Below are 72,089 nucleotides of genomic sequence, written 5' to 3'. Positions count from 1 at the left end.
GTTAGATCTAACAGGCTTGTACTGAAAGCAGCCTTGTACGGAGGGTGCTGCTTGTCCCGGTAATACCCCATAGATGCTGTGGTCACCATGACTGCAGCCTCTATAGGATTAAACAGCCAGGGATGCAATAGTTGCAACCCCGGCTGTTACTGCGGGAACCAGGCTTTTGCTTACTGCTGGGATCTCACAGTAATAACCTGGGCTCAGATTCTGCAAATTCTTTGCTGTGTTTTGTTTGGGACACATAGAGCTAGTGAAAACATAAGAAAAGTTTAAAAAATGTTTATCATTTATATTCTTTTTTTAAGTGAAAAGTTTAAAAACGTAGTTTTTTTGTAATTTATAATACATTTTTTTTTTTTAAATTTCAAATTACCTCAAAGTTAACAATATTAATGAATTTCCTATTTTGTTATGGTAATTTTAATATAGCATAAAGTGCATCTCCCTTCTGCCTAGGCTCCCCAATTGTCTCTGACAATTGCGGCTAGCGTGGGAGCAGTAGAAAACTGTCCAAAACAGGCTAAATCTAAAATCCGTACAGAAAAATAAGACAAAGCACACGTGTAGCAGCAGAGTTCAAAAAGACTAAGCAAGTGGTATAACTGCAACTCTAACCACCAGGGAAGCCACTGGAAAATGATCTCAATAAACTGGGCAACTATGTTATTGTAGTTGTGTCCCTTCCAATTAAATACCACATTTTTCAGACTATCTGATGCAATTTTTAGGTAGAAAAAGTAGTGCTAAAAAGTGCCTGCGTCATATAGTCCGAAGACAGGAGGATCCAGCATTGCCAGGCCCTCCTGATTGCTATCCTAGAGAAACTTCACCCAATTTGTTAGAAAGCAGGCCTCTGCACTGGTCTCTCCCTGTCTTTATTCATCCTGGCATGGTTAATACCTGCCTGCAGGACCTTAGAGTAATGTCAAAAGCATGTGACTGATCACTGGGACTAGGAATATGTAAGTGATGTTTGTGAGTGAGAGATATAGAGAGAGTCAATGAATGTATGTAGCAGAGGTGTGAATGAATGGATATAGCAGAGTTGTGTGAGTGAGTGAATAAATGAATAAATCTATGTAGTCGAGCTGTGAATGGATGGATATAGTAGGGCTGTCTGGATGTGAATGGATGGATGTAGCAGAACTGTGTGTGAGTGAATGGTATGATGTAATATAGCTCTGTATGTGTGTATGTGCTTGCAGCAGTGATGTTCCTGAATGTGTGTGTCACCACCAGGCAATTTTTGATTGTTGGCAAAAATATTTTTCCTTTTATTGATGACTAAATGTGGGGGGCCTCTTATAGTGAGATAACTGCCTCAATAGATTAAAAAATAAATAACATATACGAAAGAAAATAGATTTTCATTTAAAAGTACCGTATTTTTCGGACTATAAGGCTCTTCTTACTATAGGACGCACCCCAGATTTAGGCTTCCAAAAAAAGGAAAAATATATTTGACACCAATTAAAATATTCCTGTTGGTCGCACTAAAGCAAGGCACACACAGACATACTTTTACACACACAGCACTGCATCATCCATTCAGATACACACACTCAGTTCTGCATCATTCATTCAGATACACACACACTCAGCTCCGCATCATCCATTCAGATACACACACATACACAAATACATACACATTCACATATACACACACATACACATGTACACACACATACTTTCCCCATTCCCCTCTTCTTACCCTGTCCCAGCGCAGCATGGCAGTATCGGACCTGTGGTGAAACTACAGAGATGTGTTTAGGTAACATTACAGTAACTGAATGCCATCATTCTTAATTTCCTGATTTTATTTACCGTAATTTACGGATGATAACTAGAGATGAGCGAACATACTCGTCCGAGCTTGATGCTCGTTCGAGCATTAGCGTACTCGAAACTGCTCGTTGCTCGGACGAATACTTCGCCCGCTCGAGAAAATGCCATCTCCCGCCGTTTTGCTTTTTGGCGGCCAGAAACAGAGCCAATCACAAGCCAGGAGACTCTGCACTCCACCCAGCATGACGTGGTACCCTTACACATCGATAGCAGTGGTTGGCTGGCCAGATCAGGTGACCCTGGAATAGACTAGCCCTTGCCTGCGCTGCTCGGATCATTCTGTGTCTGGATGCCGCTAGGGAGAGAGCTGCTGCTGGTCAGGGAAAGTGTTAGGCTGTTCTATTAGAATAGTGTTAGGCAGGAGTGATTCTACAAGAACCCAACAGCCCTTCTTAGGGCTACAATAATGTTATACTTTTTTTTTTTTTTATTTGCAGCTAGTACCATATTGTGAGGAATTTGCAGGGGGACTTGCTACCGTTGTGTTTAGCTCTTAGTGACACACATATCCACCTCAAACACCAAAGTGGGACAATTTATTAGGGGTTTGATTTCAATTAGGCACAGTCTGCCAGTTTCTTTTTATTTTACGTTTATATTTTTAATAACTCAGCGTCATCTCATCTGGCATAGCAGTGTGCTTTCATACTTGGCTAGAAAATAGCCATAGGAGAATCCAAACGGCTTACTTACGCCTACAATAGCGTTATATATTTTATTTCTGGTTGATCTGCTGGTGGCTGTCCTTGCTGTAGTGCATCTACTACCATATTGTGAGGAATTTGTAGTGAGACTTGCAACCGTTGTGTTTAGCGCTTAGTGACGCACATATCCATCGCAAAGACCGAAGTGGGACAATTTATTAGGGGTTGGATTTCAATTAGGCACAGTCTGCCATTTACTTTTTATTTTACGTTTATTTTTTCATAACTCAGCGTCATCTCATCTGGCATAGCAGTGTGCTTTCATACTTGGCTAGAAAATAGCCATAGCAATAGGATAGCATCGTTTGGTTTTAAAAAAACACAAAAAAAACCCACAAAAAAACACAAAAAAAAGTAAAAAAAAAATTAAAGTTATAACTTTCATTTTCAAAATGTTTAACCCGAGGGCTAGGGGTAGAGGACGAGGGCGGGGACGTGGGCGTCCAACTACTGCAGGGGTCAGAGGCCGTGGTCCTGGGCGGGGTGAGACACCACCTGCTGATGAGGGAGCAGGGGAACGCCGCAGAGCTACACTCCCTAGGTTCATGTCTGAAGTTACTGGGACTCGTGGTAGAGCACTGTTGAGGTCAGAACAGTGCGAACAGGTGATGTCGTGGATTGCCGACAATGCTTCGAGCAATTTGTCCACCAGTCAGTCTTCCACGCAGTCCACCCATGTCACCGAAATCGGCACTCCTCCAGCTCCTGCACCTCAGCCTCCTCCCCCCCAGTCTGCCCCCTCCCAGGAAAATTTGGCATTTGAACCGGCATACTCTGAGGAACTGTTTTCTGGACCCTTCCCACAGTCACAAACCACTTGTCCGGTTGCTGCTGAGCAATTTTCCGATGCCCAGGTTTTCCACCAGTCGCAGTCTGTGGGTGATGATGACCTTCTTGACGTAGTGGAAGAAGTGTGTAAAGAGGTGTCCGACAATGAGGAGACACGGTTGTCAGACAGTGGTGAAGGTTTTGTCAGGGCAGGAAGTCCGAGGGGGGAGCAGACTGAGGGATCGGAGGATGATGAGGTGACAGACCCAAGCTGGGTTGAGAGGCCGGGTGAACACAGTGCTTCTGAGACGGAGGAGAGTCCTCGACCAGAACAGGTTGGAAGAGGCAGTGGTGGGGCCAGACGGAGAGGCAGGGCCAGAGCAGGTGCATCAGCGCCAAATGTGTCACGTAGTGAAGCTCCCGTGGCGAGGGCTCCCGCGGCAAGGGCTAGATTTTCAGAAGTCTGGAAGTTCTTTAAGGAAACACCGGATGACCGACGGACTGTGGTGTGGAACCTTTGCCAAACCAGGATCAGCAGGGGTTCCACCACTACTAGCTTAACTACCACCAGTATGCGCAGGCATATGAATGCTAAACACCCCACTCAGTGGCAACAAGCCCGTTCACCTCCGGCCGTGCACACCACTGCTCCTTCCCCTGTGTCAGCTGATAGTCAGCCCCCTGCCCAGGACCCTGGCACAAAAACCCCATTGTCGCCTCCACGATCCTCCACAGCATCCACCAGCGTTCAGCTCTCCATACCCCAGACGCTGGAGCGGAAAAGGAAATATAGTGCAACCCACCCGCACGCCCAAGCCCTTAATGTCCACATCTCCAGATTGCTTAGCCTGGAGATGCTGCCCTATAGGCTAGTAGAGACCGAGGCCTTTCGCAACCTCATGGCGGCGGCCGCCCCTCGGTATTCGGTCTCCAGCCGCCACTACTTTTCCCGATGTGCCGTCCCAGCCCTGCACCAGCACGTGTCAGACAACATCATCCGTGCCCTGACCAACGCCGTTTCTGACAAGGTCCACCTGACCACGGACACGTGGACGAGTGCTGCCGGGCAGGGCCACTATATGTCGCTGACGGCACATTGGGTTAACTTGGTGGAGGCTGGGACCGAGTCTGACCCTGCGGCTGGTCATATACTGCCGACGCCGAGGATTGCGGGGCCTACCTCGGTCCAGGTATTTCAGGCCTACTATGCCTCCTCCTCCTCCCACCCCTCCTCCACCTCCTCCTCCGAACTACCATCCGTGGGCATGGTGCCATCAGTCGCTAGCTCTAGGCACAGCAGGCGACAGCAGGCGGTGCTCAAACTGCTGAGCCTAGGCGATAAAAGGCACACCGGCCAAGAACTATTACAGGGCATCACGGCGCAGACTGATCTGTGGCTGGTACCACTGAACCTGAAGCCAGGCATGGTTGTGTGTGACAACGGCCGTAACCTGGTGGCGGCTCTGCAACTCGGCAGACTGACACATGTGCCATGCCTGGCCCATGTGTTAAATCTGATAGTTCAGCGTTTCCTCAAGACATACCCCAATCTGTCTGATTTGCTCACGAAGGTGCGCCGCATCTGTGCGCATTTCAGGAAGTCCAGCACAGATGCTGCCACTCTCAGGGCAGCGCAGCGCCGCCTCCAACTGCCCGCTCAACGACTGTTGTGCGATGTGCCCAAGAGGTGGAATTAAACATTAACCATGTTATCCAGAGTTTACCAGCAGCGCAGAGCGATTGTAGACTGCCAGATGTCAACTTCCACCAGAACTGGTAGTCAGGTCAGTCAGCTTCCTCAAGTCTACAATGAGGAGTGGATGTGGATGTCTGATATCTGTCAGGTGCTGAGTAACTTTGAGGAGTCAACACAGATGGTCAGTGGCGATGCCGCCATCATCAGCCTCACCATCCCGCTGCTTGGCCTGTTGAAAAACTCTCTGATCAGCATGAAGTCGGAAGCTTTGCGCTCGTCACAAGAGACGGGGGAAGAAGATTCCCTTGTTGATAGCCAAAGCACCCTCAGGTCTGTTTCTCAGCGCATATCGGAGGAGGTGGAGGAGGATGAGGAGGAAGAGGAGGAGAATGTTGGCGAGACACAAGAGGGGACCATTGTTCAGTCCTTCACTGTTCAGCGTGTATGGGCAGAAGAAGAGGAGTTGGAGGAGTTGGAGGAGGAGGAAATGGACAGTCAGGCCAGTGAGGGGAGTGAATTCTTGCGCGTTGGTACTCTGGCGCATATGGCAGATTTCATGCTAGGCTGCCTATCCCGTGACCCTCGCGTTCAAAGAATTTATTCCAGCACCGATTACTGGGTATTCACTCTCCTGGACCCACGGTACAAGCAAAATCTTTCCACTCTCATCCCTGGAAAGGAAAGGAGTGTGAGAATGCATGAATACCAGCAGGCCCTGGTGCACAAGCTGAAACAGTATTTCCCTTCTGACGGCGCTAGCGGCAGAGTGCGTAGTTCTGCGGGACAAGTAGCGAGGGAGAGTAGGCGAGCAGGCAGCTTGTCCAGCACTGGCAAGGGTACGCTTTACAAGGCTTTTGCCAGCTTTATGTCACCCCAGCAAGACACTGTCACCTGTCCCCAGTCTCGGCAGAGTAGGGCTGATCTTCACAGAAAGATGGTGAGGGAGTACGTAGCTGACCATACCATCGTCCTAAATGATCACACAGCTCCCTACAACTACTGGGTTTCAAAGCTGGACATGTGGCACGAACTGGCGCTGTACGCCTTGGAGGTTCTTGCCTGCCCTGCCACTAGCGTGTTGTCCGAGCGGGTTTTCAGTGCAGCTGGTGGCATCATCACCGATAAGCGTACACGCCTGTCGACTGACAGCGCTGACAGGCTGTCGCTTGTTAAGATGAATAAAGCCTGGTTTTCTCATAATTTCCAATCTCCACCTGGTGAAGGAAGCTCAACCTGAATAATTTATGCACTCCTCCTCCTCATTTTCCTCCTTCTCCTCCTCTTTGTACACTAAAGCAGAGGAAACTGGCTATTTTTTGACAGGGCCCACTGGCTCTAGCTATAGTACTTTATGCATTTAATTTTTCTGGAGGGCCACCTACCCGGTCCTCTGTTTTAAACAATTTTTGGGAGTGCCACATACAGGCACTCAATCTATTCAATTTTTCTGGAGGGCCACCTAACTGCTCCTCTGGTTTGAAAACTTTTTTGGACTGCCACATACAGGCACTATCCAAATTAAATTGTCTCCATAGCAGCCTCCACACGTTGTCTCCATTGCTACCTCCAAAAGTCGTCCATATAGCTGCCTCCATACATCGTCCCCTTATGAAACGAGGTGTGTCAGGCAGAAATTTGGGTTGTTTTCATGGATTCCACATCAAAGTTGTTAACTTTGTCGCCACCCTGCTGTGTTATCCACAAAATATACTGGCAAACTTTTAACGATATTATTTCAGCGCTTCTTGCGCATCTGTTGATTATACTGCTGTGTAATCCACAAAATACACTGCCAAACTTTTACCATTTACGGATATTATTTCAGCGCTTCTTGCGCATCTGTTTACATTCCCCTCACCCGCCATATCCCAAACTTATAAGAACGCTAGTACACTTAACTTGGTGGAGGCTGGGACCGAGTCTGACCCTGGGGCTGGTCATATACTGCCGACGCCGAGGATTGCGGGGCCTACCTCGGTCCAGGTCTCAAAGGCCTACTATACCTCCTCCTCCTCCCACCCCTCCTCCTCCGAATTACCATCCGTGGGCATGGCGCTCTCAGTCGGTAGCTCTAGGCACAGCAGCAGTGCCGTCGCTAAGCGACAGCAGGCGGTGCTCAAACTGCTGAGCCTAGGCGATAAAAGGCACACCGCCCAAGAGCTATTACAGGGCATTCCACATCAAACTTGTTAACTTTGTCGCCACCCTGCTGTGTAATCCACAAAATAAACTGGCAAACTTTTATCATTTACCGATATTATTTCAGTGCTTCTTGCGCATCTGTTTACATTCCCCTCACCCGCCATATCCCAAACTTATAAGAACGCTACTACACTTGATCTTATTCAAAAGGTTCTTAGAAGTGCTGTTTGGGGAGTAGCCTAGAGACAGGGGCTTGGATTGGCGAAAGCTCGCCTGGAAGCGGAGCGCCAGCTCCATCCCAAGATCCAACTAACATAGTTTTAACTGCAGCACCTTTAATCTACTACTAGTTCACTGCCTCCATAATAATAATAATAATAATCTTTATTTATTTAGCGCCATCATATTCCGTAGTGCTTTACAAATCATAGGAAACAAATACAAATGTAATGTAACAGAGCACAACATTTGTATGGAACAACAGGAGTGAGGTCCCTGCTCGCCAGAGCTTACGGTTTATGAAGATGATGGGGTAACACGAGGTAAAAGAATATTTAATGGTCAAGCCATTCTTCTTAGGGAATAGAACAAAATATAATAAATGGAATTGCTGTCACTTGAACCACTCAGCCGTCATCTTATATACCAGGTCCAGGGTGAATGGGACTGCAGAGAAGTCTGGTGCCTGTTGGTTGCTGGATAACAGATGGGAGGACGACACAGGACGGGTTAGTAGAAGAGTTAAAACTTTATGCAGTTAATGAGTGTTATAGGCTTGCCTAAAGAAATGGGTTTTAAGAGCACGTTTGAAACTTTGGAGGTTAGGTATTAGTCTGATAGTCCGGGGCAGAGCATTCCATAGAATTGGTGCAGCTCTAGAGAAGTCTTGGAGACGCGAGTGGGAGGTCCGCACTATGGTAGAGGTTAATCTAAGATCACTGGCGGATCTAAGAGCACGGGTTGGGCGATAGACTGAGATAAGAGAGGAGAGGTAGGGGGGTGCAGCATTATACAGAGCTTTATGGATGAGGGTTATTATTTTAAACTGTATTCGAAAGGAGACTGGCAGCCAGTGCAGCGACTGGCATGAACTGTAGGCATACATGGTCTCCTTATCAAACGAGCTGTGTCAGGCAGAATTTTGGGTTGTTTTCATGGCTTCCACAACAAACTTGTTAACTTTGTCGCCACCCTGCTGTGTAATCCACAAAATATACTGGCAAACTTTTATCATTTACCAATATTATTTCAGCGCTTCTTGCGCATCTGTTTACATTCCCCTCACCCGCCATATCCTAAACTTATAAGAACGCTACTGCACTTGATCTTATACAAAAGGTTCTTAGAAGTGCTGTTTGGGGAGTAGCCTAGAGACAGGGGCTTGGATTGGCGAAAGCTCGCCTGGCAGCAGAGCGCCAGCTCCATCCCAAGATCCAACTAACATAGTTTTAACTGCAGCACCTTTAATCTACTACTAGTTCACTGCCTCCATACATGGACCCCTTATCAAACGAGCTGTGTCAGGCAGAATTTTGGGTTGTTTTCATGGCTTCCACATCAAACTTGTTAACTTTGTCGCCACCCTGCTGTGTAATCCACAAAATATACTGGAAAACTTTTATCATTTACCAATATTATTTGAGCGCTTCTTGCTCACCTCCTTTGGTTCCTCTCTGCCACCCATTGGTTTTAAGCCTGAGTCCATTTGGGGTATGTTGCCAAGACACTCTCTAGCCTGCCGCTGCTGCCGCTGCCTCTGCATGAAGTCCCCTATAGTGACCCTGAGGTCAATTATTGGATGTTTTAGATGCTATCTAGCTTCATTCTGTCACTCTGTCATGGCCATGCTGTTGCCCATAATTTTGGCATAATGGTGCGATTAAGCAGCCTCAGAGGCATCCATGCATGCTGCCCCTGCTGTTTCCTGTCCATTTCCATGGTGTTTCCATCCTTTTCTGAGGTTTCCAGGTGTTTGGCCAAGCTTCCCTGTGCAGAGCCTTGGTCCCCTTGAAAAATGCTCGAGTCTCCCATTGACTTCAATGGGGCTCGTTATTCGAGACGAGCACTCGAGCATCGGGAAAAGTTTGTCTCGAATAACGAGTACCCAAGCATTTTAGTGCTCGCTCATCTCTAATGATAACCCCTTTATCATTGACCTGTAACTTTCTTTGTGCCAAAAGGTATATGGCATAGAAGATATTTGAATTATTGAAAATGCTAAAGTAACCTAAGTTGCCTGACCAACATTTTAGCTGCAGCTATAGGCTAGGAAATCCAATAGGTCAGTGATGGAGTGGTCTGGGAAAGTGTCAAAAAGCTTGAGTGTTGCCATTTCATTTTCTGTCTGGAATTTTGCTTTTGGACTTTCTGTATGGAATTCAATTGAATCCCTTTACTAAAGTAATGTAAATCTGTGTTTGTTTTTACTAATGCAGAAATCTGCATTATCATCAGACCTGTAATGATGTAAGAAGCATGTGATCAGTCACATGATTCTGACATCATCGCAGGTCCTGTAGGACACCCGGCATAAGTGAGAGCAGTACGGAGGCTCCTCTCTGGGAGATCGGTGCAGCTCTATGTCTGGGCATCACCCGATCTCCATTACAGCGGTCAGGAGGGTCTAGCAGTGCTGGATCCTTCTGACCTCCCGACTATAAGACGCAGGGACTTTTTAGCAAGATTTTTTCTTGCTAAAAAGTGCATCTTATAGTCCAAAAATTACGGTAATTATTTTCTATTTCCTTATTCCATGGAACTATAATGATAAAATTTGATAATGTTTTAGCAGCCTATTATATTTTTTTTAAATCCAGGTATTATGCTAACCATAAATCCCTGCTGACATTCTTTATCCCACTGGACCCTACCAGCATGTAAGAGGGATTTATATTTTTTTATTCAATTTAAGCTAAGATGTCAAAGTTAAGAGGGTTACTATGACCTCTCAGTGGGGTCTTGTGTAGTTATTTTACTTAGTGTCATGTTGGGCATAAAATGAGATTTTCAAATGCAGACATAATTGTAAAGGTTGAAATCTCCCATTAGCTGTACAAGGACTCTTAGAATTCTTTTGCAGGTACAGTAGCTATCTGTCAAACCACAGTAAAAAAAAGATTTTGTGATGGAAATTGGTAATATAATTTGTCTTGTTAAAGTTGCATAGGGCATAAAGGGCATACAGTGCACACTGAGATATATATATATATATATATATATATATATATATATATATATATATATATATATAATTTTATATATATATATATATATTAGTACAGACAAAAACGTTTGGACGCACATTCTCATTCAGAGAGATATCTGTATTTTGATGACTAAAATAATTGTAGCTTCACACTGAAGGCATCAAAACTATGAATTTACAAATGTAGAATTAAATACTTAACAAAAAAGTGTGAAACAACTGAAAATGTGCCTTATATTATGGGTTCTTCAAAGTAGCCACCTTTTGCTTTGCACACTCTTGGCATTCTCTTGATGAGCTTCAAGAGGTAGTCACCTGAAATGGTCTTCCAACTGTTTTGAAGGAGTTCTCAGAGATGCTTAGCATTTGTTGGACCTTTTGTCTTCATTCTGCAGTCCAGCTCACCCCAAACCATCTCCATTGGGTTCAGGTCTGGTTTCTGTGTAGGCCAGGTCATCTGGCATAGCACCCCATTACTTTCCTTCTTGGTCAAACAGCCTGGAGATGTGTTTGGGGTCATTGTCCAGTTGAAAAATAAATGATGGTCCAACTAAATGCTAACCGGATGGAATAGCATGCCGCTGCAACAGTGTCACCAGCAAAGCACCTCCACACCATCACACCTCCTCCAACATGCTTCATGGTGGGAACCAGGTATGTAGAATCCATTTGCGTCGAACAAAGACGTATTAGTTGGAACCAAAGATCTCAAATTTGGATTCATCAGACCAAATCACAGATTTCCACTTGTATAATGTCCATTCCTTTTCTTCTTTAACCCAAACATTTTTTTTTCTGCTTGTTGCCTGTCCTAAGCAGTGGTTTCATAGCAGCTATTTTACCATGAAGGCCTGCTGCACAGAATCTTCTCTTAACAGTTGCTCTTAACCTGCTACTTCTGAGGCTGGTGACTCAGATAAATGTATCTTCTGCAGCAGAGGTGACTCTTGGTCTTCCTTTCCTGGTTTTGGCAACTGCACTTGTGGACACTTTCAAAGGTTTCCAAATTTTTTGGACTGGGTGACCTTCATTTCTTAAAGTAATGATGACCAGTCTTTTTTTTCACATTTTTTTTTTTGCTTTTTTCTGTCCATAATACAAATTCTAACAGTCTATTCAGTAGGACTATCAGTATCCACCACACTTCTGCACAACTGATGGTCCCAACCCCATTTATAAGGCAAGAAATCCCTCTTGTTAAACCTGACAGTGCACCTGTGATGTAAAAACCTTTTCTGGTCACTACCTCTTAAAGCTCATCAGCAGAATACCAAGAGTGTGCAAAGCAGCAATCGAAGTAAAAAGTGGCTTCTTTGAAGAACCTAGAATATAAGACATATTTTCAATTGTTTCACACATTTTTGTTAAGTATATAACTCTACATGTGTTCATTCATAGTTTTGACCACGTCTCCTGCATCACCAGCCTTTCTGTTTCCCTATTTTGTTGCTAAGGAGGGTGGGGAGTTTTCTGGTATCAGGACTAAATTAGCTTCCATACCCATCTCCTACAACTGAATGACACCCCTGAAAATTTGGAAAACTAACTGAATAGGCTATTAGCAGGTATAGACTGTTTACATAAGATTGAAGTAACCATATTTATAAAAAAAATTAGCTTTTAAACAGGTTAAGGTTTCTCTCTTTGCATAAAATTCCAAGAAAATTCCTATAAAAATTTTAAAAGGTGGTATAATATTCCTTCCCTTCTTACAATTCCTATTGGAGGTGTAATCAGCCCGGTGTGATGCACTTTCATATATTCTGGGGATGCCCCATGATTCACACTTTCTGGACCGGAGTACAACAAATTATTAACCAAATTGTGAGGGAGAAGGTATCTTCTCTGTCCCCGAGAGCTAGATGCCTAATAACAACCCTGGAACAATCTTGCTTCACTGGTTCAGTGGAATTGTGTAATATTCAGTAGAAGACATGAGAGCTAGCGGCATAGTCTAAAGCTACAGGGTTCTATACCAAACCTCTGAACATTGTATTCTTCACAATACTGATTTTCTAACTATTGATGGAAGCTTCTTATGGGTAAACTTAGGCTTCTGGATGTGGGAGCAACTTTATCCTCTTCATTGCCTCAATTTAGGCACCTGGGTAGACCATATGCCAGTACCAGATCTGTGTTAATGGAGTATTCCAGGAATAAGCTTCATTCATATTCAAATGGGTCATTAAAATATATGCTAATATGCAATTAGTTGTTTTTTAAAATTTTGTTCCCTTTAGCAGAAAAATTTTGCGGACACACACTATAATGAAGAATGCTACTGGCTGATTAAATAGTCCTGTGACTTTGTCCCTGTGGAGGAGACACAGGACAGAAGATGGCCACTGGTCACATGTCCACATGGCACCTACTTGGGCAGGTCATGTGAACATCACTATGTTTGGCTGTATTAGGTTGCTTGCAGTGCATCCAGTATGGCCAGTGTTGTGATGAGACCTACCTTGTCCAATGTCCATTGATGGCAGTTATACATCATTACTTTGGTAACAGAGCAGGACAGTCTGTTAGATCATCCCTGGAGGCAGAGCATAAGAGGGAGGAGCTGTTTCTTAGAAATGAAGGATCATGGGAGTTGTAGTTGTAGATGGTGGCCATCTTGGAGATAACTCTGCCTACTTTAGAAAATGTTGTGAATCATAAAAACAAACTATTTACACTCCAGTTTGTGATCAATTACATTGAGTTTTGTTGTATTAATTTATGTATAGCATTATGGTGCATATTCCCAGAATACCCCATTTGTGAAGACCATGAGCAGTTACCCAATTCTAATTAAAAACCATACACCCAACTGCAAATACAAACAAATTACATAAGAGGGGAAATGAATTAATGAAACCTTTTTCAAATTTATAATCTCAGTCATATGCCATTCTGGCATTCTGGATAGGTGTTTTGGGGCTTGGCATGAATAACAATTTACTAGAGATAATAATTAATATTATTCTACCAAATGAAAATACTTGACAATGCAACTTCATTCACTGTTGAAATTGCTTAGCATCATTGAACGGTTCTGCACTTAATGATGTATTTTACAGACTGTCCAACATTCTTTGTTTTCTTAATGTGAAATTTAAATGACAAGATTTTCATGGCATTAGATAACTTCAATGTAGAAGAGGCTGTTATGAAGCCCCAGCTGTTCCTAGATCCTGGTTCAAATATCAATATGAGTTTGATACTGAGGGGGCTATTTACTATGTAAGGCTTAACCAGCTGGGCTCTGAGCCAATGCAGCAGAAGTTAGTTACCGAGGCGTTAATCATATTTTCTTTTGGTTTCTGACACAAACTGCAGCTTGTGAAAAATGCCAAAATGCTGGCATGGGGCTGAATTCACAGAGCAATGATCCAATGAATAACTGAGCTGAGCTCCATTGACATTTTGCTTTGTGCTACTCAATGCAAAATATGGAGCAAGACGTAGGAAGTGACTTATCAGTCAATCAAATGGATTTTTGTGATTGCCCTTTGTGCCTGAGAAAACATTTTGTTCATTGAACGAATTTATGTTTGTAACATTTCATTCATATTCAGTTAGGCAGTCAAACAGCAAGGAAATAGCACATATCAATTGTGAAAATAATTAATTAAATCAGTATAAAATACATTCCCATGTAAACTAGAAGCTGAATTAATCTTTGGTTCTGAGGCAACTAGTCCAAAAGCAAAAACAGCTGCTGTTCTATATAGGAAGCATCTTTAAGACAAAATAACTTTTAACCCCATCCCGCCGCGGCCCTTTTTCGATTTTGCGTTTTCATTTTTCACTCCCCACATTCAAAAATCTGTAACTTTTTTATTTTTCCATGTACAGAGCTGTGTGATGGCTTATTTTCTACGTAACAAATTACACTTCAAAATAGTGGTATTTAGTATTTCATGCCATGTACCGGGAAGCGGGAAAAAAATTCCAAATGCAGTGAAATTGGTAAAAAAACACATTTGTGCCTTATTCTTGTGGGCTTGGATTTTACGGATTTCACTGTGCACCCCAAATGACATATCTACTTTATTCTTTGGGTTGGTAAGATTACGGGGATACCAAATTTGTATAGGTTTTATAATGTTTTCATACATTTAAAAAAATTAAAACCTCCTGTACAAAATTTTTTGGGGGAATTTTGCCATCTTCTGGGGCTAATAACTTTTTTATACTTTGGTGTATGGAGCTGTGGGTGGTGTCGTTTTTTGTGGATTTTGATGACGTTTACAATGTTATCATTTTTAGGACTGTACGACCTTTTGATCACTTTTTATAGAATTTTAAAACATTTTTTAAATGGCAAAAAAGTGCCATTTTCGACTTTGGGCTCGATTTTCCGTTACGGGGTTAAACGCAGTGAAAAACCAATATCATATTTTGATAGATCGGGCATTTTCAGACGCGGCAGTACCTAATGTGTTTATGATTTTTACTGTTTATTTATATTTATATCAATTCTAGGGAAAGGGGGGTGATTTGAATTTTTAGGTTTTTTTATTATAATTTTTTTATTTTAACTTTTTTTTTATTTTTATTTTTACTATTTTTTAGACTCCCTAGGGTACTTTAACCCTAGGTTGTCTGATCGATCCTATCATATACTGCCATACTACAGTATGGCAGTATATGGGGATTTTACTACTCATACATTACCATGTGCTGACAGCACATGGTAATGAATGGGTTAACCCGAAGTAGCTTCGGGTCTTTGTGAGACCCGAAGTTACCATGGCGACGGACCGAGACTTACGTCTCCAACTGGAGACTACCCCTGAGGAAGTCTCCAGTTGGAGACGTAACGCGTGGGGAGCCCTCCACCTCCTGACCACTTTACCACCCCGTTTGTATGCTGCTATTTTACTGGCTTATTGCCAGGTTATCTGTATTTTGCACTAGGGTTTGCCTCCATTACCTGTATTGAATGTATACTATGATTGCATTGTAGGCATCCATTTACCTAGCATTTACCTCTATGGCAGCTTGATATATGCATTTGCACTTTATACCTGTTTTTTCAATACTTAGGGGTGGCTTGGGTATATTTTGCCCATTCAGGATGTGTCTTGTTTCTGCACCAACTACAGTGCACAACATGGTAGAGAATTGTATGTACTTCGGTACAATTTTAATTGATTTTAGATATGTGTTTGTGTTCAGTGTTTGATACAAATAAAATTTGTTATGTTTTTCTGAACCCATTATGTCAGTGACACACTGCTTTTTCTGGCTTTTTGATTACTTGTTTTGAGTGTGTCGACCATTACTTTTACCTGGCGTTACACTTTGCTGTGCAAGGTTCATTTTTCTTTGATCAGGCTGGAAACATGGCAACTTTGTATTACCCCAAAATTGTATCATTTTGCATGCCTTCGGCAACGCATAAGAACTTGCTTCACAGAGCTCAATGAGTGTCATATCAAATGCTCATAAAGGAGAATTTAACATGGCTTCCCAATTCTGATGTACATGTCTAATTTGCTATAGTTGTGCCCCTAAAGAGCACCTGTCACCACATTTCCACATATACAGCTGGTGACCGGTTCCTATAGAGCCCTATTAACTAACTGGCCTTCTTTTGGCTAAAATTGTTTCCTTCACTTCCCCATAAATCAATTGTATCTTATATTACCTGGATCAGAAGATACGCGTCTTGCTTGACCGGTCCCTCCCATCTACTCCTCCCCATGCCTTATGCCTCCTTACTATTCAGCAGTTCAAGTCATGTCACCAAAATGATGTCATCAAAGGTCTTGTACCCTTTAAATTTGTAAAATGTACCCCATGATTCTGGTCACATGAAATTACAGCAGCCTCCATCGATTTCTACACATCTTCATCCTCTACAGAGGCTGCTGTGATTTCATGTGATCACATACATACAGTTCAGTACAGTTACAGTTTGCTAATGGGAGAAGGTTAAAGGACCTGAGATAATGTCACTCTGGTCAAATGACATGAATGAAACTCAAGGTAGAACCGTCAGTCAAAATAAGGGTGCATGGTTTACTGACAGCCAGGAGAGAAAAGAATCAAATCCAGAAGACATGAGACAAAAAAGTTAATTTGCATAGCAGAAAAGCAACTGTAAATAAAGCACAGTACCTCAGCTAATTTTAGGTGATATGGGGAGGACTTGCAGCCCTTTAGCAACAGGCATGATTAGTCAAGATGGTAAAATTCTGGTGACAGGTCTTTAAATTAATAATTTAATTTTTTGGTGCACATATTGTACTGCCATGCGCCACATATATTTGGGCAGATTTACTTACCCGGTCCATTCGCGGTCCAGTGGTGCGTTCTCTGCCCTGGATTCGGGTCCGGCCGGGATTTATTAAGGCAGTTCACCGCCGTCCACCAGATGGCGCTGCTGCGCTGAAGAGCATCAGAACGCGCTGGAGTTCACCGAGCCGGGCTGATTGAAGGTAAGTGTAAGCTCTGCGACAGATTTTTTTTTTAAATGCAGCGTTTTTTTCGAATCCGACGGTTTTCGTTCGGCCACGCCCCCCGATTTCCGTCGTGTGCATGCCAGCGCCGATGCGCCACAATCCGATCGCGTGCTCCAAAATCCTGGGGCAATTGAGGGGAAATATTCGGGTAACACGTCGGGAAAACGTGAATCGGCCCTTAGTAAATGACCCCCAATATGTCTGTGTGCCACGTTATTCCATAACAGTGTAGAAGCGTGCAGCTCGCCGTAAAAGCCTCAGTCGTATGCTTTGACACAGGTAATATATTAAAGTGTCATGGTATGTTCAGAAAGCATAGAGTGTGTGCCACTTAATGTATCAATGGCGCACACACAGAAAATCTGAGCATCATTTGAACAAGAAAAAGAAATGTGATATGCGGCTCTATGGTATCAAAAGTATGACAATCTTTATTGAGAACAAAGGATTACTTATACAAAACACTTAAAAAATGCAATAAACACAGTCAAATTCAAAGGCAAGGAGGTCATGGGTACAAGCCACCTAAACCAACACAACCAAATCATATGGTCAGCCAACCAAATCTTGCCTGAATAGCCCTAAATACTAAAAAACGCCATGTCGAGTAAAGGTAATGTGAATACCAATATTATTAAACTATATTAAATGTCACAATTATCGTATGTATCAAAATGGTCTATAATAATGCAGTGTTCAAGATCAAGTGAACAATCAAAAAACCTGAGCCAATGGTATCCAATGCAAGAGATGGGCAAGTGAACAGGCAGCACTACGTGGACAGGGGTGGGAGGCTCCATGCGTGTTTGTCGTCCCACAGAGATATGTTGCCTCCTTCCTCAGGGGTATGTAGCCTCCTTCTTTTAGAGCTCACAAGTGAGCTCAAACCAATTTAAGATGTTCAGAAAGCACTGAATAGAACTTAGGCACTGGTGAATAGTACAAAAAGTCATACAGTTAAAAATGTGTCGCACCATCTGACTGAGCAAACAAATGCCCATTTCAGTGCAGAAATTTCAATACATGAAGAATAGTGCAACCATGCCACAAAATGGTTGCATGTGACACAAATGTGATGTGGACATTTAAAAACAGATGCAAGCGGTTTGCACTGCAAAGAACAAATAAAACAATAAAGTGTTGCTCGTTCCTGATTGTCTGAGCTATTCATAATGTCCTGGATGGATCTACCAATCATTCAACACGTATTGTTCAGAAATAAAGTGCAGTATGAGCGGAGCTCACTTGTCTTTTTCTTTCTCTGTATTCCAATATATATTTGGTTCTTCATAGCTGGTTAAACAACACAACTAAAATCTTCAGTGAGAATAAGACACCATTCAGGTATTCCTCTTCAAATATCCATCGTAGCCTGTGTCATATTCAATAAAAGCGATAAAAATGTGCATATCATAAATCTACGAGTCATTGCCATACCCAGCTCTATGGTGGATATTTGAAGAGGAATAACTGTATTGGTTTTGTGTCTGAATGGTGTCTTATTCTCACTGAAGATTTTAGTTGTATTGTTTATCCAAGCACAAATCTTTGTGTTTTAGCTGGACATCAACATAAATCCTGAACACCCACTTAACTGACATAAAAGTATTTGTGTTCCTTCTATCTATGATATTACCATACATTTAATTGTATTGTGTATTGTGATGAGCAGGTGTAGTATGTCTGCATAGTCTCTCTACAGTAAATGTATTCCACCAGTTTAGTCTCACACACATAAGAAAAGACTGTTGAATATGTTTAAGATAGAGATGAGCGAACATACTCGTCCGAGCTTGATGCTCGATCGAGCATTAGCGTACTCGTAACTGCTCGTTGCTCGGACGAGTATTTCGCCCGCTCGAGAAAATGGCAGCTCCCGCCGTTTTGCTTTTTGGCGGCCAGAAACAGAGCCAATCACAAGCCAGGAGACTCTGCACTCCACCCAGCATGGCGTGGTACCCTTACACGTCGATAGCAGTGGTTGGCTGGCCAGATCAGGTGACCCTGGGATAGACTAGCCGCTGCCCGCGCTGCTCGGATCATTCTCTGTCTGGATGCCGCTAGGGAGAGAGCTGCTGCTGGTCAGGGAAAGCGTTAGGGTGTTCTATTAGCTTACTGATAGGCAGGAGTGATTCTACAACAGCCCTTCTTAGGGCTACAATAACGTTATCCTTTTTTTTAAAATTTGCTTGTGGCTGGGCTTGCTGGCACTAGTAGTGCAGCTAGTACCATATTGTGAGGAATTAGCAGGGGGACTTGCTACCATTGTGTTTAGCTCTTAGTGACACACATATCCACCTCAAACACCAAAGTGGGAAAATTTATTAGGGGTTTGATTTCAATTAGGCACAGTCTGCCAGTTTCTTTTTATTTTACGTTTATTTTTTCATAACTCAGCGTCATCTCATCAGTGTGTGCTTTCATACTTGGCTAGAAAATAGCCATAGGAGAATCCAAACGGCTTACTTACGCCTACAGTAGCGTTATATATATTTGATTTCTGGTTGATCTGCTGGTGGCTGTAGTTGTTGCAGTGCATCTACTAGCAAATTGTGAGCAATTTGGAGTGAGACTTGCGACCACTGTGTTTTGCGCTTAGTGACGCACATATCCATCGCAAAGACCGAAGTGGGAAAATTTATTAGGGCCCGGGGTTGTATTTCAATTAGGCACAGTCTGCCATTTCCTTTTTTATTTTACGTTTATTTTTTTCATAACTCAGCGTCATCTCATCTGGCATAGTAGTGTGCTTTAATACTTGGCTAGAAAATAGCCATAGGAGAATCCAAACGGCTTACTTACGCCTACAGTAGCGTTATATATATTTGATTTCTGGTTGATCTGCTGGTGGCTGTAGTTGTTGCAGTGCATCTACTAGCAAATTGTGAGCAATTTGGAGTGAGACTTGCGACCACTGTGTTTTGCGCTTAGTGACGCACATATCCATCGCAAAGACCGAAGTGGGAAAATTTATTAGGGCCCGGGGTTGGATTTCAATTAGGCACAGTCTGCCATTTCCTTTTTTATTTTACGTTTATTTTTTTCATAACTCAGCGTCATCTCATCTGGCATAGTAGTGTGCTTTAATACTTGGCTAGAAAATAGCCAGAGGAGAATCCAAACGGCTTACTTACGCCTACAGTAGCGTTATATATATTTGATTTCTGGTTGATCTGCTGGTGGCTGTAGTTGTTGCAGTGCATCTACTAGCAAATTGTGAGCAATTTGGAGTGAGACTTGCGACCACTGTGTTTTGCGCTTAGTGACGCACATATCCATCGCAAAGACCGAAGTGGGAAAATTTATTAGGGCCCGGGGTTGTATTTCAATTAGGCACAGTCTGCCATTTCCTTTTTTATTTTACGTTTATTTTTTTCATAACTCAGCGTCATCTCATCTGGCATAGTAGTGTGCTTTAATACTTGGCTAGAAAATAGCCATAGGAGAATCCAAACGGCTTACTTACGCCTACAGTAGCGTTATATATATTTGATTTCTGGTTGATCTGCTGGTGGCTGTAGTTGTTGCAGTGCATCTACTAGCAAATTGTGAGCAATTTGGAGTGAGACTTGCGACCACTGTGTTTTGCGCTTAGTGACGCACATATCCATCGCAAAGACCGAAGTGGGAAAATTTATTAGGGCCCGGGGTTGGATTTCAATTAGGCACAGTCTGCCATTTCCTTTTTTATTTTACGTTTATTTTTTTCATAACTCAGCGTCATCTCATCTGGCATAGTAGTGTGCTTTAATACTTGGTTAGAAAATAGCCATAGGAGAATCCAAACGGCTTACTTACGCCTACAGTAGCGTTATATATATTTGATTTCTGGTTGATCTGCTGGTGGCTGTAGTTGTTGCAGTGCATCTACTAGCAAATTGTGAGCAATTTGGAGTGAGACTTGCGACCACTGTGTTTTGCGCTTAGTGACGCACATATCCATCGCAAAGACCGAAGTGGGAAAATTTATTAGGGCCCGGGGTTGTATTTCAATTAGGCACAGTCTGCCATTTCCTTTTTTATTTTACGTTTATTTTTTTCATAACTCAGCGTCATCTCATCTGTCATAGTAGTGTGCTTTAATACTTGGCTAGAAAATAGCCATAGGAGAATCCAAACGGCTTACTTACGCCTACAGTAGCGTTATATATATTTGATTTCTGGTTGATCTGCTGGTGGCTGTAGTTGTTGCAGTGCATCTACTAGCAAATTGTGAGCAATTTGGAGTGAGACTTGCGACCACTGTGTTTTGCGCTTAGTGACGCACATATCCATCGCAAAGACCGAAGTGGGAAAATTTATTAGGGCCCGGGGTTGGATTTCAATTAGGCACAGTCTGCCATTTCCTTTTTTATTTTACGTTTATTTTTTTAATAACTCAGTGTCATCTCATCTGGCATAGCAGTGTGCTTTCATACTTGGCTAGAAAATAGCCATAGCAATAGGATAGCATCGTTTGGTTTTAATAACTAAAAAACACACAAAAAAAAAAAAACACAAAAAAAAGGTAAAAAAAAAATTAAAGTTATAACTCTCATTTTCAAAATGTTTAACCCGAGGGCTAGGGGTAGAGGACGAGGGCGGGGACGTGGGCGTCCAACTACTGCAGGGGTCAGAGGCCGTGGTCCTGGGCGGGGTGAGACACCACCTGCTGATGAGGGAGCAGGGGAACGCCGCAGAGCTACACTCCCTAGGTTCATGTCTGAAGTTACTGGGACTTGTGGTAGAGCACTGTTGAGGCCAGAACAGTGCGAACAGGTGATGTTGTGGATTGCCGACAATGCTTCGAGCAATTTGTCCACCAGTCAGTCTTCCACGCAGTCCACCCATGTCATCGAAATCGGCACTCCTCCAGCTCCTGCACCTCAGCCTCCTCCCCCCCAGTCTGCCCCCTCCCAGCAAAATTTGCCATTTGAACCGGCATCCTCTGAGGAACTGTTTTCTGGACCCTTCCCACAGTCACAAACCACTTGTCCGGTTGCTGATGAGCAATTTTCCGATGCCCAGGTTTTCCACCAGTCGCAGTCTGTGGGTGATGATGACCTTGTTGACGTAGTGGAAGAAGTGTGTAAAGAGGTATCCGACGATGAGGAGACACGGTTGTCAGACAGTGGGGAAGTTGTTGTCAGGGCAGGAAGTCCGAGGGGGGAGCAGACTGAGGGATCGGAGGATGATGAGGTGACAAACCCAAGCTGGGTTGAGAGGCCGGGTGAACACAGTGCTTCTGAGACGGAGGAGAGTCCTCGACCAGAACAGGTTGGAAGAGGCAGTGGTGGGGCCAGACGGAGAGGCAGGGCCAGAGCTGGTGCATCAGCACCAAATGTGTCAACTAGTGAAGCTCCCGTGGCGAGGGCTCCTGCGGCGAGGGCTAGATTTTCAGAAGTCTGGAGGTTCTTTAAGGAAACACCGGATGACCGACGGACTGTGGTGTGCCACATTTGCCAAACCAGGATCAGCAGGGGTTCCACCACTACTAGCTTAACTACCACCAGTATGCGCAGGCATATGAATGCTAAACACCCCACTCAGTGGCAACAAGAGCGTTCACCTCCGGCCGTGCACACCACTGCTCCTTCCCCTGTGTCAGCTGATAGTCAGCCCCCTGCCCAGGACCCTGCCACAAAAACCCCATCGTCGCCTCCACGATCCTCCACAGCATCCACCAGCGTTCAGCTCTCCATACCCCAGACGCTGGAGCGGAAACGCAAATATAGTGCAACCCACCCGCACGCCCAAGCCCTTAATGTGCACATCTCCAGATTGCTAAGCCTGGAGATGCTGCCCTATAGGCTAGTAGAGACCGAGGCCTTTCGCAGCCTCATGGCGGCGGCCGCCCCTCGGTATTCGGTCCCCAGCCGCCACTACTTTTCCCGATGTGCCGTCCCAGCCCTGCACCAGCACGTGTCAGACAACATAATCCGTGCCCTGACCAACGCCGTTTCTGACAAGGTCCACCTGACCACGGACACGTGGACGAGTGCTGCCGGGCAGGGCCACTATATATCGCTGACGGCACATTGGGTTAACTTGGTGGAGGCTGGGACCGAGTCTGACCCTGCGGCTGGTCATATACTGCCGACGCCGAGGATTGCGGGGCCTACCTCGGTCCAGGTGTTTCAGGCCTACTATGCCTCCTCCTCCTCCCACCCCTCCTCCACCTCCTCCTCCGAACGACCATCCGTGGGCATGGCGCCATCAGTCGGTAGCTCTAGGCACAGCAGCAGTGCCGTCGCTAAGCGACAGCAGGCGGTGCTGAAACTGCTGAGCCTAGGCGATAAAAGGCACACCGCCCAAGAACTATTACAGGGCATCACGGCGCAGACTGATCTGTGGCTGGCACCGCTGAACCTGAAGCCAGGCATGGTTGTGTGTGACAACGGCCGTAACCTGGTGGCGGCTCTGCAACTCGGCAGACTGACACATGTGCCATGCCTGGCCCATGTGTTAAATCTGAAAGTTCAGCGTTTCCTCAAGACATACCCCAATCTGTCTGATTTGCTCACGAAGGTGCGCCGCATCTGTGCGCATTTCAGGAAGTCCAGCACAGATGCTGCCACTCTCAGGGCAGCGCAGCGCCGCCTCCAACTGCCCGCTCACCGACTGTTGTGCGACGTGCCCACGAGGTGGAATTCAACACTGACCATGTTATCCAAAGTTTACCAGCAGCGCCGAGCGATTGTAGACTGCCAGATGTCAACTTCCACCAGAACTGGTAGTCAGGTCAGTCAGCTTCCTCAAGTCTACAATGAGGAGTGGACGTGGATGTCTGATATCTGTCAGGTGCTGAGTAACTTTGAGGAGTCAACACAGATGGTCAGTGGCGATGCCGCCATCATCAGCCTCACCATCCCGCTGCTTGGCCTGTTGAAAAACTCTCTGGTCAGCATGAAGTCGGAAGCTTTGCGCTCCTCACAAGAGATGGGGGAAGAATATTCCCTTGTTGATAGCCAAAGCACCCTTAGGTCTGTTTCTCAGCGCATATCGGAGGAGGTGGAGGTGGAGGAGGATGAGGAGGAAGAGGAGGAGAATGTTGGCGAGACACAAGAGGGGACCATTGTTGAGTCCTTCACTGTTCAGCGTGTATGGGCAGAAGAAGAGGAGTTGGAGGAGTTGGAGGAGGAGGAAATGGACAGTCAGGCCAGTGAGGGGAGTGAATTCTTACGCGTTGGTACTCTGGCGCATATGGCAGATTTCATGCTAGGCTGCCTATCCCGTGACCCTCGCGTTCAAAGAATTTATTCCAGCACCGATTACTGGGTGTTCACTCTCCTGGACCCACGGTACAAGCAAAATCTTTCCACTCTCATCCCTGGAGAGGAAAGGAGTGTGAGAATGCATGAATACCAGCAGGCCCTGGTGCACAAGCCTCCATACATCGTCCCTTTATCAAACGAGTTGTGTCAGGCCGAAATTTGGGTTGTTTTCATGGATTCCACATCAAAGTTGTTAACTTTGTCGCCACCCTGCTGTGTTATCCACAAAATACACTGGCAAACTTTTACCATTTACGGATATTATTTCAGCGCTTCTTGCGCATCTGTTTACATTCCCCTCACCCGCCATATCCTAAACTTATAAAAACGCTACTACACTTGATCTTATACAAAAGGTTCTTAGAAGTGCTGTTTGGGGAGTAGCCTAGAGACAGGGGCTTGGATTGGCGAAAGCTCGCCTGGCAGCGGAGCGCCAGCTCCATGCCAAGAACCAACTAACATAGTTTTAACTGCAGCACCTTTAATCTACTACTAGTTCACTGCCTCCATACATGGTACACCGCCCAAGAGCTATTACAGGGCATTCCGCATCAAACTTGTTAACTTTGTCGCCACCGTGCTGTGTAAGCCACAAAATATACTGGAAAACTTTTTTTCATTTACGGATATTATTTCAGCGCTTCTTGCGCAGATGTTTACATTCCCCTCACCCGCCACATCCCAAACTTATAAGAACGCTACTACACTTGATCTTATACAAAAGGTTCTTAGAAGTGCTGTTTGGGGAGTAGCCTAGAGACAGGGGCTTGGATTGGCAAAAGCTCGCCTGGCAGCGGAGCGCCAGCTCCATGCCAAGATCCAACTAACATAGTTTTAACTGCAGCACCTTTAATCTACTACTAGTTCACTGCCTCCATACATGGTCCCCTTATCAAACGAGCTGTGTCAGGCAGAATTTTGGATTGTTTTCATGGCTTCCATGTTAACTTTGTCGCCACCCTGCTGTGTAATCCACAGAATATACTGGCAAACTTTTATCATGTACCGATATTATTTGAGCGCTTCTTGCTCACCTCCTTTGGTTCCTCTCTGCCACCCATTGGTTTGAAGCCTGAGTCCATTTAGGGTATGTTGCCATGACACTCTCTAGCCTGCCGCTGCTGCCTCTGCATGCCGTCCCCTATAGTGTCAGGGTCAATTATTGGATGTTTTAGATGCTATCTAGCCTCATTCGGTCACTCTGTCATGGCCATGCTGTTGCCCATAATTTTGGCATAATGGTGCGATTAAGCAGCCTCAGAGGCATCCATGCATGCTGCCCCTGCTGTTTCCTGTCCATTTCCGTGGTGTTTCCATCCTTTTCTGAGGTTCCCAGGTGTTTGGCCAAGCTTCCCTGTGCAGAGCCTTGGTCCCCTTGAAAAATGCTCGAGTCTCCCATTGACTTCAATGGGGCTCGTTACTCGAAACGAGCACTCGAGCATCGGGAAAAGTTTGTCTCGAATAACGAGTACCCAAGCATTTTAGTGCTCGCTCATCTCTAGTTTAAGAGTACATCAAATAGTTTACTGAAAACCATCAACAGACGCCTGGCAACCTAATCTGTACACTACCTACTTATTGATAACTGCTGTAACCTTCAGATAATTTAGTTTTAATCTCCCTCTGTACAACAGTCATGGTTTTTTTGGAAAAATAGAGGATTAATGTTCACCTACTTTGGTGATTTGGTAAAACACTATTCTAGTGGCATTGTGCACCCCCATGCAAAATGTCTGTTAAAAGTTGATCAATGTAGATTACATTATTTCTGAAAAAAACAAGTGACCATACATTGTTCTCTAATTTTAATTTCTAGTGTATATAGAGTATTTCACAAGGAGACCTAATGGATGTGTCTCGATAGCAATATCCTAGAAACAGCCCTCTGTGCAAAAATGTCAAAAGGGTCTATAATAAGACTCTAGGTATGTATAATCAGGCCAACACCTTGAAAAACTAGGTTTCTATGACCTATATGATCATTCAAATAGCTAAGGAACAAAAATTAAAACAAGTAAAAACACACTCAACAAATGTCTGACTGCTGGGAGTGTTTATAACACAAGCATGAATCTCCCCAACATACCCCACATCCCTATAGGGTATATAGATCCATTCAAAAACCTTTTTATGGTTCAATAACCAGAGATCATCAGAATTTGGAATAAACAACAAACCTAAGCAAGGTATAGTTACCAGACCATAGCATGACGAGCTAGGAATACTTGGGCAAGGATGAAACCAATCGGACCCAAGGCAGAGCCCTGGCAGTCCCAGTGGTCACACATTTGTTCACTGTGTTTTTATTTGTTTTAAATGAATAGCAATTGCATTTTATATGCTTAATCTGTTTGAATAATTATGGGGCAGATTTACTTACCCGGTCCATTCGCGATCCCGCGGCGCGTTCTCTGCGGTGGATTTTGGTCTTCCGGCGATTCACTAAGGCAGTTCCTCCGACATCCACCAGGTGTCGCTGCTGCGCTGAAGTTCATCGGAATGCACTGATCTTCACCAAGCCGGGCCGAGTGCAGGTAAGCGCGAGTCCAGCGGCACTTTTTCTTTTTAAAATGCGGCATTTTCCGAATCTGTCAGGTTTTCATATGGCCACACCCCCCGATTTCCGTCGCGTGCATGCTGGAGGCGATGCGCCACAATCCGATCGCGTGCGCTGAAATGCCAGGGCAATACAGGGAAAATCAGCGCAAAACAGTAGTAAATGACCCGCATTGAATACATCATATGGGTTTGCTAAAAACCCTCAGTAATAATTCCATCTCATTCTGGGGTTCCAAGTATAGTTTTCCATGGGGGTCCAACTATCGCAAGGTTCTGCACATTATGGAAGAGAAATTAGTATTTTATAGGTTGAAAATATAATATTACCCAGTGAAGGACAATTAGTAACACATAGGGAGAATAGTGTCCCTTAGTCTGTCATCTCCGCTCCTGGTGTTGGGCTGATGCTGCACAGCAGATTTTTGTTTTGTGTTCTGGGCATGTAGTGATATAGGGCTTGCAGTTGCCGAACCTGGGCTTTATGTGGGTTCGATTGATGTTGTTCAGGTTTTGTTTTGTACTATATTTTCTTTATGTTATGCTGTATATATTGTATATAGTGGGTTTTGGGACATAGTGTTAGGTTGGGAGGGGGTTGATGGTGGTGGGATTTATGAACTGACCTTGGACACTGGTCTGGACTACTTAACGCAAACTTTGGACGTTAGATCAGTGTCTGGGGGGAAAGGGGGGTGCGGGCGAGGGATCTACTGCAGTGTAGTGTTATGTGTATTCTGTGTTTGTTATATATTTAAAAAAAAAAAAAAAAATGGGTGTGGGGTGGTTTGTTATTAGAGGGTGTGGGTGGATTTATGTATATTTATGGTCGTTTATGTTTATTTGGGGGTGTGGCTTGTCGTTGTTTATTGGTTTGGTTTGGGATGTAATAATCGGTTGGGTGGGGGTTGTGGCATTTGGTGTTTATTCATTTTGGTGTATTATAAGTTATTGTTTTTGCTAGGTGTGAATGTGGCTGGACCAGCAGGTAAGTTATTGTATATATTTTGTATATATTGTATATTATGTTTGGTTTGTATTGTTATGTTTTTTATTTGTATATAAAATAAAAGATCTACAGATTAGCAATTAGAGATAAGTGAATCCATCTGTTGGTTCAAAGATTTGGTAAAAATCTGGCATTTTTCAGATTTCAAAACAAAATGTTTCAGACAAAACTTTTAAAATTATGGCTGAAATACTTAAATTTATAACAGGGACGGCTTAATCAATGAAAGTACACAAATTAACATGAAAATGTGGCCAAACCACCTTGGCTTTTGAAGTTTTTACAGGCTACTCATGCATAGCTTTTTCTGTTTTTTAATCCGCTCTCTGTGTACAAATCTATACTTCAGCATAGGTGCTGTTGACAGTAAGCAGTAGATTTCTCATTATTAGAAATGTCTGTACAGACTCTTTAAAGGAAAGAGATAATCTGGTTGGCAGAGCAAACTGCTGCTATCTGTACTGAATAGTCGCTGGTTGACCCTCATCATGCACTTTCAAATTTCTGAAAAATTGGCTTCTAATGAGTAACTTTTTTCTTCCTTTTAAGCATTGCTTTATAATTGATGCCACAATGTCTTAGCTTGAAGCGAATCATCGTAGCTGAAGATGAAACACACAGTAGAAAAAAGGATTAAGGTGCCAAAGTGAAAATACAATGGCAATCAATCTACAACAATCACCGCCAGTGTTTGGTGTGTAGGCCTAACGGAAATAAATGCTGTTACTTTTCACCCATCCCCTCCTTTACATCTAGGAAAAATGACATTCCATTTTGCTTGAATAATACACATTATTTAAGTTATGAAATATTAATCAAGAATAATTAATTCTGGTGCAGCAATGTTTTTCCTCTTCTTTTAGGATTTGGAACAGTCATGCTGCACTCTCGGGTCTGCTAACCTTTGTAACTTTAATTTCATCAAGCAAGATATTGTTAATTATTTAACGTTAACAGCAGGTATAGACTTCTAGCTAAGTATTTTTCCTGCTTCTTTCATGTGAGGATATATGTGTATTTCTCCAAGGTGTCTTGAGAAAGAATTGATTGAAAGCAAGCACAATAAGGCTAGATGGAATGTCAGGATCTTGCCTTTATCATCCACTGCTTTACCTTGATCTAACAAGTTCAAGAAAAGTTTCAAATTTTCTTTGAGTCATTTTTTTTACATCATCTGCTATGAAAGAACAGTTTGGTTACATGGAGAAGGAGATGTTAGGCTTTGCTCACATTGTATTTTTAATCTACTTTGAGCCTACATATTGTTCTTATGTCTATTATATTTACACTGTTAGTTTGGGATGATTTAGACTCATATGTAAATTCTGTTTATGGTAAACAAAACTGTACAGTCCTTGTCTTACAATGTTCTGGTTCTAGGTGCCATGAAATTAATCTGCAGAACTAAGGCACTATGTTTAACTCCGTAAGCAAGAAACAAATGCCCACATAGCAGCAGGGTGCTGCAAGGTGATGAATGATTGGTGTCTCATAGCAATTAAGAAGGTGGAGTCCAAGGAGAAAGGGTACTGGCAAGCAGACAAAGAAAATTGTGTCCATCACTCCAATTCATGCAATTAAACATCACATTTATTTTATCATAATAAAAATAGGTACTTGGACATAGTCCAAATGGAGTCCAATTGCATAAACTGGAGTGCTGGATACAATTTTTCTTCATTTGCTTGCTGGAAATTCCCTTGCGGATCAACATGGTGGCCTCTATCTGTGCACCCTCTTCAATGGACTACATAAAAACATGCAACCTTTGTGAGTGAGCTGACTTTTTTCTTAGGAAGGATACTGGTTGAATAGACCTGATCTAGATCTAGAAGTCACCTCAGTCATCAATGGCATCTACAGTATAGAGAAATATATATAGAGGGGGTGCTGTTACATATTTTACCTATAATAGTATATGGTACATATGCTTTGCCTTTTGCTGAATACAGATGTTTGAAGAACAGTGACCATTTCTCCCTTTCAAACAGGTCCACCCAGAGTAAAAATGATGAATTTATTGAGGAGAAATGGAAGTGTCAGGAACATTGTTGGGCTACAGTACATCTAGACTTAATGCAAATGAAAACTGATTGAGCATGGAGACACACATGTGTGGTATTCTATAGCATATTTTCCCACAGATGTCACAGCTGGTGCTTAAGATCTTGCATAAGCATGGATTGGTGAAGCTGAATCCTAGTTTTTAAATGCTTCATATATGTATAATAGCAGGTTTGGCAGAACTCTTGTACATTAATTAACCGAGTTAGGCACCCTCAAAGATCAAATAGTGAAAGCATATACTGTTAATAGGCCAAAAGAAGGACAAAAAAAGCATGTCAGGGAGATTTTGGACTTTATGGACCTGCAGCTTAGGGTCCTAAATTGCTCTGTAACATCTCTGTTCATGGCTGCTCATGGCTCTTGTATGATACTTCAATGAAACCAGAGTAACATAGCTTGATTGTGCATGCACTATACCTGCAGAAATGTAGTGAAGTTTTGTGTATTATGCTTTCTTCATTGAAGCATTATGAGGGAACCAATGATGAAGGTAAGTATGCTCCACCAGAACAGAACTATTGTATGGTGATTAGGGGCATACAACCACTGCTTTGATGGGTGGTTTTACTGTCTCACGTCACTCTGTTAGGTTCCCTATAAGTATTTTCATATTTCCTTTTCTGCACACTATATGTACACACATTGCCATGCTGTTTGGAGACTGTCACCTGTCACTGATGCACCCGCGATCCTTGTCTCGGATAGCGGGCACACCTGTGTCCCTCTATGTGTCGCGGTCCCCGCTGCCGCCGGCTCACCTAGGCTCACCTCTCTACACTGCTGGCTGTACTCCTGCTAGGCCCGACTCTCCTGGACTTAAAGAGCCAACATCCTCCTTATTGAAGCTCGCTAATATGGCTCCACCTTATAATCCGGCACCTCCCTTCACTCCCCGCTGGATCTTCAGCATCATTTCCTGCTAAGTAAAAGCCCCCAGTGTTCCTTGTTTTTCCAGTGTACCTCTGTGTTCCTGCGTTACCAGAGTTCCTCCATGTTGCTACCATTCCTGTGTCCTGCTGTGCCTTCCACAGTTCCTGTCCTGCTGTGCCTTCCAGGGTTCCTGTCTAGCTGAATCTTCAGTCCGTGCCACGTTACCAGTGTTCCTCCATTTCCTGTTGTCATCTGCGGTTTGGACTGATTCCTGCTTTTCCTGCCGTACTACCTTGGCTACCACCGTGGGCCTAGTCACACCGTGGAATGACCTGGTGGCACTCTGCTGCAGCAAGACCATCCCGCTTTGCTATTTAGACTCCGGTCCTGGGTTGTGGCTAGCTCCATCACCTCTCGCGGTGGTCCAGAGGGTCCACAGACCCTTCCCGTAGAGACTCTCAGACAGTTCACCCCCTCCGAACTGTGACATCACCATTATTTGGTAACTGTCATGAGGATTTAAGCCCAGAATCAATCACTAATCTGGTATATATGCCAGTGCCAGGTTCATTCTGATATCCTTCCATATTCTCTGAGATTTAACATTATGCAAAAATACTTTGAATATTAGAAACTATTGACCAACAAGATGTCATGGAGGCAGTGAGGCAATGAAGTTTGGATGGTAGTTGACTGTATTGTATCATAATGCTCTTGACTCCTTACAGGTATATTAAAAGTACATATTCAATGTTTTATATTTAATATTATATTTTGTTTTATGTTAAATTATTCAAAATGTAGAGGTGTATCAAAGTAATCCAAGGTTGGTGGCAGCTTTTGGGACTAAATCCTCATGACAGGTTCCTTTTATTATCAGCCAGTTGCACCAAGTGGGGTTCACAGTTATATTAACTTAACTCAGTCTTGTTCTATTACATAATAAACAGTGCAGGTTAAGGTCCAGTATTATAAAAGAAAGTTTTTAGTATTTTCAGATTATTTCAAGAATTAGTCTTCTCCTCTGACCTATTCACCATTCACACATATCCACTGTGCTTCCATTTTGCTATTAGAAGAGTTTATGTATTCTGAATGCAATTTTAAGGCTTATGACTCTGGTATACCATACCCCTTTGTGATTTGATAGATGTCCAAGCATGTCTGCGTGTTTTATGTGGTATTGAAATTCGAAGACATATCAATGGAGCTCTTCCAGATTCACTGAAAAAAGAAAAGATATATCTTTTCTTAATAGTATCAAAAAAATTTTTTTCAGAACAAAGAACAAAATGCATGAAATGATGGAGCTTTGTAATTGCAATATGTCATATATTTTGTTTATTAGTTTAGTCTATGTGATACAGTAATTTTTGTGTATCACATAGACATTATACAGAGTCTGTAAATTACACATATTACTACATATTTGCAGTAGTCTTTTTTTTCCTCCTAACACTATAGCCTAGAGCCACCGTATGCACTAACATTGTAGAATCAGCATTGCAAGTTTTTGAAGACCAATTGTTTTATTTATCGCCCCTTTTGTGTCTTTAGCTGTGTGGGAAATAAGCCTACAAGCTGGTTCTCCTCTCTAAATGGATTCTATGCAAAAAACAAAATTTTGGATTGATATTACAGTAACTCCTGTGAAGTATGGTATCAAATAATGAAGCTGGAACCAGAAGCCCATTAACAGAACATTCATATTGCCCCATACAGATGCATTATACAGTGCCAAGACTAACAATGATACTTTTCAACTTTACTCAAACTTTATTTGTGGCAGTAGTTTTAGGCAGAGCCTGTGGTTGTCAGTAAATGGCTAATTAACTGTTAGAGATTTCCAATTGCTTCTCTCAGGATCTTATGCTGTAGCACACATCTAGAAGTAATACATACAATAAATGGAATATCAACAATTTTATTTACTTATTAAAACCAGAACTGTAAAATCTGCTCCCTTAACCTTTTGTTTAACCTTAAATGGAAAAATATTGATTTGACCAATACATTTATATCAGAGAGCTTTCCCCTGACCCATTCACCATTCCTAAATATCTACTGTCCATCCATTTTGCTATTACAATCCTTAATAGTTGATGCGTTCTGAATGCAATCTTAAGGCTTATGACACTAGTATACCATATACCTTGGTGATTTGATAGATGTCCAAGCATGTGTGCATGTTTAATGTGGTATTTAAATGCCTAGACACATCAATGAAGTTCTTCCAGATTCACTGCAAAAAGAAAAGATATATGTCTTCTTTATACCTGCTATTTTTTTTAAACATTGTTAACTATTTTAAAAGATTTTTTAAATAAAAAGTGAATAATAAAGATACAAAGTCTTCGGGTAGAGAGTAATTTAGGCCCTACTCCCTCACCAACTCTTTTACATGTGTGTGCTATCCATTGATTCACTTAATAGCATGAGGATAAATTCATTTCTATGGTTTCCAGGACCCTGTGTGTAAGCCATCTGTCCGGACTGTAAATTATATAGCAGGTTCTTGCATGTATCTGTAGCTTAAACAGTCTTCATTGCAGTCATCAGTGGGTGAACAACATTGCACATGGATGCCAAATGGGGTAAAAAAAATCAATTGTTTATAGCCCGGAAAAGCATATGTTTGTGTCCTTGAAGGCTTGAAGAATAAATCAGAGAGTTCTCAATACAGAAATCATCAAAGGATTATTATAAAACATGAACCTTGCCCTTACATTTTGTAAAATTGTCAGTGGTTGGCATCTTTAATAATTATAGTCTGCCACTCCAGTCAATTTCTGTAAAAAAATGTAGATTATATTACAAAAAGTGCTATGTATTTTTTTAAAAACTAAATTGTACTATTTTTAAGCATCTTTTGAATAGTCTTTTGCTTTCCTTTCTGCTTATATTGGAGGAGCGGAAGTGTAATTTGAAATCAGTAAGTCATGTTGAGACTTTCAAGTCATGTTGCACTTTCAATTTTCATTTGACTTGTCACAAGCTGAAATTATTTTTAGTTTTAGCAAATGAGGTTTTTGTTTCATACTGTTCACTGCAAAAGCCTCACTGAGAATTTATCAGCCAGCTGCACTGTTATTTGCAATCATAAGGAAATCTCTTATCTGCAACTCTCAATGGCAACTACATGAGCAATATAAATGTTTTGTATTCACTTTTTGCAGAAAACTCACAGTTCATTTGCCAACAGTGATAAAAGCGGGAGACAAAGCAGGCCACTCAGTGTACTGTACAGAGAACAAAATGATGGAGTTTTGTGAGTAAAGTAATTGCAATCTGTCATATATTTTGTTTATTAGTTTAGTCTGTGTGATATGATAATTTTAGTGGGAAAGCATAATACAGAGTCTGCAAATTGTAGACTACAGCTTTGCAATAGTCTTTTTTTTTCCTCCTAACACTATAGCCTAGAGCCACTGTCTGCACTAACATTGTGGAATCAGCATTGCACATTTCTGAAGACCAATTGTTTTATTTACTGCCCCTTTTGTGTCTTTTGCTGTCTGGGAAATAAGCCTACAAGCTGAAATTTTGTCCAATAGTTGAATAGAAAAAATGAATAGTTGGCACTCACCATTGAAGATTAAAGCATCATTTCTTTATTTACCGATCTTTAAAATGCATACATGCGGTCAGGGAGAGGGAAGGACGCAGGAAGCAGTGTGAGAGGGACGAATCGTTTCGCGCTGTCTTAGCACTTCATCTTGCCATCTCACAATGCTACAAGGGTCCAGTGCTACGAACTCTATCAATACATCACTCTATAGAAAAGCAACCATCCCAACCATGTAATACACAATTTCTATACAAACAAGAAGAAATAAATATGAGAGATAGACTGACAAGTAGGGGATACACTAAACAGATACTAGACGTAGCAGCAAACAAAGTAGAAAAAATGGATAGACAAGTGTTGATACACCAACAAAAAACAACAGCTAAGAGAGACAATACTGATCAGTCTTCTCTACGCCTTGTAGTAATGACTATCATGATATTATAAAAAGAATTAAAAAATATCTACCTGTCCTTACAGGAGATGATAAATCCTATGCCATACTCAAAAAAGGCTGTCGTTTTGTGGCACGCAAAGCAAACACAATAGGAGGTATCACATCACCATCAGTATATACTAATAAAATGCACCAACCCTCCACATGGTTAACCAGTAAAGGTTCCTATCCCTGTGGAGGTAATAGGTGCAACATATGTAAATACATGACCCCCACTAAACAATTTTCTTCTTGCCAGAACCAGGAAACATACAGCATTTCTACTATTATCAACTATAACTCGAGTTATGTAGTGTATTTAGCTGTATGTGTCCAATGCAACATTCAGTATGTAGGCAGCACCATGCGTCCGCTAAAAACTAGAATAGCCGAACACATACGGGATGGCACTAAAGTTGATAACTTAATTGTCAAAAACACATCGTGCTTATCCAAACATTTCATTCAAATGCATCAAGGGGATGTATCTAAGCTACGTATAACAGCAATTGAAAAAGTCATGGCCCCAGCACGGGGTGGAGATAGACACACAAATTAAGAAATAGAGAAATATATTGGATCCTCAAATTAGATACTCATAATAATAATAGATTAATAATAGTAATTAATAGTAATAGTAATTAATAATAGATCTGATATGCTATATTTCTATTAACATACAAAATAATAACAAAATAATGGGTTGCTTTAGAAGTACATACAAACGACAAAAATGCCCTTTCCTTTTCTCCCCTACTGCGCATGTCTTCCTAAACTGTCTAACAACCACACCCGGTTTTTTAGCATAAGTCCTATGTCTTAGCCATAGGCAGACAGACGATGAATAAGGGCAACATGCAAGGTTATGCCCGAAACGCGTAGGTCTGCTACCATGTACTTTTTAACAGGGAGCACTATGACCATCTAGCACATATGGTGTACTCCATGTTTTTCTTAGCTTTTTTACTATTTTTTGTGGAACAAAATAAAGAATATAAAGTTTTAACTTAGCTGCTACAAGTGCTGGATCCACCTAATCATTCTTCTAAGTTTCACACCTGTTTTCTACATAGACCCGGGCACCGTTCACACTGGTCTGTGGATACCGAACATAGAACTTCTACCTACGAAATATTGGCTGGAAAGGTGACCTGAAGGCTTCTATTTACCTTTTACATCTATATTTTCTCATAACTCTGTGTTTTCCCTTGGTTGTATGTCCCCTGTCAACAGTATTACAATATATTTATTTTTCTAATCTGGTATTATTTCTTGATTGCATATTTCTTTAATTCGCTTTTCTGTACTCAACATTTGGGGCTGCCTTCTTCCTTCTTACCAGCATTTTCTATACCTTAACTTTATGTCCATACACGGAAAAAGTATGGATCTGACCCATAGATGTCTGAGAAAGCTTTCTAGACTTGCTCTGTACATGGAGGCTGTCAGAACTCACTGAATGGATCTGAATGGGATGTGCTTGAAAATGATACCAGGCCTGCCTTTCATTGACAGCTGCCCTTCAGAATATTTTCCATAGGAAAATTTGGGTGTGAGTTTGAGTTCATTTTGTGTGCAGCTGTGGCCTTAGTAATGGACGGCTGAGCCAGTCAGCTGCTGGGGGTGGCATTCAATACTCCCTTTATATTCTATTCAGTTCCATCGGAGGTTATTGGTTATACAGTTGTTGCACTTTGTCTATATCTTGTGCTATTGCTTTGCTTGCTATTCCATGTATCCAACCTCAGCTATGTTTGTTTGACCATTCTCTCTCAATACAATTCTGTGCCTCGTTGCCATCTTGGATTCAAGCAAGTTCTTTCTAATTTCTCTTGTCCGTCTTTTATCTGTTGTTTGTTCTGTATCTTGTTATTCCCAGTGTGACACCTTTTTCCCTGGTTCAGACTTGTGTTTGGTTTTCTTTGTTCTTGTGTTGATACTGGTCTGTCATTGACTTCCTGTTACTTGCCCGCCCAACCATCCAGCAGTTGCCAGATGAAGTTCCTGGGGTTTACAACCCTGGTGGTGGGAAATGTCTGGGACAGAGCTGTTTTGGGTCTGACCTAATCCTATCAGGCCCTGTTGTTACCTCTTGTTACCACTGGATCTAGCAAGTGGCAGTTCTGACTCCCGTATCCACAGCAAAGTTATGCTTCATACTACACAATGATTAGCGCAGGTTCTGGAGAAACTGTAGTGATGTCCAAAGACATTGTTGCAGACTGGGGACCCACGCCTTCCGTCAGCGGGTGGTTAGCAACAAGTTTAAAAAGAAACTTGCTTCCAGAAGGTCAATAAGTTCTCATTGTCATGTGACATCACATTAATCAGAGCTATGTGTTATAATGAGACATGCACCTGTGTGACATCGCATGACCAGGGACATCTTTCTATCTACTGCAAGTAAACAATGAAACTTCCCATTAAATGACAGCAAGCAGAGATCTAGAGAACTGTAAATATGTTTCAAAATTGCATAATTTTTATTATACAAATAATAACTTTAACATAACAACAGAAATTTATTGAGGCACAACTTATTTTCTTCAAAAATTATCTTAAACACTTTTAAGAAAGAAAAAGCTGGATCTATACTTTCTTGTACCCTCTTCATTTCATGACAGCATTGTGTGCCAGTTATCTTGATAAATGAAATATCCAGGATAAATGTAGCTTGCTCACCCCTCACAGTTTTATTATAGTGCTAGGAAATAGTGGGAAGAACATCTTACAAAGCAGTCATCCTCTGCTCAACTGTCTGGTACAGTGCAAAGTTAAAACTTAACAAAGTTAACAGCTTGAGCCAAGTGTTGCATAAAAAGAATTAGTGCTATGTAAAAATAGCAATTGGTATATAAAAACAGAACAAAAGTTCTACATAAAAATATAGAGGAAAATTCATCATTACAATATCTCTTTGCCTTGGTTGTCTATGATCAATTCCATTTTTGTTTTTTTGTTTTTAATTCATCAAGTGTATGTTGTTGCATTTGTTTTCTTTTAATTTGTGTCATGATTTAGTTTTTTTTGTGTTTGTCACATAATGTTCTTTTTCTGCTGCAAATATCCTTCTTGATAAATGTCTTGATAAATTTGGCAGTGTTTTTTTCCTGTTTCTACACCAGGGGGTGACTGGGGTTATTTTGCACCAAAACATGCAACTAAAATTTATGTCAAATCGCAACTCATGAATTTAGTTCAGGATTGTGAAAATTAGTCTGTGAGCCCCATTTGGGGACAGCGACTAATTTGGCAACCTCTGTGTGGCACTGCATAATCTGTGTGCGCTATATAAACAAAAGAATTATTATTATTTATACTGAACTCCATATTGATGGGCAGATATAACCATTATGGTACCATCAAGTTATATAAAGACTAATACTGTACAACAAAAGACAAACAATCTTATGTGGCTTTTGTGACGATGTACCTATAGCCTAACCTGCATTACATCATAACATCTATAATAAACACTCACCGGCCACTTTATTAGGTACACCTGTCCAACTGCTCGTTAACACTTAATTTCTAATCAGCCAATCACATGGTGGCAACTCAGTGCATTTAGGCATGTAGACATGGTCAAGACAATCTCCTGCAGTTCAAACCGAGCATCAGTATGGGGAAGAAAGGTGATTTGAGTGCCTTTGAACGTGGCACGGTTGTTGATGCCAGAAGGGCTGGTCTGAGTATTTCAGAAACTGCTGATCTACTGGGATTTTCACGCACAACCATCTCTAGGGTTTACAGAGAATGGTCCGAAAAAGAAAAAACATCCAGTGAGCGGCAGTTCTGTGGGCGGAAATGCCTTGTTGATGCCAAAGGTCATAGGAGAATGGGCAGACTGGTTCGAGCTGATAAAAAGGCACCAGTGACTCAAATCGCCACCCGTTACAACCAAGGTAGGCAGAAGAGCATCTCTGAATGCACAGTACATCGAACTTTGAGGCAGATGGGCTACAGCAGCAGAAGACCACACCGGGTGCCACTCCTTTCAGCTAAGAACAAGAAACTGAGGCTTCAATTTGCACAAGCTCATCGAAATTGGACAGTAGAAGATTGGAAAAACGTTGCCTGGTCTGATGAGTCTCGATTTCTGCTGCGACATTCGGATGGTAGGGTCAGAATTTGGCGTCAACAACATGAAAGCATGGATCCATCCTGCCTTGTATCAACGGTTCAGTCTGGTGGTGGTGGTGTCATGGTGTGGGGAATATTTTCTTGGCACTCTTTGGGCCCTTTGGTACCAATTGAGCATCGTTGTAACGCCACAGCCTACCTGAGTATTGTTGCTGACCATGTCCATCCCTTTTTGACCACAATGTACCCAACATCTGATGGCTACTTTCAGCAGGATAATGCGCCATGTCATAAAGCTAGAATCAGCTCATCTCAATCCAATAGAGCATCTAACGGGAGATTCGCATCATGGATGTGCAGCCGACAAATCTGCGGCAACTGTGTGATGCCATCATGTCAATATGGACCAAAATGTCTGAGGAATGCTTCCAGCACCTTGTTGAATCTATGCCACGAAGAATTGAGGCAGTTCTGAAGGCAAAAGGGGGTCCAACCCGTTACTAGCATGGTGTACCTAATAAAGTGGCCGGTGAGTGTATATGATTATTTATTTACATGGTCTATGTCATGTGTAATCATTATTTTTGAAACTCATATTTTATGGTCTTGTATATATTTTTTTGTATTTTTATGCATTATTATGCATTTTATTTATGTATTTCAATATAGATCTAAATAGATCTATAATTTAAATAAAATTGCTACATACTCAATATAGTACATTTTAGTACATTATTATTTATGAGCCTTAACATGTCAGTCACATATATTTTTCTAAATGTTTTTACAAATTTGGAAATAAATATTTCTAAAACAAATACAGAAATGTTACATTGTTACAATTATACTAGATTATATATGTAAATGACACTCATTTCACAAATTGCATTTTGCTAAATGCTGTACTGTTTTCTTTCTTTTTTTTATACAGTAAAGGTTTGTAATTAAAGGTTCATTCGTTCTGATGTGGGACTAAATGTTTCTTTTAATATTGGTTTTATACATTAATTCATTCAAGAAGTAGTAGCTTTGGAGATGAATTCTTACAACAGCACAACTAGAATCACATAGTTGTTGTTAAGAGTAAATGATATTGAATTATTCAGCTACTGTAAGTCAGAATATTAGTGTGTCATTTGTTGCAACTGTACTTTGACCATAATGCCAGGGCAACACTATAACATTTTGCAGTTCTACAAATTGAGTTATGGGTTTTCTCAAAAGCATTCCATTTTAGATGTAACTGCAAAATGTCACAATATGGAACTTTCATAATTGTTCTTTATTGGCAACATGTTCCTGGGTATGGCAATTTTCTTAGTTATACTGTGTCTCTGAAACAATGTCCTCATATTGTTACTTAGCTAAGATAATATATCATTCTGAACTTGGAGAAATATAAAATTGTTGTGTCACAGATACATCGCATAAATAGCTTACCGTATATACTTGAGTATAAACCAATCCGAATATAAGCCGAGGCCACTAGTTTTACAACCAAAAACTGTGAAAACAGACTGTGGCATATTTATCAGGAGCTCTGCGCAACGCCAGTGGCACAGAGGCCCTGAAATAATCGCAAATGCTAGCTTATTGCTTGCTTTTGCAATTATTTTCCCTGATCCGCCACCTTCACACCAGTGGGGCGTGAGGGGGCGTGAAGGGGGGGCGTGAAGGGGGGGCGTGGCCGGCCAAGTTACTGTCTCCGTGTCTGTGTACTCACTGCTGCCGGTGACTTTTCATATGTTAGGCACCTTTATTAGCCAGCCAGCCCCCAGTTTGCTAAGTACATAAACATAATATACTTACATACTCACTTCCGGCAGTCCCCGATGCTTAGCGTGGATCCCACATGCTCCCATCCCCATGGCTCTTCTTCTGTCTTCTCTCTGCTTTAACAGCCAGCAGAGGCGTGTCCATGTGCTGTGACAGGCGGCGCACACTATGATGTAATCAGCAGCTCTGATGGCTGATGTAATACGCATATGCAGAGAGAAGACAGAACAAGAGCTGCAGAGATAGGAGCATTGGGAAGCTGCGCCGAACATCAGGGGCGCTGGCAGGTGAGTATGTAAGTTTGTTTTTTATTGACTCGTTTATAAAATTTGCAAAGTTTTACAGTTTTGCCCTTTGACATAATTGAGTGCTGTGTATCACCAAACTTTATGGTTATGTGAATGTTTTAAAATCTATGGGGTTAAACTTGAGCAAAGCTCACAAAATTAATAAGGTGCTCAACTTGCTTTTACAAACTCCCCACTTCTACCTTTATCTGGAATTTTGTAGATCATTCATCTATTTCCATGTAAAAACTGTTTAAAAATCTAATTTCCTTAATGTTTGTGGAACAATGAGATGGTTACATTGGGCATTTATCATGCACATGGCCATGGATTGTGACTTTTTTCCCTTACTTGCTAGCTCCATGAGTTTTTTTTTAAGTATCTGTGTAGTAGCATATAATTCATCTGGCTGCACTTTCATGTGATGGATATACTTAGTGACTAGAAACCGTAAATATATCTGGTACATCTCTTGCCAGTGGGTAGAAAAATAAGAGTGGAGCATGATGCACCCAGTCTTGATAGATTTTCCCATTTTGCATGGTATTATTGACCTAAGCTGTGATAATTAATAATTCTTTATTTTATATAGTGCCTACAGATTACGCAGCGCTGCACAAAGCATGGCAAATCAGTCCCTGTCCCCATCGGGCTCACAATCTAAACAGATATCTTTAAGATATTAACCAGATAGTACTGATTCCCATTTTCCACAATTGGTACCCTTCTGTCCAAGATAAGTGCAGGATGACTGCTGACTGCTTTTACTTGATTTTCCACATGTGATTCAGCAGAAATGTGAACTTTAGAATGAGACATTATCCCCATCACAAGTACATGAGGCCATGCACAAAAGTGGCGCCTGTTCATCAAGAATCTGGTGTTGACTGCACTGCTCGTTCCTTTAATATAGGGCATAAAACACATTTCTGTCAGACTCTGCATGATAAATGTATTGCACAGTCCAAGAGTGCACCATATCGCCCCTTGTAGTGCCGAATTTTGTGTTATGTCAGTTATAGTGCAAAAATGTGTGTCGTGTCCGGTGTAGTGCAGCCGCAACACAAATGAATTGCAAGCGACACATTAGTGGAGCTGACACTTCTTAAATGTGCCAGCAGTTTGCATTAGAAAGAATATGCACCAGAAAATTGGTGCAGGGCCTTTAGTACATGTGGTCCATTGTGACAAAGTATCTGTTATCATACACAACTAGTCATCCTGCACACACAACTAAGGATAGGTTGGTCAAAAAGGAAAGGTCAAGTAGGATATGACTCTATGTAGCCCAAAATGAAATAATTTTTAAGGATTCAACTGTATATGCAAAATAGGAATTTTTGTCCAGTATCAGATATAATTACAATATTTAATTTTTTTAAAGATGGAATCAGTGCTTAAGTAACATTTTGGTTATTATCTTAATTTATTCTATGAGTTTTGGCTTTGGTTTTGAAACAAAAAATCTGAAATTACATGATCTGATACATTTGGTTAAGTTTTTGGTTTTTAGATACATCAAATTGCACTGTTACTTTAAAAATCCAAATTAAAGAAATGTTAGGTTCTGCTTTCTGCCTAATTCTACAATTAGCTTCCAGAAAATGCACTGACCTAATAATTAGAGTTCATACTAGTGTTACCAGAATACATGTGTTTAAATACAGAGTCTTGTCTTTTACTAAACACATTCTGGAAGGGAGGAAATGAACCAAAACCTTCCGAATGTAGTTGAACATATGTCTCTCCATTTGTTACAGAGCACTGCAGCAGGCTGTCTGACAGATGTTCTTTTAGTTCTTTTGTTAATTCTGCAAGACTTGCAGCTTCCTTGTTTATTAGATTTAAGAATGATGTCTGTGATTGCATGCATCATTGAGGGAACAAGATGCGTTGCCCCTCCCAAGGCGCAGACAGCTTCTAACCTGCCTCATAAAAGAACATATTACAATCAAATATTGCATTGATGTAAAAGTTAAACCCGTTATCTGGAATAAACAAAAAGATTCCCATTTTTAAACAGATGGCTGTAAAATTCATATTGTATATCAGCAGTTAGTAGAGCTGTCTATCAAATGTAACTAGATATGGCTGTATAATGCACTTAAACTGCCTAAAGATGCTTTTTATAGAAAATTTTACAGCATCCATTCTGGAATACATTAATTTTTTATTGTTTGTACAACTGAAGTGATCCAGGTGCTCAAATCAGGATAGTATTTTAAAACTGCCAGTTTCCCTCAAAGTATATGCACAAATTTACAGTAAAATGGTAAATGTCTACCATTTCCACATTGTCCAAAAGACAACATGGAAAAATGACTTATGGTTGTGAAAACTTATAGTACTAAGAAATATTTGTTTTTATTCATTACGATAATGAAGAGTTTATGTTTGTTTATTATTTTATAGTGTGTGAGGGTTTCATTTAACCCCTTAAGGGTTAATTTTATTTTTTTTCCTTATTTTCTACGTAACAAATTTTACTTCTCAGTGATGCTATTTATTATCCCATGCCGTGTACTGGGAAGCTGGAAAAACTTCCAAATGTGGTGAAATTGGCAAAAAATTGTATTTGCGTCACATTCTTGTGGGCTCAGTTTTTACCTCTTTCACTGTACGCTCAAAATAACACCTCTTCTTTATTCTTTGGTTCGGTATGATAACAATGATACTAAATTTTTATAGGTTTTATAGTGTTTTAATACATTTTAAAAAATGAAACGAATGTGTACAGAAATTTTGCCATCTTATGACGCTAATAACTTTATTGCTTTATTGTAAAATGGAAGGGTAAAAGTAGGGTTTCGGACATTTGGGCGCTTTTTTCCGCTATGGATATGCAGCAAACCTCACCTCTGTATGAAGAGGGTTCACGGCCCATACAGCTTCCACACCTCTGCGCCATACATGTATGAAGAGTTTTAAACGAAATCTTTTAATCTTTGCAATTTAATCTTGCGTTTCAGATATGAATAGTACATGTGATAATAGTTGACCTTATAATATACTTTATTAATTAGATTCGCTTTGCCTGTGAGCAGTGCATTTGAAAGCATTCTGAGCTTCATCCATCTCAAACCAATAAAAAGGCTAATGATTAACTCTTTCCATATCTAGAGCATTTTTTCAGCTCTATATGGAGATTAGACTATCTAGATACTGTCTGTAAAGAGCAAAATGAGTATTTTTAACTGGCCATTTACAGTTAATTTAATTAATCTGCCATATAAATACATTTTTTCAATACTATGTTTTTAATTAAAATCTTTGTGACAAAAATTTACTCTAAATTTCATAATTTTGACAGCTATCCTTGGACATGACCACTGCTGCTGGAATGATTGTGAAAATCTCTATTCACACTCTTCATGTTTTATCACTTCCTAAAAAGAACAAATACAAAATTAATGATATTGTAGATAGTATTCATTGTACCTAAGACTGCAAGATACAGACATGTATGAACATATCTGTATATATATATATATATGTGTGTATGTTTATGTACACTCACCGGCCACTTTATTAAGTACACCTGTCCAACTGCTCGTTAACACTTAATTTCAAATCAGCCAATCACATGGTGGCAACTCAGTGCATTTAGGCATGTAGACATGGTCAAGACAATCTCCTGCAGTTCAAACCGAGCATCAGTATGGGGAAGAAAGGTGATTTGAGTGCCTTTGAACGTGGCATGGTTATTGGTGCCAGAAGGGCTGGTCTAAGTATTTCATAAACTGCTGATCTACTGGGATTTTCACGCACAACCATCTCTAGGGTTTACAGAGAATGGTCCGAAAAAGAAAAAACATCCAGTGAGCGGCAGTTCTGTGGGCGGAAATGCCTTGTTGATGCCAGAGGTCAGAGGAGAATGGGCAGACTGGATCGAGCTGATAGAAAGGCAACAGTGACTCAAATCGCCACCTGTTACAACCAAGGTAGGCAGAAGAGCATCTCTGAGCGCACAGTACGTCGAACTTTGAGGCAGATGGGCTACAGCAGCAGAAGACCACACCGGGTGCCACTCCTTTCAGCTAAGAACAGGAAACTGAGGCTACAATTTGCACAAGCTCATCGAAATTGGACAGTAGAAGATTGGAAAAACGTTGCCTGATCTGATGAGTCTCGATTTCTGCTGCGACATTCGGATGGTAGGGTCAGAATTTGAAAGCATGGATCCATCCTGCCTTGTATCAATGGTTCAGGCTGGTGGTGGTGGTGTCATGGTGTGGGGAATATTTTCTTGGCACTCTTTGGGCCCCTTGGTACAAATTGAGCATCGTTGCAACGCCACAGCCTACCTGAGTATTGTTGCTGACCATGTCCATCCCTTTATGACCACAATGTACCCAACATCTGATGACTACTTTCAGCAGGATAATGCGCCATGTCATAAAGCTGGAATCATCTCAGACTGGTTTCTTGAACATGACAATGAGTTCACTGTACTCAAATGGCCTCCACATTCACCAGATCTCAATCCAATAGAGCATCTTTGGGATGTGGTGGAACGGGAGATTCGCATCATGGATGTGCAGCCGACAAATCTGCGGCAACTGTGTGATGCCATCATGTCAATATGGACCAAAATCTCTGAGGAATGCTTCCAGCATCTTGTTGAATCTATATATATATATATATATATATATATATATATATATATATATATATATACATACATCATATATTCACATGGTTTACAATCCTTGATCCTGGTGGTAGATTTCCTTCAATTATCTGCAATAGTGGCATTTTATTTTGCTACAAGGGTTTTTATTTATTTCTGCCAACATTATTGTCATCAAATTTATGTGTAATAGATGAAAGAATGCCTTTGTAAGCAGAGATTGATGTTGGGTTACCTATATGGAAGATTATTTGGAATTTCAGCACAGATTTTTTGGTTCTCGGTTCTTATTTATAGGTAGACAGTTATTTTATCCATTCACTGATTTCCTTCTTACTGCAAACTCTCTATTATTATGCAGCCACTGAAAATGTATGCTTTAATATTTCATGCTTTGGGAGATATAAAATTATCTTCCTGTGTAATGTTATGTTCTAGCACTGATAGAATTACAATTTCATTAAATTGTGTTTGAAATGTGGTTATTACTCGCTTTAATACAATTGACAAAACCTGCTGTAAAAGTCAATTTTGTAAAATTACACATTGGGGGGCATTAGCTAATGGAACTCTAAAGTCTTCTACTTTTTTATTGGGAAATTATGGTTCCCAGCTTCTTTTATTAAAATCCTCAATAAATACCACTAACCTGTATCTTTCATGAAAATATATTTATAGCTCAGTAGGTATTCCAAGAGTTTTCAATCTATTCTGCTTACCTTGCCTACATATCAGGTGCATTTTTTATGATACTCTTTATGACACAATTTTATGTTGAAAATTTTTTTTCTGTCATTCTCTTATTATTCACTTTAAGAGGATATTAACCATTTCAGACCTTCGTGCTCCACGATGTCCTGTGATGTCATGGATAGGATTAACTAAACAAGAATTTATATAACCTTGCAAATTTTATTATTTCTGTGTTCGTAAACATTAAGACTTTTGGACTTATATGGAGATAATATTGCTACTCTCTTCCAAGTTGTTAAATCTTCACATTCTGATCTGTTTCACCTTTAGCATTTTTCAACCGTAGCAAACTATATACAAAATAGAAGGTACCTAAATTGCAGGGAACTAACTAATGGCACAATTACAAAACTCTTAATATATAAAATAAGCTAATTAAAAAATATTTGTTGGTTTAAAGATTTGGTACATATGTGGTATTTTTCAGGAACCATATAGTGTCTAAATTGAAAAACTTTAAAGGAACCTGTCATCAGAGGCCCTTTTCTAATTTTTCATGCCTCCACAGACACTAAACATAATGGAGCAGATCACGCGGTGCGTTGTTCGACGTGGATTCAGGTCCGGCACAATTCACTAAGATCGTGCGTCCGAGTTCCTTTCTGTGTCGCTGCTGCGCCGAGTTCACCTGCTTCTTCCCGGTGCATTTGAGTGCTTGATCTTGCAACACAAAACCTTTTTTAAATCCTGCGGTTTGTCTGAATCCGTCAGGTTGTCCGACGGCCACGCCCCACGATTTCTGTTGCGTGCAAGCCGGAGCCGATGCGCCAAAATCCGGTCACGTGCGCCAAATTCCTGGGGCAATTGGGTGCAAAACGGAAATATTCGGGAAACACAACAAAAGTTTGTAGAAAACTGCACTAAAAGTGTTCTGCCTGTGTATAATCATTCATTAAGAACGTGCGCCAGAAATCATAAATCTGTCCCTTCCCTGCACTAGCCAGACAGAGGTCACCAACTTTTTTGTGGTGCACCTTTAACATAGGGTGTGTGACAGACTTTGCATCCTAAACCCAGCGCACAAAATGTCTGAGTGCCCAAACGCCCCCTAATTTGTGTTGCATGGGGAATAATGCAGCTGTGCCACAAAAGGGTCGCGTGCGACACATTAGTGGCGCGGACACGTCTTAAATAACTGTGCAAGCAGTTTACACCAAATTGAACGTGCAAAGTCCTTCAGAAAACAGGTGGAAATTCCTAAGTAGATGTGCCCAAATATCCCCAAACAGTTTTTATAAAATTTCTGCCATTTTTGTTAAAAAGATAAATTAGATCAAGGTTTACCTGGTACCCTGCCAGCTTGTTACCTGGGTGTGTTAAACCCCTTCTGGAAAACATGTGTGGTCAGCATCTTTTTCTGGACATGTGCAGATACAATGGCTGACAGCTGACCCATCTTTACTGCTATCTGCACATGTCCAGAAGAAGCTGCTGACTGCGCAATCGCAGAACAGGAAGAAGAGGAGATGGGGGCAAGGAGTGAAAGGGAGGATGGAGGGTTTTTTGTTTGAAATGAAAGAGCAATGAGCATTTTCCAAAGGTGGTGGGCTCTGCTCCTTGCTCCACATGCTCCAGAAAATCAGGAAACAATTGTGCATAAACAAGATAAAATTTGATCTAATTAATATTATTAATAAAAAAAATCCCCGAAATGTTATGAAAACTGTTTGGGGATATGATGTTTTGTCTCTGTGGCATGGAAAATTCTAAAAAAAAGCCTCTGGAAATAGGTTCCCTTTAAAAGGAGTTTTGCAGCACAAGGTTAGCTTATCTCTTATGTAAAGAATAGGGGATATGTGTCTGATGTTTGGAGGTTCCATCTGGAGAACAAGGGACTACACAGTCAACCTGATTTTCATTTAATCCTGTAGGACTTCTCTAAAAGCCCTTCTGAAAGCTATTTTGGGCACCACCTCTTCACATTCTCAAATAGTTGTGTTTATTACATTATGTGTGTATTTGTGTATTACATTTTTACATCATGTATCCATTTGTATAACATTAAAATAACAACAAGAGGAGTCAGTTACGACATTAAAGAGGTTTTCCGGTATTAATATTTTGTTCATTACAGGTAACAGCTGTGTAAAAAGGAGAAAGAACTTATACTTACCATGATTCTTACAGCTGATGCACCTTCCCATTACCGCCAGTCTGTATTTATATGCAAAGGTCAGTGGTAATGTTGCATTGACAGTGTGTAGCTCCTACAGCTTGAAGGTGCAGCTTTCATTGGGATATAGCTTGTGCACCCTGTTGATGTAACCTCTGAACCTCTGTATAACAACACAGGCTGGTGGTGATAAAAGATGTAACACTGGACTGGAGGTAACGAATGACATAAGTAGAAGCTTTTTTTGAATTTAACAGCACCTTGGTCCAGTAAAGAAACAATTACTTTTCTTCAACAACCCCTTTAAAGCAGTAATTGGTTCAACTGTGGAAAGGCCTATGTGCTCACCAGTCAAGTACAGGCGGTCCCCTACTTAAGAACACTCGACTTACATACGACCCCTAGTTACAAACGGACCTCTGGATATTGGTAATTTATTGTACTTCAGCCCTAGGCTACAATAAACAACTGTAACAGTTATCAGAGATGTCTGTAATGAAGCTTTAGTGTTAATCCTGATTCTTATGACAACCCAACAGTTTTAAAATCCAATTGTCACAGAGACCAAAAAAGTTCTGGCTGGGATTACAATGATAAAATATACAGTTCCGACTTACATACAAATTCAACTTAAGAACAAACCTACAGACCCTATCTTGTATGTAACCCGGGGACTGCCTGTATTAATATCTGTTTTTACCAAGAATCTTTTGCCAAAAACCAGGCAAACTCACCTGAAAGACATGTCTCTTGTGATTCCCTGCACTAATATGAGTTGTCCCTACTTTTAGGGTTTATGGATTTGGATCATTTAAAAGTTTCTGTGCAGTAGTCTGAAGTTTTTTTATTTTGCCTTTGATCAGTTGGAATACAAAAAACACAACTAAATATAAGCCTAACTTAAAGAAAGCTTTCCTTCATAACTGTAGCATACATATAAAATAACTCATTCCAGTTCCTAGGTCTGTATATTTCTTTAGCAATTACTGCAACCTATAGATTTGATCATTATGTGTTAGACTTCAGTTTCTCTAATTGGACGAGTGGAACTAGCAGCCACTAGGGGAAAACACAGCAAAGTAAAAGTCATGAAATAGAATCTGTAAGTGAACAAGTGATGTGTCATCTTGGATCTTAAGCATATTAATAACACTTGTGTAGGAAGCAGAGGAGCAAAGGTGGTTAGTATAAGCAAGCTCAATAAGGACAGTTGCTTGGGATGGAAACATCTTTTTTATATTAACTCTTTGCCACACAGGGGAACATAGAATTTACCCATTAAATGTTATTTCTTAAATTTAACTGATGGACATTAATGGTAAACTAGACTTACTAGGGTAAATCCAGGGTAAATAAAGTGTATCATTTGAGAGTAACACATTGAGCATAATTTTATTACTTTCCTTAAATTATTACTAACTTCAAAAAAGTAAGCATGAAGTACATGAAATGCAAATGCATACTTTGACATCAAAAAGCTCCTGTTGAAAGAGGTATTATGAGAAATGTATAGATGTTGGGCTCATAAATTCCCAGACAGGATAAACATGTTTTAAAAGGATGGGCACAGGATGGAAATGTATTCCCAGCTAACAAGGCAGACAGACATATTTCAGAATCATGCATGTCATAATTTAAATTTAACTTGAACACCTGTAATCCTGATATAATTATTGCTTGTCAAATAAGACATGCCATGCATGAACCTATAGTATGGTCTATGGCAGGGGTCGGGAACCTTTTTTGGCTGAGAGAGCCATGAACACCACATATTTTAAATGTAATTATGTGAGAGCCATACAATATGCACATGCCTCCCAGTAGATCGGTAGCCATGGCACAAGTCCCCCAGTAGATATGTAGTCACAGCCCTTTCCCTCTAGTAGATAGGTAGCCCCAGTACATGACGCCCAGTAAAAAGATACCCACAGCACATGTCCCCCAGTAGATAGGTAGACACAGCACATGCCCCCAGTAGATAGGTAGCCCCAGTACATGTCCCCCAGTAAATAGGTAGCCACAGCACATGCCCCCCCAGTAGATAGGTAGCCCCAGTACATGCCCCCTAGTACATATGTAGCCACAGCACATGTACCCACATGACATGGCCCCAGTAACTAAATAGCCAGAGCACATGCCCCCCAGTAGATAGGTAACCTTAGTACATGCCCCCTAGTACATATGTAGCCACAGCACATGTACCCAATAGACAGGTTTCCCCAGCACATGTCTCCAAGTAGATAGGTTGCCACAGCACATTCCTCACAGTATAATGGCAACCACGGAACACCCTCCCAGTAGACAGGCACCATCACATGCCTTCTAGTAAATAGGTAGCCAGAGCACATGGCCCCCAGTATATAGATAGCCACAGAACATACCCACGGTAGAAAGGCAGCCGAGACACATGCCCCCAGTAGACCAGTAGATAGGTAGCCACAGCACATGAGCGCCCAGTAGATAGGTAGTCACAGCACATGCTCCCCAGTAGATAGGTAGCCACAGCACATGCCCAAGGTAGATAGGTAGTCATAGCACATGCCCCCAGTAGATAGGTAGCCACAGCAAATACCTCCCAGTAGACAGGTAGTGCCAGCACATACTTGCCCCCCAGTAGATAGGTAGTCATAGCACTTGCCCCCAGTAGATAGGTAGGCACCATCTAATATTCTGTGCCATGTACTTGAAAGCTAGAAAAAAATTCTAAATGTGGTGGAGTTGGCAAAAAATACCACCTGAGGCATATTCTGATGGGCTTTTTTTATGGCTATTAATGTGCAGTCAAGATGATACAATTACAGAGATACTAAATTTATATAGTTAAGTTATTTCTTAATACATAACCTTAAGTTAGCACATCTATAATAGACAGCTATAATTTTTTCATACTTCAGTGTACAGAGCTGTGTAAGATGGGATGTTGTCTTCAATTATATCATTTTGAGAACTTACAGCCTTTTCCGATCTCATTTTATTCAAATTTTTATTTTTTGTTTTATGATTATTTTTATATGTGTTAAAGGTAAAAGGGGGTGTTTCTAATTATTTTCTTTTTTTTTTAGCTTTTTACAAACTTTTTAAACTTTACAATTTTTTACTTTTATTTCAGGCCCCCTAGGGTACTTAAACCTTAGTAGATGTGATCACTTATACAGTATACTGCCATACTATTATATTGCTGTATATTGCAGTGATATACTGCTCCCTCATTACAGTCGATTTTTGATGGCGAATGAAAGCTATAGGAGCCTCTGAAGCCTCTCAGCTGTCATAGCAATCGCTCTGGCCCCCTAAATGACACCACAGGGACACTGATCGGCCATCCAAGATGGTGGGGCCCATTTGTAGCACTGCTTAAGTGTCTCGGTCAGGTGCAACCGCAGCAACTAACAGGTTAACTGCTGCGATCAGTGCTAGCACCAACTGCGGCAGTTACCGATAGGTGGTACCTGTGTAATACATCAGACATCCGCTGCATATGTAGAGGGCTTGGTTCTTGATCACTCTCCATACACCCCTTTGTGGCCAGCCAATGTATATTTATGGTGTATTTATTTATAAAGGGGCTAAATTTATGTTTTACATGAATTTTGGCCATATATTTTATTCCAAGTTATATACTCTGTTCACTGATATTGCAATATTGCAGCGTAGCCTGATATTTCATTTTTACAATATTACTGACAAAATCCTTGCAGTCCTACAATTTTGAAGAAACAATTAAATTCAAACCATACCATGAAATCATGTGTAAAAACTGCAGTTTCTGCTGTCACTATGTTGTACACACAGTAGTATCATAATGCAGATATATGATCAACCCATTGTTGTAAATAGAGTCCATAATATATTATAACTATAATGCAAACATAAGGAGAATTGATGTTTATTTTTCAACAGTGATTTTTCTTACCTTGTAAATGTGATTTATATATACAATATGCATTGGCATTTTTACATGTCTCTATGTGAAAAGAACACTGTGTCATAATCCAATTAATTCTTTCCTGAGCGCGACACAGCGAGATAAAAGAATTTGCTGTGATCACAATCAGCTTATAACACAAGTGTTTTATAAAGTAGTAAAACCTTCAGCAGAGATGGATTGTTGAGCATCTTCAAAGTAAATATTGCTTCCTATAGATAGGTCTGTTGTTCCATCTTCCCTTGATGCTACATGTTGTAGAGTGTGTAGGAGGGCAGTAAAAGCAAACAACCCGACAGGTTCTTCAGCTAATAGATTTTTGATCTTTGTTTGTCTGCTTTGTTGAATCTGGCTTGAATTGCTGCAGCTGCTGCTCTTAGAATATGGCCTGGTATTAAATGGTGGCATGATCATTATTTCTTTTTACTTCCATGATTACTTCTAAAAATAACATCTTCAATATGATATCTGCTTTAATAGGAAATGGAGGATGGAGCAGTTCTCTATGGATCTAAGATAACAATAAGTAATAGAGTCTTCATTTCTGGCTTTGTGATTATTCTCTCTCTGACTGTGATTTGAGATTTTTGCCAGAAGTACATCATTGTCCAATAATTTTAACAGACTACAAAAATATATTATTGCAATGCACTGATATGCAGGCTTAAAAATACATAACAACAGCACTACAAAAGATAATTTTGATATTTTACTTCTGTTTGCACTGTTTATTGGCATTTATCATATATCTAAATTAGCTTATCATTTGTATTGGAAGTAATCACATTGCACAGTAAGTTCATAAAGTACTCATTTCTTGGATTAATAGTGTGTATACTAGTGTATAAATATATAAAAATATAAATAGTTAAATAAATGGTGTAAATAAACATCAAAAATGTTACAAAAATTACAGTTTTGATGAGAGTTTAAATCTAAAGGGAAATGAGAGGATAAAAGTATGTGCACACCTACTCCTCCGATGGTGCAGGCACAGTTGGGAAAGTGAAGCTGATCCATGGATGGTGTCTGTCCTCTGCCAACAGACACCATCCACTGAGTGGCTTCAATTTCCCAACTGCGCCTGCGATGCAAGAGGAGTAGGGGTACCACATGTGTGGACCCTACTAACATTTTCCACTGTCCCAGGCACCGTACTCTCAACACCAAATTAATACTAAGTGAGTCTAGGTCAAGTACCCATGGTCAACTATTGGGCAGCCATCTTGAGGAATACTTTTACGGTCATTTGTACAAGAATATGTAAGGTAACCCCCCACCCGTGGTACGTTGACGTTATAACGTTGGTCTAAAATGTAGACTCGATGGTCTACCTTAGAGGGAGCTGTCTTACTTCATTTTTAGCCTATCTATATGTGATGACCTGGGATAGTCATGGTGAGTCATTCAAAGTGAAGCATCCAGACTTACTTGAGTACACATAACATATATACTGTATGGCAGTTCATCCATCAGTGCTTGTTTTGTATGCAGAGGTTGTCAGCGACATGATCCTACAGTGTAAAGAGCTAAGGATGAAACATAATCCACATTCCATTTTACAATATTGTCATAGTGGGCTGATGCTAATTTAGCACATGAGAGTGGAAATGGTGCAGCTATTCAGCTGTTTGTGTATTCTGTCTACAACAATCTGACAAGACACTGCAAATCCTTTAATCCATTACTTTGCATTATTGTAGTATTATAGTATTAGCATTAGTATTGTATTATTACTACAATAATATGTAGTATCATATGTAGTAGGGGCGTGCACCGTAGGAGGTGGGAATGCAAATGCCTCACTGCCTGACAGGGAACAGGAGCATTTAGTTGGAGCCATGGGGCGCAGGGGCACGGAGAAGGGCACAGGTGAACTCACAACCGGAGACACATTTAGACATGAGGAACATTTGGGAAAAAAAACTATTAAAGATAACTATAAAAATCTGCAATACAAGCACAATTGGTTAATTTAATAGTTAATAGTAATGCCTGTGACAGGAAGAGTAGAAGCTGGAGCCACGGGGAGAAGAAGGTAAGCATGGAGGTTTTTATCTTCAGATGAAAACCGCTTCTCTGACCAATGGCAGATCTTCATATAGGACCTGGGTTTGGGTGGGCATGGGCTACTTTGGAAGCCAAAGATTCCAGGCACCACCCATAATCCCTATACAAAGATCTAGCATTGGCTGATAAATTAAAGACACCTTTAATGTTATGATGTCAACATGGCATTCCTTTTTCTTTATTTTTATTGATTTTGTGTAACCCAAAATTCTAAAAGAACCCTTAGAAAATACAGGGATTAATCCTTATACAGTAAATGGGGTATATTTACTTACAACGCCGCTGAAGTTTACAAAGTGCTGAGTGTCCCCCAATCAGGTACTCTGGCGCGATTCACTATGTTCGTGCACCCGATATCTTGCATGTGTTGCTTCCCCGCTCAGGTCCACCAGAGTTTACCTTCTTCTTCCTGGTGTATGTAAGTGCATTGTCCTGTGACACAATTTAAATCTTAAATCCTGCGCTCAGTCCTAATCAGTCGGATTGTCCCATGGCTTTCCCCCCGATTTCTGTCACATGAAAGCCAGCCCAGCTGCGCCACAATCCAATTGCGTGCAACACAATCTCCAGTTAAATACCTGTCACAGCGGTGCAAATCCCGAAAACTTTGAAAATCCGACGAAAGTGCTAGTAAATAAGTCCAAATGTGTAATTGTAAGCTCTGAAAAAAATCCATTTATGATCTGCTGATGTCCACCTTTAATGTAGTTTGCAGATAGAGGATATATTACTCGGTGGCATATAACACAACAAAAGTTGTTTTATTTAAGTGACTCCACCAGGTATTTTGTGAATAATACTTTTAACCATTGCTATGTTATATCCTACAATGCTGCTTCCTTATATTAGTGAATACACAGCTGCCCCTCTTTTCATAGACATAGCACTCAACTATCATTGACCATAACTCATTTTATATCTAATACAAAGGACCAGATGACTTCTCTTTAGCGGTATCATCATTCATTGACAGAAGTACCTCTCCAGAGGCTGAATGGTGTTTTTTTTATCTCATTCACACAATTAAACGTACAGTCATAAATAAAAGTCAGGAAACAAGACTGGAAAATAAATGGGACTCACTTACTGGTGTACCATACCCATTATGAAATATTTAGAGTCACACTGCTGAAACTATCCATACACATTGCATTTAACTCTGACACCTGCAGGCAATAGATTTGGTAATACATCAAATACATAAAGTAGGAATGAGGAAGGTTCAAGTAGTAGAGGTCATGTTCTGAAAAATAGTAGGCCATTAGAAATGGATCTTGTGTAGCTGTGTAGCTTAATTTGATAATGTAGCACAGTGACTCGAAAATTATTGGTCTAGCCATTGTAATGTTTTGACTTGTCAACATCCTATGAGATAAATATGCGAATGTACAGATGCAGCACTGTTTATCATGCCTTAAAGTAAGATAACTGTAAGTTATCACAGAAAATGGGCAGTTTTTAAAATCTAAGCCAGTCATGTTATCCAGTTCTGCATCTGTACTCTCAAATGAACATTTAAAATCATTTCTATTAGTTTTAACCTTAATTTTATTAAAACTTAAAAGATTATCAAGCAATCTTATCATCAAGTAATGAATAGCAATCTTAAACTTTTGGCATATCCCTTGGTCTAATGGTCTAATTTGTAAGGGCACATTATGTCAGGAGATAAGGATTTGCTTTGACACTTTAATATAACTGATCCTTTGGCTGCAGGAAGATATACTTCTGACAGTGAATTGTTATCCTTTTCTGATAGGCTCAGATTGTAAACATAACTGAACTTTGCAGGTTTGGGTCCCCCTGGGACCAAGTTCACGTCCTTCCAAGGCAATGGTGGATCTTCATATGGGCAGTATTATGATGATGAACATGATGAACAATAATAGCCTCTATTCAACCTATGGTGGAGTGACGGAGGATGGTTGAGCGTGACAAGTGTTGAGAGTGAGGGCCGAGGATCAAACATCCAGTGTGGAGGGAGGAGCAGCAGCGGTGATACCAGGAGTAAGAGGTTGAAGCGACCGGCGGCTGACGCGCGAGTGGGTGCGGCTCCTGTAGTGTGCTGTGACACTGTGGGGTGCCGCTCCCATGCTGCGGCGCCGCTGGTTAGTCTAGAAGCCGACCCTGGAGCAACACTATTATCCGGAGCTGCAGCAATCTTCAAGCAACTTGACTGATGATGGATCCGTAGAAGCCCGATTTGTTGAAAGTCAGTGGAAGAGTCGGGATTGGTGAGATAACTCTATAAGCTACCCTAGAAGGGATCGATGCCAAACTAACTACTTACTAACCGTTGGCTAACTATTCATTTTTTTTTTCTTTGATTACCTCCCCTAACTACTACTAACTGACTGCTATCAATACTATTATTACTATCTCTAACTAATCGCTTGTCAAATTATGGATAAAATCATGTTCATTTCCATGAGGTCTAATGTAATGTTGGTCTGAAGGTGGCGTAACACAGATGGCATTATATCTAATGAAATACTTGTGATCGATTTATACCCTGTTATCTTTTGTTTAAGTAACAACTATACCTTGCTTAATTAACTAACTATCAAGGTCCTATCCAGCTGTCTATGATGGTGGACGCTATGTCATGAGAATGGCTGAAGTATAACTTGCTGAGAGTTTGGACTTACAGCGGATCGCGATTAAAGGGATTTTCTCTACTGTCTGTATTTAGGTCACATATGATATATATGTGTATTTCTGTCCATACTCTGCTGGCTATGGTTCAGGGGTGATGGCATGTTGATTAGTCAAAAGGATAAATGCTAATGATATCCTGAGTTTATTTTGCTGTATAATATTTGGTGCTGATATGGTCGATTTGAGGAGGGATAAGAGAGGGGAAAAATGGGTCTAAAAAATGCGGCAAGGAAGTCCCTGGGCTTCCCTAAAGAAAAAGGCAGTGGCAAGGGAGAGAATTCAACCAAATTAGATAAATTATGGAAGACTCCCCCGGTTAAAACTCGGGCTGGGTCTAGTGTACAAAAGAATTCAGTAAATGAAATCCAAGATATGAAAAATAAATCTCAAGGGTCTAGATATTCCCCGTTAGAGGGAGAGGAACAAATAGATGAAGACTCAGATGAAGGGGGAGATAACCCAATGTTAAAGGAAATCCTAGCTTCCATTAAGACGTGCAATTCAGCGATAGTTGAACTAACTGACCAAGTGGGAGGTTTAAGAAATGATATGTCACTGTTAAGAGAAGATCTCAAGAAAGTTAGGGATAGACAGAAAACTACGGAAGAGAAGATGCAAAAGCTGGAGAAAGAAATGGGCGCCTTTAAAAAAATAACTAATAACCTTAGTCAGGAGAATGAAAATTTAAAGTGGAAAATAGCTGAGTTGGAGGATCGCTCAAGAAGGTCCAATATAAGAATAATTGGGATATCAGAGAAGGTAGAAGGGGCGAATCCTGTTAATTTTGTGAAAGAATGGCTTGTTAAGACTATTGGAAAGGAACATCTATCTGGGAATTTTGATGTGGAACGTGCGCATAGGATCCCTGGTACCTCGCATATACCTGGAAATTCCCCACGAACAATTATTTGTAAAACGGTCCTGTCTAGGGACCAGGATACTTTTCTGAGGAGAGCCCGTGAGATAAAAGAATTAACAATTGAGGGATCAAAAGTTGCTCTTTACCCGGATTTTTCTAGGGATACCTTACAAAAAAGGAAAGAAAAGATAGAAGGCCACAGCATCCAATATGATGAAAAAAGGTTAAAGGAAAGCTACTACTTGAAGTGGCAGGTTTCAGAAGAAAACACCGAGCACCAGCTCAGGCTGAGCTGGTGACGGTGCTTATTTTTGTTAGTGTTTTAAACCGCGGTAAAACACTAACACAAATAAGCACCGGCACCAGCTCAGCCTGAGCTGGTGCTCGGTGTTTTCTTCTGAAACCTGCCACTTCAAGTGGTAGGTTTCCTTTAAACCTTTATTCACACAGGCATAGAAAAATCTGCAACATTTCGATTCACCATGAATCTTTGTCAAGCATCAATGCTTGACAAAGATTAATGGTGAATCGAAACGTTGCAGATTTTTCTATGCCTGTGTAAATAAAGGTTTAACCTTTTTTCATCATAATGGAAGCTGTGGCCTTCTCTCTTTTCTTGGACTATGGATCCTGCACACGTGGAGCCTGTCCTGCGTGCATCAAACAAACAGTTTTTGGTAAATACATTGGTTGCTGTCTTTTTTCTTTTTTTACAAAAAAGGAAGAGTTTTGAGGAGGTAAAATAGAGGTTAAGGGAAAAAGGTATTCTATATTCCCAGATTTTTCCAGCAAAATTGAAAATCATATATCAGGGCCAGTCTTATTTTTTCAGTTTACAAGAACAAATTTCTGAATTGATGGATTCAAAGGGACTGTAAAAAGGATTTGATTAAATATGGTTGGCGTGGAGACAGACGGGGTGAGGGGAGGGAGGTGTCTCTAATAGGTTGAGTTCTATATGTATATAGAACATGAGTGGGGAGGGGGTCCCTGTGAGGAGGGAAAAAGTGTTTTCTATTAAGGGTGTATATTTTGTAACTCTGGGTGTGTTATGTGGGGAACAATGGGAACGAGGTTGATAGCTTGGAACATTAGAGGAATGAAAGACCGCACTAAACGCTGTATTATTTTTGATTATATTAGAAAACAATTACCAGCTATTGTCATTTTAGTGGAAACCCATCTTGTAAAGGATTCTTTGTATTTAATTAAAAAAAGATAGGTGGGCAAGTCGTATAGTTTGGTCTTTTCTTCCTATGCAAGAGGAGTATCCATCTTGCTACATAGATCTATTGAATTTAACCTACTGGACTCTGCGTGTGATAAGGAGGGACGTTATGTCTTTTTATGTGGAATACTGGAGGAAAAAAATGTGTGGTGGCAGGGATGTATATACCCCCTCCGTTCTGCTATGATGCTTTGCAGAAATTATTACAATTCATATCCAAGGTGGGAGATTTCCGGGTATGGGTTATGGGGGATTTTAACTCTGTTTTTTCCAATACCAAAGACCGAATAGGTAAAAATAAACCAACCCAAGCGGGCCAGATGGAAACGGGCCTCTACAGATTTTGTGAGGAAGTGGGACTCATAGATGTCTGGTGGAAACTGAAGGGGGATGCTTCTGCATATTCTTGTTACAATCGTACACATAATTCCTTCTCTAGAATAGACTTAGCATTGGCAAATCAGTTAGCAATTGGTGATACTGTGAGAATGCGGTACGACATCTCGGCCCATCTCATTGCTAAATGCAGATGCTAAGGTGTTGGCCAAGCTTTAGGCAGATCAATTTGACCAATGTGGGTTTATTTTGGGGCGAAACATTAAAACTAATATTAGATGCTTATTTATCTGTCTGCAATTGGGCCGGGGGGAGTCGCGCTCCATCCTGTCATTGCATGCCTGCATGGCATGCAGGCTTTCTACAGGGTGGAGTGGGCCTTCCTCTGGGAGGTAATGTGGAAATTTGGTTTGGGAACAAGATTTGTTGAGTGGGTAAAGTTGTTTTATAATGCACCCAGAGCTTGTATTAGAGTTCTGGATCATTCTCCTTTCTTTTCTTTAACAAGTTTGGTGGAGTATCAGGGTTTGAGATTAATCTTCAGAAGTCGAGCATGACTCCGTTGGAAGAATATTGGCCTGCGAGACCTGAGGCAATGGAATTAAAAATGGTACGCACATTTAATTACTTAGGACTATGGATTAGGCCAAAAATTGAGGTTTATGCCATGTTGAATCTGTCTCCGCTATTGGCTAAAATTAAATTAAAAACTAATACTTGGTCAACTCTCCCTTTAAGAAAAGCAGAAAGAGTAGTATTGACGAAAAGTATTATTTTGCCCCAACTTCTCCACGTTATAAGCAACTGTACTTGCTGGTTAGATAAAAAGTGGTTTGAATTTATAAGGGCTATAATAAATAAATTGTTATGGGGAAGGAAGAAGGTTCGTATCAAGCAAGAAGTACTAATGAAGAATAAGGGAAGGGGAGGTTTAGCTGTAACTTTTTTTTTCACCACTTTCTTGCAGCACAGATCCAATTTATTGTGGAAAATAAGAAGAGTGGAATTTTCCTAGCCTTGATGGAGTTGGTGAAGGGAAGGTATGACTCCCTGTTTTCTTTAATGGAGTCAGGAAATTAAACAACAAGGAGCTGCGTAGAATTCCGGTTATAAGACTGTTGGTTAATAGCTGGGCAGTCCTTAGGAAAATATTGAGTGTCAAAGGAAGTTTTGAATTTCCACCATTATGGGGGAATGGCAATTTGACTGAATTGCAAAAATTAGAAGAAAGAATGAAAGGAATTAATTATGTGTCACAGATTGAAAGGGAAGGGGTATGAGCTCCATTTCAATGGTGGATAAATCAAGGTTTCCTTATGGATAAGGATGAATTTAGATATATGCAAATATCACACGTGTTGAGTGGGGAAAAAATAAAGAAATATTTATAATAGAAGAGAAAACTAATTGGAGCATTATATGGCAGATGGGAAGTGCCATAGCAAAAATATATCACTTTATAAGGTCAGGATAAATGGGAGAAAGAGATGGGGGATATCACTGAGGAACAATGGGAGGTAATATATAAGAATGTTATTGTATAGGATTTACTATTCACCAGCACTAATGTTTAAGATGGGGTTAAAAATGACTCCTGCTGTTTTAGGTGTAGGAGGGAGAAAGCTGATTTATTTCATGTTTTATGTGTATGCATGGGTATAAAGGATTATTGGGATGAGGTATTCGACAAGATAGAGGTGCAACTAAGGATAGGATTACCACGAACAGCAATGCTTGGATTATTGGGGTATACAGCTGAAGAAATAGAAACTAAGAAGAAGAGAGATCTGGTGGTGAAACTTATCTTCATTGCTAGGTTAATTATTGTCAAACACTGGAAAGATGATAAGTCTCCTATGGTTAAAGAATGGTTAAATTATGCGGAAAAAAATAAGATACGAATGTGCATATGAGAGACGGTATAGAGGAGGAAACAATTTAAAAATGGTCTGGGATCAATGGAGCATTTAATTGATGTGTGGAGGAAGCTAAAAGCCACCCAAGGTAATTGAGTAGGGGGAGGGTAGTCCTTCTCCCAAAAACTCTGTTTGGTTTGTTCTTTGGATTTGCAGTAGGGACCAGCACAGGTAAGGGGGATATGGGGAATGGAGTTCATGTATAATGTTTCCATGCTGTTTTAAGTATATTTGATGTACAAGATTATTTGAATGTAAAATCTGTCATTTTCCTTTTTTTTTCCTAATAAAGTAAAAAAAAACCAAAATGGTGGTGCCAGCACCGATTGCGGGTGTCAGCCGTGGGGTTGGCTGCATAGAACAGCTTAACACCTTCAGTGTATGGAGTGGGCTAAGCCTGTAAGTCCACTCCATATAGCAATAACTGACATGTGACGTACCTCACATGTTGTTAAGATGGTGAAGTGAACTTATTAATGATTAAAATAAGAATACATTGCTAAAACTTTTAAAACCAGGAATCCTATAGAATAATACTGTATATAGATTTGCTAAATTGACATACTGATCCCTTGTAACTCCAGTATCCCCAGTAACTCCCAACCTTACATTGGCAGTTCCAGAACAGTTTTTTGTTATCTGGGTAATTTTAGACAGCATAAAACGTTTTTCCTCTTTGATGAAAAATTCTACCACCATGTTAGGGGGACTGCCATGTGGTTGCACTATATGGCCACTTATATGCATTTGCTCCTGGGCTCGTGGGAGGAGACTATTGTGTTTGAAGATCCTGGCACAGCTCAAGGATGCCATTGAGAAACAATTGATCAAAATTACAGGAAGAACTATGGAGACCCAGCCCACAGCCCTGTGTAAAACTATTTTATTTCATACCACTCCCTACCCATCCTTTATACTAGCTAGAGGATGTGATCATTGATCTGAAGTTGTTGATCCTTCTCTCTTCTTTTTTAATTATTGTTTTGTTGCCAAATCCAAAATAGGTTCATCTTATCTTCTAGCAGGTGGTCGTGCACCAAGTGTCACCACAGCTCTAGGTGATATAATAGTTTTGACACACAGTCAGCTGTGAAATGGCCAGTGCAACATCTGTAGATTTAACGGCCCATAAACCCCTTGATAAAAGCTTTAAGTGGAAATGTACAAAATGGGACCATTTTCTGGGGATGGGGTTTTCACTCTGGTCTCCGAGTGCTCAGCAAATGTGAAATATACCCAAATTCTGTTTCAACTAAACTAACATTTAACATACTAATGCACCACACATTGATAATACGTGCCTACATACATATACACATACATATAGTCTAATACTGGGTACCCAGCAAGGTGCATAAGGTGGGGAGCTTTATTTGGCTTTCAAGTGAAAATTTATTTGAAACAGATTTTGGGTATATTTCACATTTGCTGAGCCCTGGGATACCAAAAGAGTGAAAATCACATCCCCAGAAAATGATCCCATTTTGTACACTTCCCCTCAAAGCTTTTATCAAGGGGTTTAGGGGCCCTTAAATCTGTTGCACTGCTTTATGTTCCAAATGAAAAGAATATATAAGCAGGGCAATTTTAGGGACCAGTAGGGCATGCCATGGCCCTGGATGTCGGCACAGCAGCTGATGCACAGTCTGAACTCCCTTTTTTCTCTTTTTACTTGTCGAGTAAATGGGGAGAAGCGCAAAGGGAGATTGTATAAGAGTAGAAGAGGAAGAGGGACAGATTTATCAAGCTGTCTGAAAGTCAGAATATTTCTAGTTGCCCATGACAACCAATCACAGTGGAGCTTTCATTTTACCGGTGCTCATGAATATTTTAAATGGGAGCTGTGATTGGTTGCCATGGGCAACTAGAAATATTCTGACTTTGAGACTGCTTGATGTGCCCCATAGTGTGCAGTGTTCACTATACCAGTGCTCAGTGCGGGCACTTCTGCCTCCATAAAGATTCCTGCAAGATGGATTGTACCAAGATCCAGCTGGTAAATATATGTGATAAATATGTGTATGAATTAATTAATATATTATAAACTTTCAAAATGCATATATTTGTGCTGATGTGTATGCATGTGTTTGTCTGTATGTATGTAACTGAATGTGTCTGTCTGTCTGTTCATGCTTGTGTCTATGTATGCATGTATGTGCTTGAGTGCGAGTGTGTGTATCTGCATGTTTCTGTGCATGCTTATCTGCATACATTTGACTACTTATGTGTATGTTTTTGCATGTCTTTATGTTCATGTGTGTGCATGTGTGTATGTGCAATCATGGCCAAAAGAGCTTGCTTCGGAATGGCAGCAGGCTTGTGTGAGTGCATCTGCACGCACTGTGAGGCGGAGACTCTTGGAGCAACGCCGAGTTTCAAAGAGGGCAGCAAAGAAGCGACTTCTCTCCAGAAAAAAACATCAGGGACAGACTGATATTCTGCAAAAGGTACAGGGGGTGGACTGCTGAGGACTGGGGTAAAGTAATTTTCTCTGATGAATCCCCTTTCCGATTGTTTGGAACATCTGGAAAACAGCTTGTTCAGAGAAGACAAGGTGAGCGACACCACCAATCTTGTCTCATACCAACTGTAAAGCATCCTGCAACCATTCATGCATGGGGTTGCTTCTCAACCCAGGGAATCGTCTCTCTCACTGTCTTGCCTATAAACACATCCTTGAATAATGAATGGTGCCAGAATGTCCTCCAAGAGCAACTTCTTCCAACCGTCCAAGAGCAGTTTGGTGATTATCAATGCCTTTTCCAGCATGATGGAGCACCTTGCCATAAAGCAAAGGTGATAACTAAACGGCTCATGGAACAAAACATAAAGATTTTGGGTGCATGGCCTGGAAACTCCCCAGATCTTAATCCCATTGATAACTTGTGGTCAATCATAAAGGGACAGGTGGACAAACAAAAACCAACAAATTGTGACAAAATGCAAGCATTGATTGTGCAAGAATGGACTGCTATCAGTCAGGATTTGGTCCAGAAATTGATTGAGAGCTGCCAGGGAGAAATGCAGAGGTCCTGAAGAAGAAGGGTCAACACTGAAAATATTGACTTGCTGCATTAACTCATTCTAACTATCAATAAAAGCTTTTGCTACTCATAATATGATTGCACTTGTATTTCTGTATGTAATAAAAACATCTGACAAACACACATAAAAACCAGAGGGCAACAGATTATGTGAAAATATAATATTTGTGTCATTCTCAAAAGTTTTGGCCATGACTGTATGTGTGCATATGTATGTTTAATGGTATCGATGTGAATATATGATCTTTGTTCTGATCTAGTTTAAGGAAGTGTAGGTCAGGTATTTATTTTAGTATATGTAGGTGATATAGGAACATTATTTATTAGAGATGTATATAATGGTATTATATATACAGTGGGTACGGAAAGTATTCAGACACCTTTACATTTTTCAGTCTTTGTTTCACCAACAACCAATCAAAAAAATGTTTTGCTCACTAATGTGCACTCCACACCCCATCTTGATAAAAACAGAAATGTAGATATGTTTGCTAATTTATTTAACAAGAAAAAATAAATGGTCATAATTATTCAAACCATTTGCTCAGTATTGTGTAGAAGCACCCTTTTGAGCATGTGCAGTCATGAGTCAAGTTTTTCACACTTGGATTTGGAGATCCTCTGCCACTCTTCCTTGAAGATCCTCCCCGGTTCCCTCAGGTTGGATGGTGAACATTGGTGAACACTTGGATTTGGAGATCCTCTGCCACTCTTCCTTGAAGATCCTCCCCGGTTCCCTCAGGTTGGATGGTGAACATTGGTAGACAGCCATTTTCAAGTCTTTCCGGAGATGCTCAATTATGCTTAGGACAGGGCTCTGGCCGGGCCAGTCAAGAATGGCCACAGAGTTGTTCTGAAGCCACTGCTTTTAACTGTGTGCTTAGGGTCATCGTTTCGATGGAAGGTGAACCTTCAACCCAGTCTGGAAGAGGTATTCATCCAAAATATCTCTGTACTTGGCTGCATTTATCTTTCCTTCAATTGCAACCAGTTGTTCTGTCCCTGCAGCTGCCACCATTATGTTTCACTGTTGGAATGGCAGTTGATGGTGCCTGATTTTCTCCACATATACTGCTTAGAATTAACACCAAGTTTAATCTTTTTTCATCAGAACAGAGAATCTTATTTCTCATAAACTGGGAGTCCCTCATGTGTTTAATTATTAACTGTATGTGGGCTTTCATATGTCTTGCACTGAGGAACTTTCTCCCATCTCCCTACTGCATCTCTGGAGCTCAGCCACTGTTTTTCTTTACCTTTAACACCAAGGCTCTTCTCTTATAAATTAGGTTAGTTTGGCTGGATGGCCAGAACAAGGGAGAGTTTTGGTTGTCCCAAACTTATTCCATTTAGGAATTATGGAGGCCACTGTGCTCTTAGGAACCTTGAGTGTTCCAGAAATGTTCTTCTCTTATAATTTAGGTTAGTTTGGCTGGATGGCCAGATCAAGGGAGAGTTTTGGTTGTCCCAAACTTCTTCCATTTATGGATTCCATAGCCATATAAATAGCCATATAAATTATATTGCGATCAATACCCTCCCTCCCCTCCCTTGGGCCCGCTGGCTGAGGAGAAAAAAATTGAAAAAATTGAAAAAAAAAAAGGAAAAAGAGAAGAAACTACAGGCCCCTAGTTCCAACTATACCAGAATTTCGTTTTTTTAGGTCTTAAGGATTTATTCTTAGCCGAACTACATTCGAAATTATTAATCTTTAAGGACAGATTATACCAGTGTTCTACTTTGGGGTACTCCTTAGATCCCCATTTTTGTACAATACATACCAGAGCTACATTAATTAATTTGGTGATTAGTTTCCCGTAATTTTGTTTCACCGACTCATGTTCAAAAAGATAAAAGATAGAAGAACCTATAGTGGGTCTTAAAGGGGTATTCCCATCTGGGCATTTACATTTAATTAAATTCATTTGCCTTATGTAAACATTTCTTCAATTGGATGTTTATAAAAAAAATGTTCCTGTGTGAAGATAATTTCTCATAAATGTAGTCATGTTGTCCCTTAGAAACGAGCTTCCTCGGTTACGACCACGTCACACTCTGGCAGCGGTGGCCAGACATGCGCTATAGAGTCCTGCCGGACCACCAAAATTCAGCAATCATTACCACAAGACGGCTGTGAGACATACAGTAACTCCCGGACATTTCATATGCAAAAACAATTTGTTTCTTTGTGCAATCCCTCCAGCAGAGGTGGCCGTATCCGAGGAAGCTATCTCGTTTCTAAGGGACAACATGGCTACATTTATGAGAAATTATCTTCACACAGGAACATTTTTTTTAATAACATCTAATTGAAGAAATGTTTACATATGGCAGATTAATGAAACTGAATTTGAGTGCCCAGACGAGAATACCCCTTTAAATCAATACAGAGCGTTGCTGAAATTTTCTCGAAAATTTTTTCCCAGGAAGTCTGTATCTCTGGACACAGCCAAACCAGGTGAAAAAAAATCAGCATCTGCTGACACTTCCAGCAGTTCGTGTTATCCCTGATCCTCATTTTGAAAAGGTCTTTTGGTATACAGTATACCTGGTGAATCAAAAAAAAATGTATTATCCTGTGGTTCCAATTAATAGAACCTTTTTTAATATTTTTGTGTACCTAACCCCATTCATTATCGTCAAAAATTATCGTCAAAAATGCTTTCCCATTTTTTCCTTGACTTATTTTTAATAGTTTTTGTAAAACCTTCTCTTATGTATTTATATATCTTAGAAACCAACTTATTTTGTTTTCCTACATTTCTAATGAAATCCAAACATTTGTGTGTGACCAAGTGACCAAAACGTGAGTTAGATTTTATTGCGTGTGATAACTGAAAATAATGCATCCAGTACCCAGCTTTTAAACCATACCTCTCCTGTAATGCGGAAAAGGGTACCAGTTGATCACCTGACATTACATGATGAACATATTTAATCACTAAGTTCTTCCAAAAATTTATATCTGGTATTTTCATCAATTCGGCTAGATTCCCATTTTCCCATAATGGGGTTTCCTGCAGATATCCCTGGAGCTGTAAAATTTTCTTAAATTTTTTCCAAACTTTCACTAGCGTGTTCCCTAAGGCCCATTTCCCAAGCGCCATCTTTCCCACCATTGAACTTTCCAGCAGCTCAAAAATTGTCTCCGCTTCACCTCTGGCCAACAAAATCAGTTTTACACAAAGATCATTATCTCTCCAGTTAACTAATCGACCCATCTGGGCTGCCAAGTAGTACCACTGAAAAAAAAGGAATCCTAGTCCACCCTCACCCAGAGGTCTGTACAAGTATTCTATTTTGATCCGTACTCTTTTTTGCCCCCAGATCAATTTATTAAGGAGGGATTCAATCAATCTAAAAAAGGAAATATCGATCCAAATGGGAGCTGCTGATAATACATAGAGAATTTGGGGTAGAACGACCATCTTTATTAGACTGATCCTATCGGCCCTGGATAAGAGAAGCCTGCCCCAACTATGGATTCTGCCCTGAGATTTTTGATAGTGGGTCCTAAATTCAACTGATAGAATTCACTTATTTTAGTAGATACTTCTATTCCTAAATATTTAAAGTTCTCTATGCATTGTAGGTGCTCTGCTTTTATCGCCCATTCTTTAGTTTCCCTTTCCAGGGGCATCACATTAGATTTACCCCAGTTTACCTTAAGACCCGATAGGGTACCAAACTCCTCCACGATTTGAATTGCTCTTGGTATGGAGCTAGGGGAGTTTCTCAGATACATCACCACATCATCTGCGTAGAGGCAGATTTTATCCCTGTCACCCCCCCCCTGAACTGCCTCCGAATTTCTGATATTAACCGCCAAGTGCTCAATATATAGGGCGAACAGCAGGGGGGATAGTGGGCATCCTTGTCTCGTGCCGTGTGTTAGCCCAATAGTGTCTGAGTCCCTATTACCCACTCTAATCCTAGCTACAGGAGCGTTATACATACACTTTACCATGTTAATAAAGTTATTTCCCAGTCCGAATTTCCTCAACGTTTCCCAAAGGAAGCTCCACTCCACCCTGTCAAACGCTTTGATTGCGTCTAATGACAGGATGGAGCGGAGCCCCCCCTCTCCCATCTCCACTGCCGCATATAGTCTCTGGATGCATTCCCCTGTCCTTCTATTTGGAATAAAGCCATTCTGATCTTTATGTATTAAATCCGGTATAACTTTTTGTAGCCTCAGTGCTAACACCTTGGATAAAATCTTTAAATCCGTGTTCAATAAAGAAATAGTGCGGTACGAGGCTGCCTCCAGAGAGTCCTTATCCTTCTTCGGTATCAGCACAATATCTGCCTCAGCCATTGAATTCGTGACCCTTCCCTGAATAAAACTCTCATGAAATACCATAAGTAATTTAGGAAAAAAAAGGTTGCTATATTTTTTATAGAGGCTAAATGGCAACCCATCCGGATGTGAGATGTATCCTTGTCAAATGAATCTAGAGCCTTTTTTGGCTCCTCTATGGTGATTGGATCGCTTAAGATCTCTCCATTATGTGTTGACACTTGGGGGATCAGAATTTCCTCCAAATATTTTTCGTTCCTCTGCTGACTAGCCACCTCTTCAGAGATCTCAAGTGGATCCCTGGTAACTTCCCCATCTCTGTTTTTCAATACCGTGATAAGGCTATTAGAGTTGACATTACAGATTTTGTTAGTCAGGTATTTCCCCGGTCTGCCACCTTCCACAAATAAGTTTTGTGCTTGAAAGAAAACCCTATGTTGGGCTTTCTCAGTCATAAAAGTAGTTATCGCCTCTCTAGCGCGCAAGACTTTTTCCCTGTTCTCTTCTGTCGGTTGTTCTAAGTGGGATCTTTCCCATCTGACTAACTCGTTCTCTAAGCATAGTTCTTTCTGCCCAAATTGAGCCCTTGATTGTTTAATACTCTCAGAATATAGTTCTTTCAAATACATTTTGAGTGTGTCCCAAGCCAAAGCTAGGTCAGCAGAAGCAGAGTTCACCTCCCAATACTACTGAACCTCATCTTCTAAAGCGATCTGTGGATGCAAAATTGTGATCCAGTAGGGGTTCAGTTTAAACCTTTTACACTTTATTTCCCCCGATTTAACTATGATCATTACAGGGGCATGATCTGATATTGTAATACTTTCGTAAACCATCTTGCAAATCAAACCAAGAAAGGGGGGATTTACCAGGCTTAGGTCAATGCGTTACAGTATCTTATATGATTTACTCATACATGAAAATGCCCTATGTGCACCGTACAATTTTCGCCACACATCCACCCAGCCCAGATCCTCACAGAGGTGTGATAGTTTACTCCTTTGCTCTGTTCTGGTATCCATTCTCTGTGGCAATCTTAGTCTGTCTCTCCCCTCATCCATAACCATATTATAATCTCCAGTGACCATTAAGGGACAGTTACCATAATCCTCAATAAAATTTAGCAAAGTTTTAAGCACCTCAAGTGATGCTGGAGGTGGGAGATAGACGAACGCCAGTATGACTTTCAGTCCATTAAGTTGACCATATAGGAAGATATATCTTCCCAAGCTATCCACCTTTGACCTAATCATCTTTAAGTCAATTTCCCTGTGTATCAAAACTGAAACCCCTTTTGAGTAATTGGTACGAAATGAATGAAATTCCATTCCAACCCATCTTTTTTTGAGGCGATAAGCATGCTCGGGACCATATGAGTCTCCAATAGACATATAATTGCAGGAAGATGTTTACCAATAACATCAAACACTTGGCATCTCTTTAATCTCTTATTTGAACCCCTAATATTCCACGTTAATATACGAGTGTCTGTTGACATTTCTCAGAAAAAAAGGAAAATAGGAGAAAAAAAAAAAGGAACCCCCCCCTCAGCGGGACCCTACCTCCACCCCCCCAACCTGACCTACAGCATCTCTTCGTCCGCAGATCTCCAAACTACACTCCTACGCCCTCCTCCCCTCCCAGTAGCACGGATCCACCAGTAAACAGGAACTAATAAACTTAAAGACCCTGTTGGTCCAGCCAGCTAGTTGTTTCCTGCGCTCAGGAGAAGAACCACAATTTCTCCTTATAAATTATGCATAATTTTGTGGGGAACATTAGAGCATATTGTAAGTTGGCCTCACTTAATCTCTTTTAAACCCCTCTAAAGCTTGCTCGCTTCAGTTGCGTATCTTTCGAGAAATCCGGGTAGATCGAGATTTTACAATCCCTTAGTTTTTCAGAGACTCCCAGCTCTGCCTCAAAATGTAATCACGATCCCGCGAATTGACCAATTTGACCAGAGTAGTTCTGGGGGCAGATCCGGGAGGCAGTTTCTTAAAGGGCACCCGGTGTGCTCTCTCCACACCGAACGCCGAGGAAAAGCCATCTCTCCCAAACGTGTCCGTCAGCCATTTTTGTATTTTATCTGTCATATCCCTTTCCTGTTCGTCCTCCTGGAGACCGATAATTCGGATATTTGCTCGCCTAGACCTGTCTTCAAGGTCAGTAAACTTTTCTTGCAATCTCTGTGTCTCTCTTTTGTTTCGGTCTGCCTCCAGTTTAATCTCTTTCATATTATTTTCATTGTCTATGTTCAATTCCATTTTTGTTTTATCTCAATTCATCAAGTGAGTCTATGTACGTTGTTGTATTTGTTCCTTTGTTTTTTGGTTTGTTTCATAATATTTTTTATTTAGTTTGTCGCCAAATGTTCTTTTTTTTGGTGCACATGCCCCTTTAAGAAACAATTGGTCTTGATAAATTTGGTTGTGGTTTTTGTCCTATTTCTACGGCAGGGGGTGACTGGAGTCATTTTGCGCTAAAACATGCACATAAATGAAAATTTGTGCCAAATCGCAAATCATGAATTTAGTTCTGTATTGTAAAAACTAGTGTGAGCAAATAATGAATTTGGCGCAAGCAGGGTCTATTTTAAAGTGACTGTTCACTGTCCTATGTTCATTTGTGTGCAGTGGAAAGTCACAAAACATCATTTGTACCACAAGTGTGCCAAAATAACGCCAAACATAGACAAAAACCCAATGATAAATCCTCCACACAGAGTATAATACAAAGTATACTCACAAAATAGTAAACTAGCAGCAGGCAGGGAATTGATTAGGAAAAAACCTGGGATAAATTCTGGTACGCCTTTTCACATTCTAAAAGAAACTTGGTAATCAAACTAGGACTAGGACTCGTGAAGCCAGACCTAATATATAATGCTGAGTCTAAAGGGGACTATGATAACCCCGCAGCACGATACATCAAGAGGCTTCAGAACGGTTGCATTTACAATCAAGAAGTTTTGAGAAGATGATAGAGACCATTTTTCCCCCAAGCTTTGTAATTCATAGATAACTACAAAAAGGTCTGATGCAGGGGCAGAGCAGCAGGCTAGGAGGAGATATCAGCACCTATGGGTATCAGACACAGAGATGCCACCCTCTGCAGGAGGAGGCTTATGTGCTGAATACATATCATGCCACTGCAGGATTGCCTTCTAATGACCCCAATCGCATAGCATCCCTGTCAGGAGAAACAACCTGCCTACAGGACCAAGGGGGAGGGGGGGGGGTAGTGTGAAAACAGACAGATACAGAAGCAGAGCAAATTTATGTCTTATGATTTTTACATGCAAAATATATTTTGTTAACCCATTCTATTTTGTTATAGCTAAGAGCAGTTATTTATAATCCTGGGCAATGTGGGTACTACAGCTAGTGTTTTATATTAGCAACAATGCCTTCACTGAAACCAGTTTTCTTGCCTGCCACCAATGATTAGAGATTCATATAATAGAGAACAGTGCCCAATGTAGCTCATTTATGGTGTAGAGCGGGTTGAGTTTGGGTTCACACCAAACTTTGC

The sequence above is a fragment of the Engystomops pustulosus genome, chromosome 2, assembly GCF_040894005.1.
Source record: "Engystomops pustulosus chromosome 2, aEngPut4.maternal, whole genome shotgun sequence".
Lineage (NCBI taxonomy): Eukaryota > Metazoa > Chordata > Amphibia > Anura > Leptodactylidae > Engystomops > Engystomops pustulosus.
The sequence above is the reverse complement of the archived record's forward strand: the minus strand, read 5'-3'. Positions refer to the sequence as shown.